Genomic DNA, 72,089 nt, shown 5'->3' on the forward strand with positions numbered 1-72,089 from the left:
TCAACAATAAAAATATGACAGCCGTGTATAGTTTAGGCACTTTGAGAGGTTAAAAACAAAAGAAAATCGAAATTCAATTTAATGTCACTTTTAAAAATATTTGAATTTATCACCAGCTCTTCATTATTATCAATGAGTATCAATGTGAAATCTATGGTCTATGAAGATAAGATAAGAATGAATTCCTCTATGGAATGAACCATGCGAGCTTTTTTTATTGAAGAATTAAGAACCTTCATCCCTCAGGAACTGTTAAAAAACTGTAAATCACTGAAGGATTGAGTAGCCTACTAGAATGTTACGATGAATCTGTAGTTCTAACATTGTTTTATCATTACAAATATAATATCATAAATTACATAATTTGGGAAAATAAAACGGTGGCTGTATTGGAGTCTTTTAATTCTTTAAAAATGCAGAAAAAAAGTAAAATGTTAGAAAATGAATTTATTACAAATTTGTATTTATTGTAGATAACTATGTATTAACAGTAAGTCGTATATGATTAATAATACTAAAGCATGAAGAAGACAACAGACATAGACTGTAAAAACATACATATTCTATCACAGACTACTTAATTAACGAATTTAAGTACAGAAATACGTAATAGGCAGAATAATGAATCAATTAAATAAATATCATCATTTGAATTTGCCAGCTCATGTAGGTCTTTGTTATAAAATCCACGTTTTGATGCGTTTTGATATTGAGTGGCATAATGTTGAAAACAAGTAAGATAGTTCAGTTTAATATACAGTTCGGAATGTGTGTAGGAATGCGATGAATTTTTCATAAGGCACTTGGAACAAATAGAATGAGGTCATGGTCAGAAGTTGTTATAATCAGACATAACACTGAAGTCACGATTAAAATTATTTATAGTTTAAGAGAGAACAAATTAATTACGCATATCCTGGAATTTTTTCTAAGATATAATTTACATTAACTACAAAACCATTAAATAGTTCCATAGAATCTAACCACACTTAGTTTAAAATTCATATTAACATTTATTTGAATCAATTTATTGTTCAAGGAAGATTAATAGGATAAATACATTTAGCTTCCAACATATTAAATGAATGCTTTCAAGAGTAATCAAATTTAAAAATACAAATTTGTAACATTTCCAATACTTTTAGTATCGTCTTAGAAGTCAGTTTTTTCTATACAATAGCCATTAGCTTTTACGTTTTACCCTTACCTCCCTACGACAAAGCTCATATACGCCGTGTCACAGCCGCATAGCTTTCGTGACACTGTCGCACGATTCACAAAAATACTGGAACACATTCTGAAAAATATCTGAGATAGAAATGCTATGTAACTATTATTCAATTTATTATACGAGTATGTACCACTGTGCGATGTACTTTACATAAAGAACTGTACTTTGTTTAAAAAAAATGTCATAGACAAACCAAAAAAATAAAAAATTAGGCGGGAACGCAACATAAATTTTCATATTTGCCTGACCAGGAACATAAAAACCCTCGCCATGTTGCGGAAAACTAATGGTACTAATTTCTTTTAATGGCAACAGTAACTGAAAACTTCATTGACATGTCACCTTGCATGTCAGTCTATTGCTGTCAAAGTGTAAACAAACTTTATTTTAAATGTGCACAATTGATTTTGTGAATTAAATTGCTAAAATCTTTTTATAGTCGTGAAAGAAAAGTGGTTCACAATGTGTTAAAGTATTTATCGAAGAGAAATACTAAGGGTTCGAACAATATTTTCATTGAATAATGTTTCCTACTTAGGAATTCCCACGGGAACAGGAATTAGCGGGAAAATCCTTTTGTATGAAAAATCTAAACGCTTAACGGAAGTTAGACGCTTGAAATTTGGCATGTAGGTACCTTAGTAAACTCAAAGCTTAGTTACAACAAGGAATTCCCGAAATTCCCACAGGAATTAGCGGGAAAATCCTTTTGTATGAAAAATCTAAACCGCTTAAGTAGACCTGAAGTGATGCAGTGACCGCGCGCTCTCCGCCCTCTATCTCGAAAACGGTTCACCGTATAAAAAAAGTTTTTAAACAAAATTTGTAGAGAATTTAGTATTCTACAATATTGATAATAAATACAAATAGCAAAAAACCCACAGGAAATGAGATATTTCTAAAAAAAGCGCAAAAAACCGATTTTTGTGACCGTTGACCTTGAAATTTAATAGTTGCTTACACCCTACCATATGTAGGTTTTGAGACAACTTTTAGGGTGTCAATATACACGTATTTACAGACTTACAGCTGGGTATCTCGAATTCCGAGGTGAACTTACTATAATGACTGGACTAGAAAGGCAATCATTGGTATACCGTACGTATTTATCGTGTTTTGTTTTCGTACTTACTCAATGTTACGCACTCAGTCTTGTATAAAATATACTGCATTATTGATATGTTATCATAATTTAAAACGGATGTAAAGAACCAGTTGAACCATTATTGTTAAATAATTTCGATACCTTTTGTAAAATTTAAAAAAACTTTATGTAAAGGTAAGGAGGATACAATACCATGGTACTATTACTTATTCTGTGACAATACCTAATACCTACTAATGAATAGTCAAACGGATACCTCTGACTTTACAATTTACCTAGAGCTACACCAACAATGATTGTAGTAAGGTTCTGTACTTGTTGATGTTATTCAGTTATTGGATGTTATTGTTATATAAATTATAAATAAATAATTGTTATCTTCAACTACCTGCCTACAAGCACATTATGGTAGTTTATCTTTCTTATCGCATGAATAATTTCATTATTAGTAGCATAAAAATGCACGATCATTTTGGCCCTGTTGTTGGACTCGGTTATCGACCTTTGCGTCATGAAAAATAACAAAACTATTTTTTTTACTCTTGATTAAAGTTCAAACACTGGACCTGCAGTTGATAGAGATATTAGATACCTGCTCTAGATGTTTTCACCATAGAGATTGATGANCATCTATACAGCGTACTTTGACAGCGTTATCCACAATTATTTTAAATTTTAATACATGCACTACAATATTGTCACTATAATAGATTCCATTAGTAAAAAAATTCCATCCCAGATATTACAGAACCCACATTTTTTATGACTGACAGCTGCGCTTATAAATTACGTAATCGGTATGTTATTTTTAATTCAGTTAGTTTTTGTTAATTCCAATATTTGTAGAAAAATATTCATCAGTGAATGTAATTTACGTAATATTTTTAATAATCTGAAGAATTGGCAAGAAGTACTTATTCATAGGATTACAACAGTTTATTTAATGCTACTCTGTCACACTGGGTGAACTGAACCAGTAGTAACCAGAGTATGCATTATTTCAACATTAATTAAGAGGAATCCTATGAAATAACTGCTTATTATTTTTATTGTTACCTTAAACCAGGGCCGGATCTACCTATGGGCTGATTGGGCTGCAGCCCAGGGCCCCGGGGTTACAAGGGGCCCCCAGATCCCGCTAAAAAGTAGGCCATAATTTGAAAAAAAAAAAAAATAGTTGTCTGTAAAGTCGGTTTACGGACGATATTTTTACGTGACAACGTCATAAGAAGTTTCAGCCCAGGGCCCCACAAATTCACGATCCGGCCCTGCCTTAAACAATTTGTATTCTGATTAGTTCGGTGTATCTGATAATTAGTTTTAGTTGAAATATTGACACGTTAATTGACGACTATCTAAATTAATCATAAGAAAATGTTACAAAAATAAAAATAATAATCACTTGATTTGTTCAATATTGGCTTAAAATTATAAAAAATAGTTACTTAATCGTTAAATTGAAATAAAAAAGAAATGCTAAAGTAAATACTAAAGTAATCGTACATGAACACTTTACACAGGTATGAGTAAATTTGTACAATACATAGCATGTAGAAAAAATAGAGATTCATTTATAGAGATCATTCAGTGAAACGAGACCATTGCTAGTCGCGTGGCGCGGGTCACGGGGCTGAGGGTTTTAAAATAAATATAAAATAGCAACAAAATCAACGTTGGAAAAATTCTATACCTAGGTTGGGCAAATACTTACTTACGTATTCGGTACGATCGCACGATCACGTTACGAGTATTCGCTCGACATCATCAACACGTGTCCCGTTTCCCAAACAATAAAAGAAAATTCATAAAAAAATATGTCCCCGGAAAGACTGAGGAATGGTCCGTTTCAGTGGCAGGTTACATTAGTCTTAATATAAAAAAGCAAATTACAATATTTACATCGGTCGACGCGCCGCGACTCGCTCACAATATACACATCAACGGAGTCCTCGCCCGCGCTCAGTCGGGCAGCGCCGGGCAGGCGGGCGCGGGCGCGGGCTCGGCGGCGCTCGGGGCCGCGTGCTTCAGCTCGCCGAACGTGCAGGCGCCGCGCTGGCGGCCCGCCGGCGCCCAGCAGAAGGCCTGCCGCGGCTCCGCGCCCGCCGACATCGGCATCGCCAGCCGCACGCGCGAGCGGCACAGCTCGTTGTCGCTCAGCTGCCGCTTCAGCCGGCTCTTGCCCACCACGAGCTGGAAGCCGCGCACGGCGTCCGCGCCCAGCTCCGCCTCGCTCAGCTGGCGCCGCAGCGCCGCGCCCGCCGAGCTGCCCGACGAGCCGGCGTCGGAGGCGGCGGGCGCGTGCGGCCCGCGGCGCAGCGACTCGATGACGCTGTAGAAGTGGTCGAGCTCGGCGCTGCTGCCGCGGCGGCGGTGGTGGCGCGCGCGCGGCAAGTGCGGGTGCGAGGCCTGGCGCGCGACGGGCGGCGCGCGGCGCGGCATGCGGCAGGAGGCGGGCGCGGGCGCGTCGTGCGCGACGTTCTCGTACACGTGCGCGTGGTCGTCGTCGGGCGCGATGAGGTTCTGGCGGCTGTCGGTGGTGTCGCGGCGCTGGCCGACCGAGTTGCTCTTGCGGTGGCCGGCGCGCAGCTTCACCTCGAGCGGCTTCCGGGCGAGCTTGCAGTCGCTGGCGCTGCGCGGCAGCAGGTTGGCGTAGCCGTGGTCGCCGCCGTCGGGCGCCGGCGCCGCGTCCGGCTTCGGGAGGCCGGGCGCGGGGTTGTCGACCCTCGTCGAGTTGGAATTTTTCTGGTGCTTACTGGATGGACTGGATTTGGCGAGTTCCGCGGAGATGGTCTGCGCGGGCGGGGCTTCGTGACGCTTCCGGTCCACGTCGGGCTTGGAAGATTTGTCGAGGACCACTTTGGTTTTGTCGCTCTTGCAGATTTTGACGCTGAACCGGAAGGGCGGCTTGAACACGACCTGCAGCCTCGCCTTCTCCCCCGTGAGGAGGTTCGTGGCGCTCTTCGAGGGCCGGGTTTTGCGCGTGCCCTTCTGCACCTGCCTGTGAGCGCGGTCGGTGAGGTTGACCGGGATGGACTTCGACTTGGGGATGACCGTCGGCTGCGGTGAGCTCAGTAACCATTTTTGCACCTTGGTCAGAGCTTCGGTGTCCTTCGTGGGGGACGAGGGATGCTTTTGCATGGAACTGTAGTCTATAGTCTCCTTTTTCATTTTCGTTTTCCGCTTTTTAACTTTGCCTTTGTGTTTGGATAATATCACGTGTTTCGGGGATTTGCCTTCTGCATTCGTTACGATTGCAGTACTTTCTTTAGTAACCTTATGGGTTTCTTCTTGTTTCGGTTGAGAAATTGGCTTCTGAAAAAATAAAGTTGTGTAAGTAAGTGTTATGTAACGTATTTAACTTATTGTAATATCTCTGTATATTTTAAAACTTACTCTCTTTTTATTGGCACTGTGAGACGGAGACGCTTTGTCCCCTAATTTCTTGAGGTCCTTCTTGTTGCGATACGCGCGTGTGCGTAAGGCTACTTTCTTTTTAAGAGGAACTTTCGACCTGGAAAATATGAAATATAAAATTATAGTGCTGAATGGGAAATAAACCAACTGTATGTACAGTCAGCGTCAAATAGTTTGTGACACTCAAAGTAGCCAAAAAGTTTGCAACAAGTGTTTGTTTCAATGAGGGCTATCGTTTTTTTACTTAACAGTTGGCACCCCTGGCGATTGACAGGACCTTACTCTACAGTGGCGCCATCTTGATGAGTGCAAATGCGATAGTCCTCCTACCACTTTCGCGCTCACCAGTTGGTGCCACTGTCTTCGCTACTAGCAAGTGACAGGACCTTACTCTACAGTGGCGCTAACTGGTGAGCGCTAAAACGATAGCCCTCATTGGAATAAGGTTGTGTTGTCAACTTTTTGGCCATTTTGTGTGTCAGAAGACTACGGCCACTGACTGTACGTACCTAATACGCGCCTATTTATAAGGTTTCTTTTTTTTTTAAATCCAAACATTTGCTTACCTTACAGCTGTATGTACAATGAGGCCTTGGTCGGCCGCGTCGGGCAGGCGGACGGTTTCAGTGGTGGACGAATGTATGATGGTGACGGACTTGAGTTTCTTGCCGTGCCGGCCGAAGAAACGTGTGCTTGCAAACTGGAAACATATTACCTAGGTATTAGAATCTTCAATTTATTGTTTGTAATCGTAAATACGATGAAAGGAAATCCAGGACTTGTAAAACCAAATTAAAAAAAAAACCAATGCAGATTTGAGGGTAGGAAGGATGAAGTTTTACTTTGGGATACCTACGGCTACATGTATAACCTACATTTAATGTTATGAACATGTTCTGAATAACGATAGCGAGCGTTATGTGCACCTACATAACGATATTTTAGTGCAAGTAATAGTAACATGTTAAAGTAACCTTTACATCTTAGGCACATGATAATGAAGAGCTTTAATGAAGGATTTTTCAATGTAAAGGAACCAACTCTGAGCTTAACAATCGTGTCACACTTCAAGCTTACATTCGCGTCAAGTGTAATATACCTGTTAAATTAAAGACACTAATGTTTAGTGTCAATCTTTATGCCAGCGTCTAGGACGCAGCAGCAGCGCTAATAAAAATAAAACAAAATTTTAAATAACATAAATTATTACATAACCTTCGCTTTCATCATGAATTCCCAAAAAATAAATCAAAATGTAGACAAAAATAATTTCCTTATCCTTGCCTTGTCACAAAAAAAAAATACAGAAAAACGGGACGTCGGAATGAGCCCGCTCCAGCGGGGTTACTCCGAAAAACGCTATCCGAAGTTTGGATTGGAATATTTCTATCAATCTATCAACAACAGTGAACGGGTCTATCACCCGTCCGTAAGCAACGTTTTGGAGTAGCTCTCCAACACTCACCAGTTGGATGCGACTAGATGCAGGCCGCTACCAACCGTGTGATGTGGAAGTCATTGGGGGAGACTAGGGATGTTATGGATATGTAGTTTCGGTTATGGATACGGTTACGGATATAGGAATAATATTATACCGGTTTCGGTTACAATTACGGATATCTGTGCTTTAGAATGCAATTTGTAATAGTTGTCCAACACGATTCATTCATGGCATGACTTTACATCGAATAAAAGTAATAAAAATCGATACTAGATGGCATTATAAAGGTAAACCAGACTGTTATGCCTTTACATAAATAATGCTATACAAAAAACAATATAAACTGCTTACATCCGAAACTTTTGAATCGGTTACGGTTACGGTTTCGGATATTTTTTTATTTCGGATTTCTATAACATCCCTGGGGGAGACCTATGTACAGCAAGTTCTGTGGCTGAAAGGATGATGATGACTCACCAGCAGCGCGATGACGGCAAGCAGGATGAGCAGCACGGCGTACCAGTGGCGTAGCACCCAGCGCTTGAAGCCGGCGATGCTCTCGTCCGACAGCAGCAGCTTGCGCAGCGTGGCCAGCGGGCCCGACGGGTCCACCTCCCGGCAGCGCTGGAACACGTCGCAGTAGCTGCCGGGGATACGGACTTATTAGTCAAAAAACTCATAAAACTCATTTATTAATGCAAGTAGACTTTTAAAAAGCAGTTTTACACGTCCCAACCTTTAACCATTAAGTCTTCGTTAATTCACTAATTGATAGTATGCATTCAACTAAATCTATTAAGGAATGAGGGTTACCCTATTTGCGCTACTGGTTAGGCCAGTGGCGCCAACTGGTGAACGCTAATTCGCATTTGGCAGTTTAGCGTCACCCTCCAAACACCTCCAGTGGTATATCTCATCGCAAGAGCTATGTTCTTATGAATAGGATAATTATGTATGACTGAATGATTGATATAAATAAATAAAAGTGACGTGGGACGATATGCTACTTGTGTCTCTTCAGAAGATTTTCAGTTTTAGTGTCACTCTGGTGTTTACCTATTTCCATGACACATTTAGCGTTTAATGGCATTCTTTAGGGTAGATACCTAAATGCTTTCAGAATGGGTATTTCCGTCAAGGTAAAGTAGTAAGAGTGTTCAGCCTTCCAACACTCACCCGTTGTAATCATTGCAAGGCGTGCCCGGTTTAGCATACATGTCGGGCACGTCATAGGGTGGCGCGTTCCAGTGGAAGAAGGAAAGGCATGGCCCGCCCGGCTTGCGGCAGCACGACTTCAGCCTAATTCTCATGACGCTCCGGCGTGCTTTATCGTAGACACAGCCTGTACAATATCTTCATCTCTCAGTAACACTCACCCGTTGTAATCGTTACAAGGCGTGCCCGGCTTAGCATACATGTCGGGCACGTCATAGGGCGGCGCGTTCCAGTGGAAGGAGGACAGGCAGGGCCCGCCCGGCTTGCGGCAGCAAAGTTCGCAGGCCGCTCGCGCGTCGTCCGCCCGGGCCGCGCATTGGCACGATTCCAACCCGTACGCCAGGCAGATGGAGCCCGTGCACTCCTGGAAAACAGATAAGAATAAGTTGCTTTGTTATAAGTCATCATCATCAAGTCATTTTAGTCTCTACTGCAGGAGCGAATTAGAGAATTTACCAGAGACAAAAGGATTTGGCCTACACTCCCCACGCTGCCCAGACGGGTTGTTAAGTATAAGTAACTGCAATTATTCTGTAGCAGTCTGGTATACGCAAACCGTAACAACAGTAACCCTCTTAAAAACGTTATCTGAAGAATGTTGCCATTCCCTCTCACGCAAAGCGAGTTGTCAGCTTGTCAGCGTGAGCGACTGTGACAGATGGACCCGAAACTATTTAACGTAAGGTTTTAGAGTAGCCCTGCAGTCTCGTATCCGTTACGCACATTGAAGTAATATAGTACATTATAACTCAATGGTTACGCAAAGCCATTTTTATTACCCTGTGATTGGTTAAAATATTTGTAACAAAGCATTTTAGCTTAGCTGCAGTAAACGAGTCCGTTAACAATATAGTGTATTTTTTTTAATTAAGGTCCATTTGATTACGTTATGAATAGCTGATTGGTAAAACTTACTCCCATGTAACAAACCAGCTCCTTGTCGCAGCGCGTGCGGTTAGGCTTGTGTCGACTAGCGGGGCAGGCGGCGCGCTTGCCGTCGCAATGGGCGGCGTCGCGGCAGCCGTTGTCCGAGCGACACTTGTCGCCGAACTTGAGGGTGCAGGAAGCGGTGCAGCAAGGACCCTAGAAATTAGAAAATATTTTGTTTAAACTATGTATAATTAAAAAACACATCCGCAATGGACTTTGTATGGTTTTACACTATCACCAGTATCACCACTTTAAAACAATGAATCGGCTGGTGCAGACAAGGTGAAGAAAGAAATCAACTCATTATTAATCAACACATTAGTGCTAGGGCTGCCGACACTGTGTTCCGTGAGCGTGCACTACTTATAGTGTGGCTCTAGTCATCTAGAGCTCATCATAAATGGCTGTGACATACGGACGGACAGACAGACATGACGAATCTATAAGGGTTCCGTTTTTTGCCATTTGGCTACGGAACCCTAAAAATGACTAACCACAATGATCTACAAAAGACACGTTCGTACCTGGCTTGGGCTGCAGACGCTGTGTTCTGTAAGCGTGCAGGGCTTATAGTGCGGGCGCGGCGCCTGCGGCCGGCAGCACACGTCCGTGCATTCGGAGGCCCAGCCGCAGTCACACTCCTCGCCTTCCTCCACCACGCCGTTACCGCAGATCGCTGGTTGAGGTTCTGGAAAGTAAAGATGGCGTTATTTCTTCAACTATTTACGACGAAAGTAAACCTGTGTTCCACATGTGAATATGGAGAAGATCTGTATGTTCAACGTAAGAAAGAACTAAATATTGAAGCAATCTTTAGAATTCAGATGATGAGATCAACCTTCACAAGTGGAAAATTTAGTTACGATACCTATCTAAGTATCGCCTCGCACCGGCTTGACTCCTTACAAGAAACACCCTGTATAAGCTGCTAAGAAAAAGAAGTCATTGTATGAAGGCAAAGGCAAACCTGTGAAGCAGCCTTTCGGTGAGCGCGCCTTGTTGTTACCGTCCTCGCCTGTCACCGTTAGGTATATCAGTGTAGTATGACATAAGGGTTAAGGTAACCTGTGAAACAGCCTTTCGGCGAGCGCGCCTTATTGTTGAGCACCGGGTCTATAGCGCGGAGCGAGCAAGGCGAGAATTTGTTGTTGTTCTTCCGATCGCCGCTGGTGGCGCGTGCGAACATTATGTAGTTGCCGTCCTCGCCGAATGGCGTGCACACTTCAGGGTCGTGCTGGAAAAAAAGACTTATTTAGCGCACAATCATGGAAAAAACATTCTTCTAATTCTAAAAAGAAGATTGTATTAGTAGGATAATCTGTTATCTCAATGAAGTAGCATCTTGTCACATACAACATAATGGATGATCAGATCTTATAAGGTCACCATCAGGTTCACAAACCATACAAAACAGGCACGAGTCAGATCTAGGATACCTGCCCGCAGTTTGCGGTTGCCGTGCTTAGAGTAGCATAGTGGTTTGCCACCACACGTTAGGTAGTATTCGCGTCCACACTCGCCGCATGACAAATGCACAATCAATTACTGCGGGTTTTTGAGGTGGACTTTTGAATTCGAAATACATATTTTGCTAAACATGTTGTACTTAATTAGACAAATATATGAGTAGAAACTAGCTGTTCAGCAGCTTGTTACATTTGTTTGTTTTAAAAAAGTATCACCATCGTTTTCGTGTATAGCACGTAGTCACGATCACGAACCACTACAACCTTGAAACATTTACAAATGTTTACTAAAAATATTTATGAAGATTTCTACTTTTGGGCCCGTGAGATAGTGCTCAAAAATCTATCAAAGACAGATTGAAGGCTTTCAGAATTGAATATAAAATATTTTGCGGTACAATATTTTNTAAAGATTTGCTTACCTTACAGCTGTATGTACAATGAGGCCTTGGTCGGCCGCGTCGGGCAGGCGGACGGTTTCAGTGGTGGACGAATGTATGATGGTGACGGACTTGAGTTTCTTGCCGTGCCGGCCGAAGAAACGTGTGCTTGCAAACTGGAAACATATTACCTAGGTATTAGAATCTTCAATTTATTGTTTGTAATCGTAAATACGATGAAAGGAAATCCAGGACTTGTAAAACCAAATTAAAAAAAAACCAATGCAGATTTGAGGGTAGGAAGGATGAAGTTTTACTTTGGGATACCTACGGCTACATGTATAACATACATTTAATGTTATGAACATGTTCTGAATAACGATAGCGAGCGTTATGTGCACCTACATAACGATATTTTAGTGCAAGTAATAGTAACATGTTAAAGTAACCTTTACATCTTAGGCACATGATAATGAAGAGCTTTAATGAAGGATTTTTCAATGTAAAGGAACCAACTCTGAGCTTAACAATCGTGTCACACTTCAAGCTTACATTCGCGTCAAGTGTAATATACCTGTTAAATTAAAGACACTAATGTTTAGTGTCAATCTTTATGCCAGCGTCTAGGACGCAGCAGCAGCGCTAATAAAAATAAAACAAATTTTAAATAACATAAATTATTACATAACCTTCGCTTTCCTCATGAATTCCCAAATAAAATTGTAGACAAAAAGGCGAAGTAATATCCTTATCCTTGTCACAAAAAAAATACAGAAAAACGGGACGCGCCAGCAACGTCGGAACGAGCACGCTCCAGCGGGGTACTTCTAAAAACGCTATCCAAAGTTTGGAATATTTCTATCCCTCTCACGCAAAGCCAGATGCCGGCATGAACAACAGTGAACGAGTCTATCATCCGTCCGTAAGCAACGTTTTGGAGTAGCTCTCCAGCACTCACCAGCTGGATGCGACTAGATGCAGGCCGCTACCAACGGTGTGATGTGGAAGTCATTTGGGGAGACTAGGGATGTTATGGATATGTAGTTTCGGTTATGGATACGGTTACGGATATAGGAATAATATTATACCGGTTTCGGTTACGGTTACGGATATTTTTTTATTTCGGATATCCGAAAGTTTCGGTTACGGTTACGGGTTACAGTAGCACAGATTGCTTTAGAATGCCATTTGTAATAGTTGTCCAACACGATTCATTCATGGCCGCACACTTTACATCGAATAAAAGTAATAAAAATCGATACTAGATGGCAGTATAAAGGTAAACCAGACTGTTATGCCTTTACATAAATAATGCTATACAAAAAACAATTTAAACTGCTTACGAAACTATGCAAAATTTTTGAATCGGTTACGGTTACGGTTTCGGATATTTTTTTATTTCGGATTTCCATAACATCCCTGGGGGAGACCTATGTACAGCAAGTTCTGTGGCTGAAAGGATGATGATGACTCACCAGCAGCGCGATGACGGCAAGCAGGATGAGCAGCACGGCGTACCAGTGGCGCAGCACCCAGCGCTTGAAGCCGGCGATGCTCTCGTCCGACAGCAGCAGCTTGCGCAGCGTGGCCAGCGGGCCCGACGGGTCCACCTCCCGGCAGCGCTGGAACACGTCGCAGTAGCTGCGGGGGATACGGACTTATTAGTTTTTGTCCTAATTCACAAATTTTATTGATATCGCATTCAGATAAAACCTAAAAAAGATAAGTAAATGTTTCTATAGTGTTAAAGATTTTATGGAAGATAAGTAGGTAATAAATTTTGTTATTAAGTAAGTAGTAGATGTATATATTGTTATACTTTGTTATATAAATATAATAATATTTTATATAAGTCTATTAAAAACTAAAAAAAGGATGTAAGTTAAGATATACCTACTTATGTAAGTAGATTGCTGTACCCAACCGGGTGTGCATAGTTACCTAAGTCACCTAGTTTTAAGTTTCTTAGTGTACAATGTATTTTATTGCAATAAATAAATAAATAAATTAATAAAAATAATAATTACTCGTATTAAGACATTGGCGCCAACTGGTGAACGCCTTTGCATTTAGCAGGTTAGCGCTTACTTCGACCAGACCACCACCAAAGATATACCTCATTGAAATTCCACGTGAGATTAAATAAAAAAAATGTCAGTCAATTGAGTTGGCAAGTCTCTATTGCCATACAAACTAATGGGAGAGTCGCTTTTGGGTGGATGAGTCAAAAAGGTATGATGGAAAGACAAGTAAAGAGAGACAATAGGCTACTTGTGTAGCCTCTCTTCAGATTCTTCAGAAGATTCAACTCTCCTGTAGGCCTAAGATGCGCGCCGTGATAACTTTTATCGACGTCAAAATGTATGGGCAAAATCGATAAAATGGCGTGATAACCGCTTATCGCGGCGCGCATGTTAAGGCCTACTGCACTCACCCGTTGTAATCGTTGCAAGGCGTGCCCGGTTTAGCATACATGTCGGGCACGTCATAGGGCGGCGCGTTCCAGTGGAAGGAGGACAGGCAGAGCCCGCCCGGCTTGCGGTAGCACGACTCCAGCCCAAATCCTATCACGCTCCGGCATTATCGTCAACACACCCTAATGATGATTTCAGTTAGAATAACTCTTAGCTGCACTCACCCGTTGTAATCGTTGCAAGGCGTGCCCGGCTTAGCATACATGTCGGGCACGTCATAGGGCGGCGCGTTCCAGTGGAAGGAGGACAGGCAGGGCCCGCCCGGCTTGCGGCAGCACGACTTCAGCCTAATTCTCATGACGCTCCGGCGCTATCGTGAACACACCCTATAGAATACTTTCATCTCTCAGTTGTACTCACCCGTTGTAATCGTTACAAGGCGTGCCCGGCTTAGCATACATGTCGGGCACGTCATAGGGCGGCGCGTTCCAGTGGAAGGAGGACAGGCAGGGCCCGCCCGGCTTGCGGCAGCAAAGTTCGCAGGCCGCTCGCGCGTCGTCCGCCCGGGCCGCGCATTGGCACGATTCCAGCCCGTACGCCAGGCAGATGGAGCCCGTGCACTCCTGGAAAACAGGTAAGAATAAGTTGCTTTGTTATAAGTCATCATCATCAAGTCATTTTAGTCTCTACTGCAGGAGCGAATTAGAGAATTTACCAGAGACAAAAGGATTTGGCCTACACTCCCCACGCTGCCCAGACGGGTTGTTAAGTATAAGTAACTGCAATTATTCTGTAGCAGTCTGGTATACGCAAACCGTAACAACGGTGACCCTCTTAAAAACGTTATCTGAAGAATGTTGCCATTCCCTCTCACGCAAAGCGAGTTGTCAGCGTGAGCGACTGTGACAGATGGACCCGAAACTATTTAACGTAAGGTTTTGGAGTAGCCCTGCAGTCTCGTATCCGTTACGCAAAGCCTTTTTTATTACCATGTGATTGGTTAAAATATTTGTAACAAAGCATTTTAGCTTAGCTGCAGTAAACGAGTCCGTTAACAATATAGCGTATTTTTTTTTATTAAGGTCCATTTGATTACTTTATGAATAGCTGATTGGTAAAACTCACTCCCATGTAGCAGACGAGCTCCTTGTCGCAGCGCGTGCGGTTAGGCTTGTGTCGGCTGGCGGGGCAGGCGGCGCGCTTGCCGTCGCAATGGGCGGCGTCGCGGCAGCCGTTGTCCGAGCGACACTTGTCGCCGAACTTGAGGGTGCAGGAGGCGGTGCAGCAAGGACCCTGGAAATGGGAAATTTTGCTTTGAACTATGAGGTAATTCGATCATTAATCAAATCAAATCAAATATATTTAATTTGCGAACATTTTGGCATGCAAAATTATAAATCAAACTTATCAATTTTCATTTCGATGAAAAATAATTATTCACTTAAATAATGTCAGATAAAGATCTCTCGCCTAGATATTAATATAATTTTCCCCCATTAGCGCCAAACTCTAGAGAAGAATCGCAGGGATTTGTGGACATCATGAAAAAATTAACTGACTCTGTTTCTGAAATGGCTGTTCTTGTCCCACATAGCAGTTAACACTTCAGCCATATTTATCCTGTTTCACAAAGGTGATCTTACCTGGCTAGGGCTGCAGACACTGTGTTCTGTAAGCGTGCAGGGCTTATAGTGGGGGCGCGGCGCCTGCGGCCGGCAGCAAACGTCCGTGCATTCGGAGGCCCAGCCGCAGTCGCACTCCTCGCCTTCCTCCACCACGCCGTTACCGCAGATCGCTGGTTGAGGTTCTGGAAGGAGAAGATGATGTAGTTATTTCTTCGACGATTTACGACGAAATTGAAGCTGTGTTCTACTACTTCATGCGAGTCTGGAAAGAACCTGCATGTTCAATGTATTAAAGAACTTTTGAAGCAAGAGTTCTATATCTCATTGATCTTTAGAATTGAGATGAGATCAACCATCACAAATACAGTGTTTTGCAAATAAAAAAATAGTTACGACATTTATCTATCACCTCACACAGGCTTGACTCCTTACAAGAAACACCCTGGATAAGCTGCTAGGAAAAAGAAGTGAAGCTGATATTATGATGTAGTATTTATGTTCTTCCGATCGCCGCTGGTGGCTCGCGCGAATATGTAGTTGCCATACTTACTTACTTACTCGCCGAATGGCGTACACACCTCAGGAGCGTGCTATAGTCTAGTAACTATAAGAATGTAGTATGTAGCTATTGACATAAGGGTAAAGGTAGGTAACCTGTAAAGCAGCCTTTCGGAGAACGCGCCTTGTTGTTGAGCACCGGGTCTATAGCGCGGAGCGAGCAAGGCGAGAATTTGTTGTTGTTCTTCCGATCGCCGCTGGTGGCGCGTGCGAACATTATGTAGTTGCCGTCCTCGCCGAATGGCGTGCACACTTCAGGGTCGTGCTGGAAAAAAAGACTTATTTAGCGAACAATCATGGAAAAAACATTCTTCTAATTCTAAAAAGAATATTGTATTAGTAGGATAATCTGTTATCTCAATGAAGTAGCATCTTGTCACATACAACATAATGGATGATCAGATCTTATAAGGTCACCATCAGGTTCACAAACCATACAAAACAAGCACGAGTCAGATCTAGGATACCTGCCCGCAGTTTTCGGTTGCCGTGCTTAGAGTAGCATAGTGGTTTGCCACCACACGTTAGGTAGTATTCGCGTCCACACTCGCCGCATGACAAATGCACAATCAATTACTGCGGGTTTTAAGGTGGAATTTTGATTTTATATTTTGCTAAACATATACATACTTAATTAGACAAATATAGGTACGAGTAGAAACTAGCTGTTCACCAGCTTGTCACATTTGTTTGTTTTAAAAAAGTATCACCATCGATTTCGTGTATAGCAGCCACGATCACGAACCATTACAACCTTGAAACATTTACAAACGTTTACTAAAAATATTTATGAAGATTTCTACTTTTGGGCCCGTGAGACAGTGCTCAAAAATCTATATCAAAGACAGATTGAAGGCTTTCAGAATTGAATATAAAATATTTTGCGGTAAAATATTTTTGCCAATCACAGACTTTTCCTTGCTTGAACTTTGATTAAGAATTCGGGAATTTATTTTTATAATAATGGCCTAATAATGTTAACACAACTTTTTGGAGTAAACAACTACAATGAGTAATATAAACAAAACAAATTAAATACAGATCCGTACCGCATGTAACCAAACAACTAAATAAACAGAGAACGGGAAATATTTTCATTCCACGAATCCTTGCAGTTTTCAAACGAAAATAAAATGCGTCCCCTTTACAAACCTTTGCTTTGTCCGTGATGTTTCAATAGGAGTTATCCCTATCGTTTAATCCGGTAGATCAGATTTTATTCTTTTATTCCCTTTTATGGACACCTAAACGTGCAGTTTTTAATCCAATATTTTGTATTCACTGGTTATTGCTGTATAAAGTAGAATTGATGAACAACCAACGCGTTTTTCATAATTTAATTTGAATATTGATAATGCCTTAAGAGAATTACTTCTTCATTATATGATGATGAAAGCTTTTTAAATGTCTTACCGGAGAACCGAAGTTGTGACCAATCTCGTGCGCGAGAGTGACGTGGGATACCGCTGGCGGGACATGTTTGCCGTAGTTTAGTAACGTCACTATGCCTGTGTTTAGCGACTTCATACTCCCTCGGTAGTGCTGTAATAATACAACAAACATCAAAAATGTTCAAAGTAATGAGGAGAGCAGAATCAAGAAGTTATAATCAAAAAGTAAACCCACCCCATTCTTTTCGCAGACGCCACCAGCATTCTTGAGATCGCCCGTCCAAGCCAGACCCAAAGTGCCCATCTCAAAATCTCTGTACGTGAACATGTATGCCAAACAAAATGCGTCGTAATCTTCTTCTGCAATAAACAAAACAACGGAGTTATTAAATTATAAAATAGGTATTGCTTTTATGATATTAAAGTTCCTTCACCTCAAATCCTACGGGATAAGACGGTGGATCGGAGGTAACAGCTATTATATCAAAATAACTTTATTTAATAAGATCCAAGAAATTTCCACAATCTACATTTTAATTAGATACCGTGGAAAACTTCAATTACCTGTATTTATTACGGTAGTAGCTCAGTGAATAGGCCCCTAGAGTGGGTCGTTCGCTTCACTGATTGAATGATACCTCCCCATAAAGAAATTACTTACCTGAAAAAAGCTCTAAGTATTTCTCAACGCCGTAGTTGTTGGGAAACCTATACGAAGGCTCCTTTAATGCGTCTAACGTATGAACCTTTATTCTTTTGATCATAAAGGTTATATTGTCGGGCTTGCCGTCTTGATTGAAGTCTAAAAGAAAAATTACGCTTTTAATAGATACGCCACTCACGCCATAATCGATTCTAAAGGTTAAGCGTAACAAGGCCTTACCCGTGACTTTGTATATCGCGTTGACTTTTTGTACATGTCGAGTCATGACTTCTATGCAGGCCTCCTCCGATCCGTAACGTTGAAAAAACATGTGGTCGGCTTGCAAGTACACTAAACAAGTTGTTTTCCTAGGGTCTACCGTGGCTCTCTTATTTACATGGCGGCCGTCGTCGGTCCCGTTGGCCGACAGCACTGTATATCCTACTGGCTCCTTCTTGACTATATCTTTACTGACTGTCACGACTCCTGCCTTCGTTTTGATCACTTCGACGTGCGTCTTTGGCTTGCTAGGTCTCGACTCTTCAGAATCGAGCCGCACCTTAGTTATGAGGTTACTTTTGTCGATTTTAGTTTTTGGTTTTCTCGTGCTGAACTTGTCAAAAGGATCACTATTACTGGTGTAAGGGACATCTAAATCTAAAGGTAATTCGGGGTTCTTCTTTGGCTCATCATCTTGCATTTCGTCTTCGGGGAGCCATCTCTTTTTGCGTCTATGTATTTCACTATTCAGGTCTTCAGAGCGGTTGTGGGGCGACGATTCTTTATCTGGAAGGTTTGTGAAATTGAAAAGTTCTCCCTGACTCCCGAGAGTTCTTTTGACGTGCAGCAGGTGGGAAGCACAAGGCGTGGCTCCGCTTTCATGAGGATGATCAACATCCGACTTTCTGTATATGACGCTGTGCATGGAAGGATGGTCTACGTTGTAACGGGATAACGGTTCCACATAATACTCTTCTGTTGGTGTCCAGATAGTTCCATCGAAGAGACCTTCCGCTGTGATGACTCCATACACGTGTGAAGACTCATCATCTGGAACAAGTAAAATAAACTTACTCATCTAAACTTCAAAGTTGTTTGACGAAATCATAATTAATTAACTTATGAATTTGTTCAGTATATACTTTGCTGTAGACGTCCTACACTTAAATAAGCCTTTGAAATACAAACAACCCGGGACGGTCTAATAAATGGCTGGCAATATTTTATGTAAACTAATTCGAGGTGCAAAGAGCCCGGGGACTGCGAATGAATTAAAATCACAACTTGCAGTCGCGCGGGTGGGGGATGAAAACCGCTCATAAATAACAGTGATTACCCACCTCGCCCTCCACCTTTCTTTCATTAATTCTCTGATAAAAGAAAATCAACTGCGGAAAATACGATCTATGCGCAGTCCGGGACAAAATACCTGACGAGCGATTTTAATGAGGTTTGACGTTTCTATAGACTCCCCGGAATGGCAGGTAACATCAAAGGAACGGAACGCTCGGCTGGATCGAGATTAAACAAATGACTTTTGATAATGGGCCCATGTGTAATTTGACGGAACCCTCCTCGTCATCCCCGATGGGATTTGATCTTTGTATGAATTTCATCTAAAGAAAAGCAAAACGTTATTAATGATGAAATGTGTGCTTTCGTAAATTTGGACCAACATTAATAAATAGCATTCTTGGTTATTAAACACAGACGATGCCAATGAAATAAAACAGGTAAACTGCTTCGTAAACGATGATGGGCATATTGGGCGTTAAACCAACAGAAACAAAAAGTATACTAAATTATAGCTTAATACTAGTACTTCATTTCATAGTATGACAACCATCCTGAAATACGCGGGGATACAGAGATAGAGGTCGTTGAATATGCAAAGTTTCCATAGTATTTCACATCACATTAGGGTAATAAAAATAGTATTAGGTCAATTAGATTGCTTTTATCGATCATATTGAGAGTATTGTATCATATCTTTCTATCGATTCTATCGATTTAGTAAGTATGAATACCGAATAAATCATAATCGTTTATCTGATTGCAATAATCGATTATATTGCTGAAAATAAGGAATTGAATTAACAATCAAATTATAGTAATGATGGTAATCAATAAAATCGATTAATCGAATAATCGATCGCGACAACACTACAACTTAACTGGTAGAAATCCCATTGAAACATGACCGTGTTCATGTCATTTCTCTAAACGGTACCTAGGGAAGGGTCCTACGCTTATAATGTAGAATGGTTTAAATATACCATTTGTTGGCCCCACTCCTGAACTATTGCACATAATAATGGATAAATAACTTAATGTATTTAAAATGTAAGTAGATAAGTATATTAATTAATAATATTTTTTGTTTGCGCAATAAAGCACCTATTACTATTACACATTATGTCAGTTTCCAAGCAAACCCGGGAGTTTTTGGTAGTTATTTATATGAAAATATATATCTGATATTAAGTCCTAACAAATAATAGTAGTTACATTTCTGTTGGTTTTACGCCCAGATTCCATAGAAAAGTGTCCATCATCCTTTTCATCATAACTTATATCGTTACTCGTTAAATTACAATGAGGGAATGCGTTGAAATTACTTCGCATAGTCGGTAATTAATTCCTTTGATCAATATGTTTAAGTAGGGAGATAGGCTCTCGCATACATACAATACGAGTTAAACAAAACTCGAGACGTATACTCCATTAAACTTTTGTGAAGTAATTTCATCAAAATTCACTTTGTCGCCGTTCGTTCCAGCTGGGTCGCGGGACATAAATCCGTTTTATTAACTTAGTCACAGAATGTAAGACTTTCTTGGGCTCATGTTTAATTGCTTGTTTTAACGACGTGGAAAATAATCGCTTAGCCGGTGTAATGACGTAGGAGCGTAGAGCTGTAAAAAACGTGTTGCTGTCCATTGGGGAGACCAATAAACAATGGTAGAAGTTCATCTACGGAGNATACGGAAAACTAGAATGTCAAGTAGGGTAGGTTGAGGAAATGGAATAGTTTGAAACAAACTACCAATTTGGTAGGTAGAGTCATAATTTATGCGCTTCCGAACAGAAATAATATTATGTAACTGTAATTGCATTTTTAATGTAGTTAATATACTTAACAGCTTATGTCATCCAAACAATCGTTATGAAACGAATAATGTATGCAGCCGTACGAAGACAGAGTTGAGCTATAATACTCGTAATTATAAAACAAAGGCGCGGGAATGGGGTGACACAGCGACACAAACGCTTAAGCGAAATGTGGGCTAGTTCCACACAATGAGCAAAACTAACAATTTAATTGCTTAATAACACTGTAGCGACTATGCTTGTCCGGAACATACTACACTTAACGGACTATAAAATATTTTCAAAGCAAATCAATATTTTAAATCATACTTAATTACTTATGTTTGTAGTTTTTTTATATCTAATAGCTAGTGTAGCACTAGCTTTGCTTAACCGTTACACAATACGCGATAGAGCTGCGTTCTGCCGGCAACGACACATCCATTATAAACAGGTGATGTTTGAATAAAAAACCGTACTATAGAAACTGGGTCTAGGTAGTACAGTCAGCGTCAAATAGTTTAGAAACCCAAAGTGGCCAAAAGGTGACAACACAACCTTATTCTAATTGTATCAAAGACGTGTTGAGATTACGAACTCTTTGGCTACTTTGGGTATCATGAAGTATTTGATGCCGACTGTACAAAAAGTTAAATAACAATGCAGCAATGATTCAAGCAAATAGTTTCCTAAATAAAAAGACAATCTACACTTACAGTGTGCACCGAACTTTGCCGAGTTTAAATTGTTTTACCAACCGAAATAAACGGGAGCACTTGCGTTCACACAATCCAATAACCCTTTTATTGGATTGTGTTTAACAAAATACAATTACGAAAGCTGCAAACATTTACAACCATCTGTTGAGCAAGCTATAATAGCTACACTATGTGACTTAAAATAGATATTCATACTGTACATAGATGTAGAGATTGATCGATCGCTTAATAAGTTATGTATTGTTTATTCGCAAGCAAGAAAGCCTTCTGGTTATTGGGTTTTGGTTGCCTAAACGTGGTTAGGTGATACAAGTAATTTTCTGAAACATAATTGCGCCCCAAACTTTGTGGGCCGCTTTGACCTTTTCTTTTGTTTTGAGACTTTGATAACAAAAAGTCTGATTCAACAGTATCTCCTCCCACAAAACCAGTACAAAGGCAGAGTAAAGTAACCCTTTAAGGAAAACAATTTTTATCCGCGGCTCGAACAATTACCGAAATGGCCAACATAAAAACGGATTTTAGCAACTGTAATAATGGAGATTTACAAATCGCTCCGTTTGTTACCTTGTAATTTTTGCGACCAGTCGAATTACGGAGCGGGACCCCTGGAGAGGGAAACTTCAAAGGTTTTATTTTAAACGAATTGTTAATAGTAAAAGCACCCCACTCTTTCTAAAAAGAATGGTAATGTTTATTGAAACGTCAACGTTGAATTGTACTGAGGTTTACGTAGGTGGAAATTCTACAATATTTTTAGGCAATATTCATGTTTGTATCGTTAAAATTTATTGATAATAAAAACTCTTCCTAAATTAATGCCTTTCTTCTTTTATTTAATATTCAATTTCCACGTCTTAACACATAGGTACCAAATCATCTAGACTATTGGGAACCTATTTAGGTACTAGTACAGCTAGCTGTTATTAATGCTTTGAGGTGGACCATCCGACCATGGTAATATAATATTCAGTATACCAATGTGAATGTGCACTGTGTAGAATAAGAGAGTGCAGTGCATTTTGATAAAAAAATGTATGGTGCCTACCAGGAGCACGGTGATTTATTGATTAAAATCAGTCCTTTAAGTATGTTAATTATGCTTTATTCGAAAAAAAAGGAAAATAATAACAAAACACTGAATTTTTTTATGCAGGTATTTGTCTGCAATCGTACCTACCTGGTGTTAAGTAATCGAAATTAAATGATTTTTTTTATTCAATTTTGACTAAAAGTTGCATTTTAAGGCGAAAAATGTTAAGAAGAAATCACCGAAACCATTTATTGCCTCGGATAGGTACAGAATAGGTCTACCACATCCTACGATATTATTCAAACCTAAATCTTCTCTGAAATTTCAATATAATATTAGGATTTATCCATCTTTATACTCGGTTAGTTCCATCTAGCCGACAAAAACAAAGCGTAACAGCCGACATTTCACTTATTATACGTGTAAGAATATACTGAAGAAGTAGAAGTTTCATTTGTCACTTTGTCGGCGGACATAACGATTCTGGACAATGGATTTAGGTTAAAAAGGACATGATATCGTCTCGTGAGCGAAACTGAATTGATGTAATGAATTTGTCACTGGAGACATGGTTAGAACACTTTAAGCGAGTCGTTTCTACAGTGGAAAAACGCTTTTTAAAAACCTATTTGCTGAAAATAAATAGCTTTTATGACTATCTACTATTATTTGATTCCATTCTATTTCTTTCCAGAACATAAAAAAGCTAAACACTTTGAAAGTATTGCAGTTGCACAACAATAAAATTACTGAAAATAATATCAATATAGGTATCTAAGTATAATAAGGAACCTGAAGGCGAATCACTTAATTATATCAGTTCTCTTTTCTACTGGCATGTAAAAAGTAGAGCCGATTATCCTTTATATTTTTGCCATATTATGGTATTATATCGCAGACTTAGGGAAGATAGTTTTCTTCCACAATGATTAGGAAGACTATCGCCCGATCAGTTTGCATTCTGCAAACATGTTGCTCAACCAGCGGTTATCCATCTGATGGTACCCACGATGCCCGAGCCATTATGCAAAGCTTCATTGTCTTCTATCTGTGTTTACGCGGTAATTATAATGGTCTTTCGTCATCCTACATCACTGCTAAGATTATACTTAATTAATAGTTTGATACAGCACAAGAATCGATCCAACAGTTAAGAACGTAGCTATGTAGGTAATTAGATAATGTATAGCAAAAAGTTAGATCAGCGAATCTTTATTGAACTAATGTTCGAATAATTGTAGGTGTGTAATTCGATAATTACTATCGAGGATTTGTATCAGATATAATTACTATTACGTGACTTGGTAATGCTATTATGATACTACGTGTATTGAAGAGGTTCCAAACAAAAAAAGGTAATAATCGTTCGACCTTGCATACCGGCTAATGGTTTACAACTTCATTTCTAAACTAAAGCTTCAATAGTCAAAGATTAAAGCATTAAAGCTCAAATCCTAACGAACACACTAGAAAATTATGTAGTATGCTAATAGTACCGATTAGTTGCCTGCGTGCGCCGTCGCGCCGTCCAAATATCGTTTAGTTAATTTTTTGTTATATTTAATCTAGTTGATGATAGACTAATTTATGAAATGACTACAACTATTATTTTTAAAGTCTGGAGGTTTTGTAACCTTTTGCGGTTTTAGGTTAAGATTTACAAAATCATAGCCCCTGGTGAGTTTGTGCAAACATATACGAAAATTTCTACGCAGCGATTAAAATAAAATAACTGAGGATCGAGCTTGATGGCGTGTGCATTGGATGTATAAACAGATTGTCCGAAAAAATTATCAAGCCAAAACCTAGAGGTAGAGCATCGCTAGGGCTACCCTAATCGCATAATATGTACCCCATGTGTTCCGCGATTTTTGATAGTTTTTGAGTTATGACTTTATTAATTTCTCTTCTCTGAAAAACTTCTTATTGTGTTTAGCTTGACGTGCTGTGTGTGCATATTGTTATGATGAATAGTTACTATCATTAGAAGTAAATTACAAGTGTAGTTACCTTCGAGCTTGCCCGAGTAGACCTGCGCGGTGTTGTAGTCGAGCGGGCCGGATGACGAGTGGAACTGCACGCCCTCCGCGTACACGGAGCTCGGGTCTGGCCGCAGCACCAGCTTGAATTCCCTGCGACAAGAAAAATGAACGTTTACTCATCTAAATATAAAAGGAGAAACTGACTGACTGACTGACATATCAACGCACAGCCTAAACGGCTAAACGTAGGCACTTGAAATTTGGAAGGGACGTAGCTTAGGTCCGTAGAGGTGCATTAAGAAAGGAATTCCCGAAATTCTCACGGGAACGGGAATTAGCGGGAAAATCCTTTTGTATGAAAAATCTAAACCGCTTAAGTTAGACGCTTGAAATTTGGCATGCAGGTACCTTAGTAAACTTAAAGCTTAGTTACAACAGGATATTGCAAAATTCCCACGGGAACGGGAGTTAGCCGGAAAAAACATTTGTATGAAAAAATCTAAACCGCGTAAGATAGATGAAGGGGGTAAAACGGGATCCACGCGCACGAAGTCTCGGGCGGCCGCTAGTCAAAAGATAAAGACATAAAACAGAATAAAAATAAGCATAGAAGACAAGGGCCACCGGCTCAGCGTAAACGGTACGGTCCAGCCAGTGCCAATCTTGTGCAGAGTACTTGATACAGTTTTACACAGATGAATAATTATATTAATGATGAATATTTAGGGGCCACAATGGCCACTTCTCTACCAACGAGAATGTGTGGTCAGTACCTATACGGTAATTTGCTCCTGAAAATATTTGTACGCCTAATTACTTAGCTATTTTTAAACCGACACGTAACGGTTCATTACGACACACACAAACATTTTTGATGAAAGTAGTACCCATTATTTTATTTTTATTTATTTATTAAAGGATAGTAGGGGAGAGTTCGGTATATTGTACCGCCGGGTAAATTGTACCACCCTCATATTTCGTAAAGTATTTATTGAATGTCTGTAATTGCAACACTCAGCNCAGCAAAAACATTGATTAAAGAAAACAAGAGAATCGGGAACAAAGCAGGTAAATAATTAAGCAACTGTCGCAACTGCTTGCCAAAAACTTTCTGAGACGTAGCGTGAGAGGGAAAATCATTAATGTGTTACGGGACTAAGGTCGCTTTTCCACCGAAGATGTGCGACGAAAATATGCGAAAGATGTGTAGCGGTGTGTAGCAGAGCGGTGCGAGATTTCGTAGCTGAAATTCAGCTGTGTACGATAAGTACTATACCGTACATATCCTTAACACATTACTCATTCGCACCCTTCCTTGGTACACCTATTCCTCACTCGCATCTCTTGTACCTACGCATTTCTCACTTATTTTGTACTAGCTACCGCGGCTTCGCCCGCGTGGAATTTTGTCTGTCACAGAAAAACTTTATCGCGCGCGAAAAACTATCCTATGTCCTTTCACGGGACTCAAACTCTATGCCAAATTTCATTCAAATCGGTTCAGTAGTTTTGACGTGAAAGCGAGACAGACAGAGGTACTTTCGCATTTATAATATTAGTATGGATGGATGTTTCTTATAGGTCCATGGTTTCTTACATACAAAATTGAGGAATGCATAATGTGGCTACAATCAAACACAAAACATCCAGATTGATGCAAACTGATATTTTATGCATAAAAATTGTATTGTGATGGAATTGAACTTCTGACGTATGTTACATCGGTACACAAACCGCCGGGCCACTGCCCGTAAATAAATATAAACAATGTTATCTTCCTAAAAAGTATTGCTTGATATTTCTCGCGTAGCAGGCACGTGGTGTAAACTCATCCTAATTCTTGCGCTGTTACCTAACTAAAAACATTAAAGGTCACGTGGTCCCAGTATATCAGGGCTCCACATGTGATTTATCGGCCATTATATGGTGCTCTACTTTTTAATACCTAGAGTTTAGAACTCTTCGCTGTTGTAAATCATAATTAAGCGCGCGATATATTTTTAGTACCATACAGTGATTACAATCACAAAGCACCCTGTACTGTAAATTGGTAACGTTTATTACTTTTTTATGACCACTTGAGCTTTCGGCTGATGAAATTGAAGTAAGTAGGTACTTATCGAGAGTTGTTACAGCAGTTTTATTGGAAAGATTTATTGTCTTGAAAATACAAAATGTCAACTGCAATTGCGCATTTACTTACGTCATGTGTCCTGGCGCATACGTATTTATCAATCTAAGTAGAGTTCCGTTTGTATCCTTCAAAAAGCCAATAATTCCATAACTGTATAGTGACGTCATGCAGGTGACGTCGCTAACTCTATAAAGCTCGGCCGATGTAGAGTGACGCTAACGAGCAAATCGAATGGCGATCGGATTGGCACCAACACCGCAAACGGCCTTTACTTCATTTGTCAGAAGAACTTCGTTATCGAGAAACAAAAGTATAACGATGTTATCTCCATTCTCTTATTTACCTGTTTCAGCCATTAATGTGTCAATGAAATATTAAATAAGTCAGAAAGCACTTACACTACACTAGATAATAATAGATACATAATTAGAGGCGAGTCTATAAATAACTTATTTATTGATTGTCTCTAACTTGAAGTAAGAAAAAATATTTCAGTACCCTTTGTACTACTATCTGAACTCTACCAATCACTTCTTATTTTTGGAAATAGTTGCTTCGCTCCAAGAAGCTATGACGAGATTCACGCCCGTATTCACAAATGACGCTTGCTTAAGTGAAGAAGCAAATTGAACGCACAGCGTTGAATAGAGCTCTGTGATTGGTTCGTGTGTCAGCCTGTGTGTCCACGCGCACTGTGAGACCTCATAGTAATGTTTGTGAATACGGACGTGAATCAGTTACGAACGTCTCTTTATCTATCAAGGAAGGCTGTTGACAGACGTCACGTATATCCATAGGCGCTTGTCGGGACCAGAGCGACACGGTTCGTAGCACGTAGCACTCGATGTTGGTATTTCATCGGAAAATCGAGTTGATTTGAGTCCTCAATAATAGACTGACTAACGTAATTCAATAATATCACAGATAAGTCGATAGACGAGGACAGTAACAAGCGCCGTGTGCCAGCAGACGCCGACTGTCCGCTACGAGTATTTGTAAGACGCCGACTGTCCGCCGTCCGCTATTTGCCCGCCGGAACTTCGTTAGGAACTTCGCCGATTCCTCCAATAAAGCCGATCATGCCTATTACTGTCGCTTGTCGTGTGTGATCATCATTGTCGGAATTTCGGTCGTACTTAACTTGCAATTTGACGTAAGTCCCCAAAATGCTTCGAAGCAAACTCAAATTGTGCCTGTAATTGTATAATGTTGAATTAATTAATTTAAAATAATCAGGCGTGGCTACAATCCAGACGATGTCATGGACGTCACAAAATTCCAATTTATGTTACGAGTAATTTGGATTAATATGCTGCAATTTACTCTTCCCGCGACCTTTACCAGATCGTCNTGAATCCTGATACATAAATTTAGCCTATTAATTTAACACATGTACGACTGTACTCAGTGTTGCACTATCAAATGCAATTGAAGCGCCTCTATGCCAGGGTTTTTATGTTCCTGGTCAGGCTATATAACGATGTTATCTCCATTCTCTTATTTACCTGTTCCAGCCATTAATGTGTCAATGAAATATTAAATAAGTCAGAAAGCACTTACACTACACTAGATAATAATACATAATTAGAGGCGAGTCTATAAATAACTTATTTATTGATTGTCTCTAACTTGAAGTAAGAAAAAATATTTCAGTACCCTTTGTACTACTATCTGAACTCTACCAATCACTTCTTATTTTTGGAAATAGTTGCTTCGCTCCAAGAAGCTATGACGAGATTCACGCCCGTATTCACAAACGACGCTTGCTTAAAAGAAGAAGCAAATTGAACGCACAGCGTTGAATAGAGCTCAGTGATTGGTTCCTGTGTCAGCCTGTGCGTCTACGCGCACTGTGAGACCTCATAGTAATGTTTGTGAATACGGGCGTGAAGCAGTTACGAAAGTCTCTTTTTCTATGAAGGCTGTTGACAGACGTCACGTATATCCACAGGCGCTTGACAAGACCAGAGCGACACGGTTTGTAGCACGTAGCGCTCGAAGTAGGTATTTCATCGGAAAATCAAGTTGATTCGAGTCCTCAATAATAGACTGACTGACGTAATTCAATAATATCACAGATAAGTCAATAGACGAGGACAGTAACAAGCGCCGTGTGCCAGCAGACGCCGACTGTCCGCTACGAGTATTTGTAAGACGCCGACTGTCCGCCGTCCGCTATTTGCCCGCCGGAACTTCGTTAGGAACTTCGCCGATTCCTCCAAAAAAGCCGATCATGCCTATTACTGTCGCTTGTCGTGTGTGATCATTATTGTCGGAATTTCGGTCGTACTTAACTTGCAATTTGACGTAAGCCCCCAAAATGCTTCGAAGCAAACTCAAATTGTGCCTGTATAATGTTGAATTAATTAATTTAAAATAATCAGGCGTCATGGACGTCACAAAATTCCAATTTTTGTTACGAGTAATTTGGATTAATATGTTGCAATTTACTCTAAGTGCTGTGTATTCCGGGAAAAACTAAGACTGATGCGCGAAAACAGTTTTCCGAGATGAATAAAATCCCACGTTGGAGAAGCAATAGAATCACTGTATCTATCACTAACAAAAACTAAGCGTGTTCCACGTTGACTAGCATAATAATAATTGATTTTCAATTTACTAACAATTAATTAATGATAATTGATTCGAAATGAAAACCGACACCGACGGTAAATTAAGTGTTAGAAATAGTCGGGTCGTAATTAAAATTAATCAATCTGTATGCTTCATTACAAGTAAAATCTGCACATTGTTAATTAAGGTATAGAGAAGTAGGTAATTAATTATAATTAGGTACTTACTGGAATTTTTTGGTTCGTTCCCGGTTTGAACTCTGAGATCTCACAGGCTCGTTTGTGAGATCCCAGATCCCTCGGTTGTTTGCCGGGTGGATTTCTAACTTGATTAGCGAATATTAATAGCCTGAGTAATGCCGTTGTACTCCCGGGTATTAACAGGTAGGTAATACGGCAAAGTTAAATATGACAAGGGCAAACATTGACAAGCAAAAACGAAGTTATAGGTGCTAGTAGTCTGAACAGAAACTGCTGACATTCCCAATTAGGAACTAATGTGTATATTGTAGACGGAAACTACTTACATGTAGGTATAGAGTTACGGTAATTGTTAGGTAAGTACCTAGTTACCTACTAAGAACACATGACAACTTGTCTATTAAAATAACCCATTCCAGTGCCTTGAAAAGTATAAATAGTATCTAATGACCGGAGCTTAACTTAAGTATAGGTTTGAGTCTTGGACGAATAAGTATGTTATTTAAAAGGTGTCTTCAAGGATATAACCTGAAATCTTCTTTTCAATGTTTTCTCGGTTCTTTCTTACTTTATTTCGTTACTTTAAGTATAATTAAAAGCTGCCATGCTGCTAAAACACCATGGTTGCAAGAACATTAAAATTATTTGTAACTCGATTAATCCCGTAAGTCTTTAGCAAACAAATCTATTTGAAAAAAGTAAATATTTGAAAGCTCGCAACGTTGACAAAATTCAACAATCGCCGACAGTGATTAATACGCGGTCCTTTAAATGAAAACAAAGTATCTGCTAAAATACGTTGAAGTTTTATTGCGAAGTTGGCCCATATCCGCGCTCGTCCATCCTTATTTGCCGGGGGTGAATCAGAGCTGAAAACTCTGTAAGAAGTTATTAGCGAACGCAATTTCCAGAAGCCATTACTCATTTTCTGGTGGCAAACACGGCGGTAGTTGTGGAGCCGTGAATGTTGAGTAAGCGGCCGTGTCAGGGCGGTAGCTGAGAGCCGTGAATGTTGGGCGGCAAGCGACCGAGTCACGGCCCGCACGCCGGCTAATGGAGCGACGCGAGCGAGATTCGATTGGATCCTATCTGGGGGCACGGCAGTGCCCCCACCAAGTCGAGCAAAAAAGCGGCACGGCCGTACCATCCTTTTCTCGAAGNTTTGATGGGTAATTGTATACAGTACCTCTACCGCTTATTATTAATTTATACGTGGTGCGTAGACACTAATTAAACAAAGGAATTAATATCCATGTCGTGTTAACTTTGGGGAATGTGGAGTCTGTTAAGCTCTTCTTTGGTTTACATAGCAAAGCTTTTTTATGACGCAGTTAAATGGAATAATACTTGGTTTATCAATAAAAAAGTTTTCACAAAAGATTTTTAGGTGACCGTTTGATTGAAAGTCCAGACACAATCGTTCGCCCAAACAAAAGTTACCGATACAGACGATTGCGTTAATCCGACGTTTGACGAAACTTCGTGGGCGACATTGTTAAGAGTTTGGGATCGTCTTTTAGTCCGAAATGCAATTAAAGTTGTGGTCAGTTCGGAAGTCAGGCTAACCTTCGAGGGTCCCCGAAGACAGCGCACGAGCCGTTCTGCTATCCGCCCTCCAATTACTATCCGGAATTTTGGAGTACAAAAAGGCTACAAACATGCGAGTTGGTGGAATTTAGATTGTATGACAAATGCGCATGGTAAAATATTTGTCAATTATTTATCTAACAGATAAATTATGTGTATCACATGATTTCTCATACGTGACTAAACAATATGTATTCTTAATAACATATTCTACCCTACCTTATCTTCCATCTCTATTTAAGTATGCGAATATTGAAAATATCATAAAAAGGACCGACGTGGCATGAGGGACCCATGTCTTATTTTTCGAAGCAACATGAACGGTTTTCACTAGCATGAGGTGAGGGTGAGGCCATCATATCTATCGCCGTGGACGATCTATTAATCATTCGCTTCGGTTAAGCGTTAAAATATTATTTAACCCGACAAGAACATGAATTTCAGCCTTTTTGTGCTTATGATAATAAATATTACATAGTGAGTTATAAAAATATTCAAAAGTTTTTTGCGTTTCGCCCCTGGTGGGCAAAAGGTAGCTAAACTCGCCTAAATCGAAAACGGTCGAAAGTCTAATTTGAATAATCCACAATAAAATGGGTCGTCACCCTTCGTTACAAAAGTTCAGGTAAGCATCCGCAGGGGATTCTCATTTCTACATTAAAATTTTAATCTTACTCCGAACCCGGGCTTTGGAGATTAGGTCTGGTGTGGAATACATTTAGGATGAAACATAATCAACAACAGTTACATTGGAAACTAAGTCAAGTGGAAAGGCGGCGAGGTGTAATCTAGTTTTAGAATTTTAGGAAAATTGTTTTAAACATGCTCTCATAATAAGTTTGTTTTAGTTTTGAATTTTGGTATAATTATTTCAGTACTTTCAGCTTAGCAGGTGCTGTTCATTGGAGAGGCAATTCGCAACACCACGAGAAATGAAAATAATAATGTCAATATTTATTAATACCAATTTACGAAGCTTACTTCGTAGTAAAAAAAAGAAACTAAGTCAAGTGGAAAGGCGGCGAGGTGTAATCTAGTTTTAGGATTTTAGGAAAATTGTTTTAAACAAGCTCTCATAATAAGTTTGTTTTAGTTTTGAATTTTGGTATAATTATTTCAGTACTTTCAGCTTAGCAGGTGCTGTTCATTGTAGAGGCAATTCGCAACACCACGAGAAATGAAAATAATAATGTCAATATTTATTAATACCTATTTACGAAGCTTACTTCGTAGTCAAAAAAAAATTGTCTATGATGCCGGGTAACAACAAATATAACATTTATTTACTGTTTTAGAAACAGTTGTTCCAGAGTTTCTCTCTCCCAAACATATTTGCATATAACTTGGCTCTTTAAAATATTATACAAAATGCTTGGTACCAGCTGTTGGATCCAGAACCTACTATCATATTCTACGAGCGTATTATACATTTTCATGTACAGCTTAGTTACCAAAGGAGATACGCGCAAATACGCGTTCAGGACCTGAGATGCCCTTTTAGTACTTACGTCTAAGACCGTCTGATCTCAGCTCCGAGCACAACGGGCTATAAATAAACCGGCGTGAAAATACACGTCTATTCCGAACTTCACATGTTCAGATTATCCGGGTTTTGCTGCCATTTCAATACAGACGGAATACATACTTGAGTTTTGATGTCAGTCGGGGGATGAAAGTGTGGGTTCAAATAACAGGCCAACTGAGAAATAAGATCTGGAGACGTATTCTTGAACCATTGGAATTCTTCGGAAACGAAATCGTAGAAGAATTCCTAAGCGTTTCTTTGTATTGAATTTACATCTGAAGAGTGCATTGCGATCTACGAGGGCTCTTTGTGCGTATAGAAACATAAAATAAATATTGTCTGGATCGTTGCCTGCAGGTTATTGTTCTGACTGTAGATAAACAACAACATATCGCCGAATAACATATTGAAATTACGCCGCATTGACAACCTCACATACAGCCTTCAGTTTACGTTATAGGTATTCTTTGCCAAGGCCGAAACAACTTGTTATTAAATCAAAATACACGGAAGCCGTCACGACGACAGCCACAATAGGCTCACAACGAGCGTGACGTGTTATTTATTATTGTGTAACCCTTTACACTAACATTAGTCGGAAATCAAATTACAGGCTTTCCAACAAAGTTTGTGCGCAAAGCCAAGCAGGCAAGCCGGCATTTATTATTAAAATTGTCCACGGAATAATGGGCGTTGTGTTGATGCCGCGTCGCCTTGCCGCGATGAAATTATACTTNTAATAAACTGCAGAAGCGACACAAGGACCTGATTCTGAGATCTTCAATATCTGTATAACTATGAATTTCCAGCCATAGTAACGATGGTACGAATCTGAGATCAATTTTATTATCTGTAACTATACTAACAAAGTATACTAACAGGCATTCGACAGCCTACAGTTTTGAAAGACAAAATGATTAATTCAAAAAGCAACACGTATTTGTGATATTCACTATCACGATAGCTAACAGTATTTTTAGTTAAGGTTTTGTGTTGAAAAGAATCAAATCAATTGACAAAGTTATTTTATTGCTATCTTTTCTCAATTTTATTGTCATTTTAACTGCTGTGAGTACAAACAGAATTCACCAATAAACGACTAAATACAGTACAATATTCCACGTGAATAGGTGCTCGTGTACTTCAAATGTCTATTTTCGTAATAGGTAGGTTTTAAAGATGAAAGAGGCATTGTATTCCAGCGCTCTTACATGGAAATCGTTTTTAATTGGTGTATTATTAATTAAAATGTTCGTTTCTATGATAATGACACGTGTCACGGTGTGTTGACTCCTTTGATGCGATGGTAGCTTCATCTACGTAAAGCTCTGTTTTCGCTTACAGCCTATTCCAATTTTAAGCTCGGATGAGGTTTACGTAATGTGAATAAAACATCGTATCGATATGTTTGAAGTTGTTTAATTAAACAGCTTTGGTATTAAAGTAGCTTCCAAATTGTATGAACCACGCACAATGTAAATCTGATCATGGAAGTTTTATCGCCTTTAGTTTTTACCCGACTGCGCTAGGAGGAGGGTTATGTTTTTAATTATTACTTCGTAATATTTAAAAATACATCACTTGGTAATATGTAGGATTTTAATATTACAAAGTACTCGTATTTGTATTTTATATGATAAAACAGATAAACACAAATAAACATTTTCATATTTGCTCAATTTTGTATTTTATTCGGGGAATTTGGCATGTTTGTTGTTGTAGTTGGAGCATAATTAAAGAGACTGATAAAATGTTTTGTAAAAACTATATCCACAAAACATGAACTACTACAGTGGTTATTCAAAACTTTATTAAATAGGTACCTAAAAAGCTACTTTGTAAGCTTCAGCTTCAAATTAATTTTCAGCCCCAACCGATATTAAAATAAAGCTATTATAATATGCAGCTACGTCGTAGACAAGTGCTACGAAAGCGCTACAGCGCCCGTAGCACCGTAGCAATGAGATATTGCACTATTGTTTTGTTCTGTTGCTATCTCTACAGCAAAATTTAATTTCAAATACGACCGTAATTCACTTCATTATTTAATGTTGCTAGAGTAACATAGAATAAGAGAAAGCATTTTCCGGCAGAGAACAACAGATTAAAATGTATTTTGTGTCATACGAGCAAAATAATGAAGTATTCGTATAATGGCAGCAGAATTTTCATAAAAGGCAAACTGTAACAAAACGAATAAAGAGAGATATTTTTTATAATTTGGTCCTTTGCAAAATAAAAGGCCTATAGGCTCAATAATAACCATAAATTAGCTAACATTTGCACATGAATTGAGTACCTATTTATCTTAATTTTAGAGCACTGGTCTGCACTGTACTAAAGTCAAAAAGTAGAAAGCTAGAAAAATATATCTCCAACAAGGGAGCCCTGTCCTCTTCAATGATACTAGTTTCAAATGTCCAATGACTCCGACCGCGTGGGGAACGAAACGAAATACAGGGTGGTATTTTGCTATTTATTTGATCTCGTAGAGCTCAGAAATATTTATTCAATAGCATTTTTCTCAGCTCTACGATAAAGTTAGTGAGGATGGATGGATGGATGGATGGATGGATTTGATGAAATTTGTAAATGTATAAAACTTACATCAGAATAGTATTATTATGATTATGCTTAAACTATTTGGTACACTTTATTTATTTATTGATTTATTTGGTTAAGTTACTTTTCATCGAAATCTACATTGCAAAATGTATACACACGTTGCATGACATGCTAATAATATTTATTGCCCACGTCCAGGCAGGGTGCCTTACACCCTGTATGTTAAAATTACATTGAAAACTTTCAGGAATTCAGCTCGACTCTTCAGCGCACCTTTGTTAACATGGATGACATGCAAAGCGTTCTGTTTGGCGCTCTATGACATCTTCGCAATTGAAATTTTTTGATATTACACCTACGCGAGGTACAGTCAGCATCAACTAGTTTGTGTGACGCGCAAAGTGACCAAAAAGTTGATACAACCTTATTCAAATTGTAACAAAGACTTGTTGCGAACTTTTTGGCTACTTTGGGTGTCACGAATTATTTGACGCTGACTGTACGAGTAAAAAGAAAGAGTAGACGACGAAAGGCATCATGTGTAAGTTGTAATTTATGTGCTATTTTGAAAAAAAAATGTATAATATGATGTGCTCTCGTCTGTACTTTTTATCGTTTCGTGTGCCCGGATATCTCGAGAATCATTCGTCACTTTTCCATTTTCCATGGCTTGTTACTGGAGAGGTACTCCAGCTGTAGGGTAAATTGGGCTCTTAAATGTATTCAACAATGTTTTACTATTATGGTGATAGGCTTTATTTACTTTTTATCGCTATTTGAAAGAGTACTGGTTGTGTTCTATGAACAGTGCTATCTTGTTACAATAAAACTATGTATTTGCCTGTTAATCACAAGATTACGTACCGAGATAAGATTATGTTGTTGAAAAATACCTACTACTAATTTGAACATACATGCCACCATGGTGACAGGTTTCTAAAATAAACGTTAGCACAAATAGAGCAACGTACGTTGAAACAATAAAGCCCAAACAAAAGGTCTCCAAGTTTATAACTTTAAGCTTTGCCGAGTGGCAGCGGTCATTAATCTGGCAGCATAAGTGACTGCTCACAAAACTTCCTCAATTGAATAGTCTAAGACTGAGAGCCCTTACAAGCCGTATGCGGCACATCTGAAGCGTGCCACGGCTGGCACAGTACACACTGATACGGTAGGTTTACTCTGTACAAAGTTTATTAATATCATAAATTAAAAAATGATTGGTGGAACCATTTTTGTTAATTAATATTACTTAATTTAACTTTAGATATTACTGTATACTGTATATGTAATGACTTTCAAACTTGTTGAATCAATATAGTTTACCAGCATGAAACTACTTATCTGTATTAGGTATGGCATAACTTTTTTGTTTAGAGCAGCAATAAAAAAAGTAATGCATCAAACATTTCATTCTCAACTATTTTGTCAATGAAATGAGTGTAAATTTCGGCTAAATCATTTATTACATATTTTTAGCTAATCTACACATACATATGTATTTGAAATAGTCAGTCATGGGGATTACTCTTCCTTCGTATACTGTGGCAATGCAGGAGTCATTACCCCCTCAGCATTCAGCATAGCGATTAGCCTAGCTCCAGTTCCGAGCTAATTGTATGAGCCACCCCGTTCTTGAGATTTGCGCTGAAATAAGGCAACCCTAAGGGCTCTCGGTACAAGCTGTACTATGAGCAACGAAAAGCATTGCTGTTCTACACCAGTTCATACTCGTATAGAGAATAAAAACACTTTGTCTACGAACTTATTCTGAAAAAAAAAACGCGGCTATTTGTGGTTTCAGTATAAGATTTCGTCCTAAATGCCCGGACCTGTCCAAAACTGGTCAGTTCAATGTCTTTCTTAAAACTAAAAGACTTGCCAATCAATCAATGGCATCACAAATTGAATATCCCAATACCCCCAAGCGCTTCAGTATAATTGCCGACCAGACTGCTTTATGCCGAACTAAGTGTTCTCGGTGAGCTACAATCGAGCTCAATGTCGAGCTAAGTGCTGAATGGTCCAGGTGAGCTGTAGACAAGAGCGCATGATACCGAAACATTAGCTATTGTAAAGGCATTTGAAGATTTCATATTCACGATAGTGTAAAAGCGCTTTGTAAAAGCCTATTTACAAAAAATAAATTTCTTTTATGACTTTTTTATGCCATATTATTATTGTTATTGGAATGCTCTAAACTTGTTGTACTTTAACAAGTAGACTAGTATATAGGTTCTTTTTTGATACATGGTAGTTTTATAGTGAACAAACTGGAACACGTAAGCTGACACTCGAACATATGTATTATTAACGCGCTCGTCACCGCAATGCGTTGATTTATTTTAAAATCAGACTAGGTGCAATTTTACTGGCACAAATAAATCAGTAATGTGGTAAAATTGCCCATTAATTCCAGTTCTATATTTATATGNCGCAAGTGTATATGATATACTAACTGCACATTTTTAGGTAGGTATAATGGTAATTATTTTTTTTGTATTTTAGCTATTACAACTAAATAAGATGCTGTGTTTGACTTGATGTATCGTCGTCTTTACATAGGCTGAAGTAAGGCGACGTATTATCGAAGCCACAGGCAGAAACTAGGTCATATTTAGTATCATTTAGATCGACCGGTCGATCGCGACTATTAGTCCAGTCGATCGTGGCAAGGCAAACAATACTACATGATTGTGTACTAAAATATGCTGTTTCATTTAAGATTTCAAGAAGTATGTAAGTGGTAGATCACCCAGGGTTTTGTTAGTAAACAGTAGATCTTATGTCTAATCAAGTTGGCCACCCCTGATTTAGAGGATTTCATAAAGAAGATTACTAAACCTTCTCTAGGTCTTGGTATGCCGCAGTGACCCGCAGCCCTAACATCCAGTATCCAGTATCACCGCTCAGTGGTCACTTATCGTTAACTCGACCCTTCCGACGCAGTTTGATTTTAAACGACCAAGAATTTGGGAAGCCTGGCATTTCTGGCTGAATGTTTGTCAGCCAAGTTTTTAATGGTAAGCCACTAGGGGAGTGTAAATGGAGCTAAAAGGATAGTATGGCGTTATTTGACGTTCTACTTTTAGTAAACATAAAAACTAGAAGATGCTAAAATTTTCAGGTGTGAATGGTTAAAAATATAAGTTTTGTAAACTAAATTAGAGGTTGTAATAGAATACTCGTAAACTGTCCACCCACAAGTGGACGGACTGTGGACCGACGACCTGATAAAGGTAGCAGGAAGGCGCTGGATGCAGACCGCTACCAACCGTGCGATGTGGAAGTCATTGGGGGAGGCCTATGTTCAGCAGTGGACGTCCTGTGGCTGAAATGATGATGATGAATAGAATTCAAATTCAAATTATTTATTGTATGTCACATTAATCAATGTTTTAATAAAATTCAGTATTGAAGTATTGGTGGAGGTCTATGTTCAGCAGTTGACATCTAATGGCTGAAATTAATGATGATTGAAGGGGGTTTTTACCGTAATGTAAGTCACGTAGGCTGTGGCATTAGCACCGGTCAGCAATTTAATGTTTGCGCTTCTTGAATAGCCATTACGAAATCGAAATAAATTACGTAGCCGTTTGCGGTAACACGGCGAACTTGGCAGGCTCCACCGCCATGACATAATTCCAGATTTTACTCTTTAAATATGCAGCGCAAAGCGAGTGACTTTTTCCTGGTAATTTTTATATGACAGAAAACATCCGTTTAATAATAGAGGAAAATTTCAGAAAGGTTGTTGATTTGCTGATGAAAAAGGTTTGTGGTTAATCATTCTATCTACTTTAAAGTGTGATTTCTACAAAATTAAATGAACACCTGTGCCTTACTTCAAGATTCAACTCAACTTATGTACTTTTAATTTTATGTAACTGACCAGTGATAACAGTATAAATACTGACCACGGGGCGTTGCACCCCGTGTGTCCATAGCACTACGCTACCCGCGCGTTCTCACTTGTCGTAAAATTATATGGCCCCGACTATTTGGGAGTCATTCGGACCCGTACGTCTGCGGTCGGCGAAGCTTAGAAAGAGTGACATTATTTTGAAACGACTCGGGAACTGTCCGTTAACGCCCCTATGGTTCAGTGGTTTTAGTAGATTTCGCCCTTTCGAGGTCACTGGTTCGAAGTGAAATGCGCGTTTTAGATGCCCTGTTATGGGCGGAGTTGACTTGATTTGAAACGACGTTATCGTAATACTATAACATACCTATACGAATATAAAAAATTCCATCAAATAAATACGACAGATCTTCGATTGACTTTAAAAAAATAGGGAGGGTCGTAGTCCTGTAGTAGACTAGGTATAACCTAATGAGCCATGATAATGATCAAATGAGAATAAAGTGGTTAACTGAAATAGAGTCATGAAAATATTCACAAACAGGAGTCTGAAATTTATTTCAAGAGAAGAAAACCACCAAAAAAGTGGATAAGTTTAGGAGGAAAGGACAGAAATATAATATTTATTTACTTCTCAATCAAAAAAATAAGAAAATAAATACAAGTGGGTAAGAACAGCGCAATTTAGAGAAAAAAGTACAAATTTAGAAACGGTGACGTAATAAGTAACAGAGTAATCAGTTTATTGGCTTCCACCACACTGAAGTATAATGGCATAAACAATTTAATCAATCACGGCCAATTTGCCACAAATAAAGGAATTAAATTGGTATTCGCAAGGATTCTGCCGCCGAGGCTTTCAAACAACATTATTTTGTGAACGTAATTTGGTAAATGTATACAGCTTTTATGTTTTGTCGTGTTTTTGCGTCGAGAAACTGGCCAAGTGCGAAGTATACTCTCGGAGGGTTCCGCACATTTTGATGGTCTCGAGATGTATTAAACTCTCTTGTGATTAATGTGCTGATTCTATGTCGTCAATTGGGTACTTAACAACAAAGCAATAATATGTATAATTTGTCATGCCTTTTAGCTGTTAGAGATTCATCTTCCAACGCAATAGGAAAACTAATTTTCTGTTAATTGTAAATTGACAAATTTTTCAGGGCTTCATAAGGTAAATTGTTTGTTAGAAGTGGGTTCCCTACTTGTTATCGATAAAAAGTTGTAACTATCAATGAATGTTAATGTGCATTACCTGCCCAATAGTTATACTTGCTGATAGAGCCTGTGACTACTGGTTGTTGATAATATTTTTATAGCTTATATAAATTATTTTTGGAAGCTGTAGGTGTCTTGGAATTATCAGTTAATGACGTAATGTAAATACCGGTGCGAACCAGTTAATCGCGTCGAGCAGTGCTGTGGAGTGTCGCATTGAGCGCCAACTAGTTAACGAGTCTTCAGCTGAATGGTCCTTCCGAGTTCGCGGCGATCGCCGACCCACTTCGGAATCAGAGATATCCTGCACACGATTGTGTTGACGAACTTCGGAAATTATGTTTTGGACTTCGGCATTTTTAAATTGCCATTTTCAAGAGTTAATTCTTTTATGGGTTCGATTCCCGCACAGTACAAACATTTGTGTGCATGAACAGTATGTTTATATCCGTTGTCTAGTACCCATAGTACAAGCTTTGCTTAGTTTGGGACTAGAAGCGCAGTGTGAAATGTCAAAGGATATTTATTTACTTTTATAATGACGTACTGGTATTTAAAGAGATCCTTAGTAAATCTTATTTTTCCCTTCATAGGGGGTACCTCCAATAATACGAATTCACGTGTATGTATTTATGAATACACAATTCCATCTTCATAAGCTTTTGAGATCAATGATCTTATTTTAACGATTTTCATTCATATCAAAACTCCTTTATGTATTTATGAAATACGAAAAATTTTGCTTAGCGGATTCAACAGATACCTACGACATAAAAATAAATAATACCTACCAATGTAAATATTAGTTCAGTTTCCTAGACTCAATTCGGTTGTGTTGTGATTTTATATCATATTCTATAGACAAATATCAAATAATACTTATTCTTTATAACTAGGAGAAAATCCAGGGACGTTATTCCACAAGATTAGGATGAAGCTAAGTCCCTCAATAGAGCTATGTAGACAGTATCAACTAATATAAGAGGTTTTGTAGCTTTATTAATATTAGACTTGTTCCACTGGTGACCTTAGGTATGACTGACATTGTATTTCAATTAAGATTAGATTTTAAAGAGGCCTATGCCCGTTTTCACCATCAATCCCTAATTTTTAAGTGATCCCTATGTAAACAAAATTCCTGTTATGTGTTACCATAGGGGTCGCTTAAAAATTAAGGATTGATGGTGAAAACGGGCACTAGTCTTTTATTCAAAAGCCTTCAAAGGAGATTCTGCGACTCGGATGACATTGAAAAAAAAAACACTAAATTAAATTTTAAAATAGCATTTACAAATAGCCATCAATTTCAGAATCTGTAAACAAAAGAAACATAGCCGGTTAAAACCAGTAAACCACTTGGATTAATAGCAATAACCTTACATCATCAAGATTGGTAAGCAATCAACGCAATGTAAAGAAGCGCGTGTTTTAATTAAGGAAATGCTCCAGCAAATGGATTGGTCTGGGACACGTTCGGTTAACGGTAGTCGGTAACCTACGACGTGCACTTACGCGGTTATACATTCTTTGTAAAGCTTGTTGCTTTATTGCTTGGTAACACAGTAGGATAGGAAGGTGAACTATTTTCGTGTAAAATGGGAAAACTTCGTAAAATAGGCACGCATAAAGTAGGATGGACTTTGGCAATCTTGTGTAGGTATAAATTTGATACAAATATCCTTAAATAAAGAAGGAACGTTCACAGTGATTACCGATAATCTTACTTAGCATTCAATGATACATTTGCTCACTCACATCAATGACAAATTGTTACAACAGTTTTATTCCATAGTGTAAATATATGTAAGTCGATAATTATAGATCTTTAGGCATGCCTTTCTTGCCGTGTAAGTAATACACTTACTTATCATGTGTATCATTCGTATAACCACCTAAATCCATTCAAGTGTTTTTGATCATTTCTGTAGTCTTAGCCAACACACCCTTTTCCATATAAATTGCTCCAGAAACTAATGCAACGATGTAACTCTTTCAAATGGACTATAAAATACAAGGCGCAGTATTTACTTTAGTGTAAATTGTAAGTTATGGCCTACACAGAGTGTGCCGTTTGTGAATCTGGCTTTAAATTATTGCAAATTACAAAAACATTTATTTAGACTCCAATTAACCCATCTATTGAATAATGTAGAGTCATAAAAGAAAAAGAAAGCTATAAAGAGTAAAAAATGTAATCCTTTCCCATTTCATCACTTTAACCACTTTTACAACAATTAAATAGAAACAGTTATTCAAAACTTAGTTTTAAGTTATAGCCACATCATTATTTACAAATTCAGTACAAACATCGATCAATAAAAAGGACATTAGCGAAAAAAATAGCAAAATAGAAACCGTCAAATCACTACAAACAGGCAAGTTCCATCCATCTTCGCCTAGACGCGGTATTACAGTCATTATTTCCTAATTCAGTTGATCCAAACAGATGAGTATGTATCCAGTAGTTCGGGGAATGATTGTCGATAGTTTGACGATAAATAAATAAAAGTTCAGGCTTACAAACTAGGCTAAGTCTGAAGGCATTTAGTTACGAATAAAGTTATTTCATAGACTCTACAAATGCTCATATGTACAACAATTACCTCTAGCGGGATTCAAACCCGCAACCGCTGCTGAATTTGTAGACCGGTTACGCGAACCATCAGATCTAACCACCGAAGAATTTGTAACGTCATGTAAGAGGGAGGGAAAACGTGCAGTATTTATGCTGCAAGAAGACACGAAAAACCAACGTATTAGTTGAATCAAATTAGATTTGTGGAATAGGAAAATTTAATAACATTTAACACTTTACTGTTTAATTTTGCGTTCACTTTACGCTCTATCTCAAACATGTTTTTTTATCTGACTCAAGGCTTGGCTCATTTATCCTTTGTGGCCACAACTTTTCCGTGTATATCGATAACCGACGATCAACAACACTAATTCCCTGTTTCAGCTGATTCAAACAGATGAGCCCAGGCGCCTATTCGGCGCATAGGTAGACGCATTATAGTTGTTTAATTGGACCTGATACCGCCATTACTCATGTTTTATAGCCTCTTAGTACGGCTGGTCATGTACAGGATCGATTAATTATCAATATCTGATGCTATAACTGTACAGTGTACATATTAACTAGATCTTGCCCGCAGTCCCGGACGAGTGCAATTTGGTTTGCCTATAATAGGATGTGGTAAAGTTGAAGCGCTGGACCGTTTATTATGGAAAACCTTGGGGGAGTCCTTTGTCCAGCAGTGGACGTCATTTAGCTAAAACGACAACGTTGTAAGCCTAACCCTTGCTTAAAATCATTTATTCACCACAGTTTTTTAGTGGATGGATTCAGACCCATTATTTAGGTACATGCATTATTTAATTATTTCTTTGTTTGTAATACTATAACGTATCCAAAATACTTAACAATCTCTTTAATGATCTATGTATTTATAATATCACTTAGGTATGTTATTCAGATTGAACGTTGAAATACAAGATTTGTTGGATTTAGGAAAGATCGATAGATCTAAGAATAACAGACTGCGTTGTTGCCCAGGTAATCCCAATATTCTTAGATCTCGGATTCCGAGAATTTTCTTAATCAAAATCTATTTTAGTGTGAAGCTTTGGTGGAAATGGCCTACGCCCGTAATCACAAACGAGTGAAGCAGCAAATCGAACGCGCAGCGTCAAATAGAGCTCTGTGATTGGTTCGTGTGTCACCCTGTGCATCCACGTGCACTGTGAGATCTCATAGTAATGTTTGTGAATACGGATGTGAATATTCGTAGTTTTGTAATACAGACTTATATGATCTGATGATGATGATGAAGTATCAGGATTAGGTTGACATTATAATTGATCGGTTGATGAGGCTAGGTACGCACCTGTTGTGAGCGCGGAAGGTGATACGCAGCGGGTGCGGGGGCGGGGGCGGGGGCTGCGCGGGCGCCGCCCTGCGCCGGCGCAGCGCGTGCGGCGGCTCGTACGCGGCCGGCTGCCAGTGCCGCACGAACGGCGTCAGCGACAGCCCTGCAACAAATTAAAAGGAAATTAGTAACATCATCATCATCATTTCAGCCATAGGACGTCCACTACTGAACATAGGCCTCCCCCAATGCTTTCCATGTTGATCGATTGGTAGCGGCCTGCGTCCAGCGCTTCCCTGCTACCTTAACGATGTCGTCGGTCCACCTTGTAGGTGGTCGTCCCACGCTGCGTTTTATTAGTAACATATCTATACTAATATTATAAAGCTGAAGAGTTTGTTTACTTGAACGCGCTAATCTCAGGAACTACCGGTCCGATTTGAAAAATTATTTCAGTGTTAGATAGCCTATTTATTGAGGAAGGCTATAGGCTATATACCATCACGCTACGAGTAATAGGTGCAGAGCAAAAAATAAAAATGTAGCGAAAACCGGTTTTCACGCGTACGAAGTCGCGGGCACAGCTAGTCTTTAATAAGAAATTACCTAATACCTATTATGTACCTACTAGCGGCCGCCCGTGATTTCGTACGCGGGGATCCCATTTTACCCCCTTAGGAGTTGAATTTTCAAAATCCCGTCTTAGTGAGCACCTACGTTCTGAAGAAACCCCCATGCTAACTCCTAGAACTTGTAGTTTCTGAGATTTGAACAATACGAGTATGTAGAGTCAGTCAGCCAGTGACCGTTCGCTTTTATTGATATAGATTTATTATTATTACTATGACATAAATTACACAAAGTCATAGCCAAACTCCCTAGTACATAAAACATAGTAGAGGTCGTAGAGCAAACTCCACTAGTGCCTATCAGTGACTGTTTAGTGATTTTAAAACTAGTAAAAAAATATTTTGTAATAAATTAAAATCTAATTAACATTTTATAGTACCTACCTACCTACGATAAAATAGAATAAGTTAGGAATAAGTACCTGTTCTTATGAAAATAAAGATTCTTTAAACCGAAGTTGAGGAAACAATTTAAATCAAAGCCTAAATTGATCCGAAATATTCTGTCTCCTAAGGCGCCAGTAAACTCTATCAAGTTCGAACGGACAACAATAAAATGCTGAATTCTGGGTGGCTCCAAAACCGCAATTTCAAACTTCTGCAATTAGACCTTAGCTTACTACTCCTTCACAAGATAGGTATTAGTTTAGGGTTAGATTCTCAGAATGTAGTGAACATTACACAACCTACAAAACTAAGGCTGGGTTGCACCATCTTACTTTAACATTAACAAGCGTCAAAAGTCTGTCAAACTCCATACAAAAACACCGGTTATGGTTACAGTCACGGTTAAAATAGGTGGTGTGACGACGCACAGCTGAGAATAAGTTATTATCTAAACAAACAATACTAGGGGTATTGCTTATACGTCCTTATGGCTTGAAGCCCGCGATATGTGGACAGTCAGTAATAATAAACCATAACTTAATTAAATTATTAAAAGTCATAAATCACTGGTTTTACGGTATGTAAATGGGCGTGTAACTAAGTTACCTATGATGAAAGGTTCCGAAATTACCTTGTCACTCAGGGATGAGGACCCTTATCACTGCTCGCGATTACGTGGGTTCCGTAGCCTCCAGCCTATTTCTGCCTAGCTCACCGTTCGAGCCTATGGAGGCTCGACACTCATTACATTATTTATTTATTACCTATAATTAATAGTATCAGGCGTTACTTTGCGGAAATCAATAATTAGATATTAAAAGATAAAATTACTCTTAAAAAATTTCCGCTTGGTGACGCCGGCACGAGTACCCAACAACATTATCACACACACTGCACGCACCGACTGTGTTATAGCATAGAAAAACATTTTTTTTCTATGGTTATAGTACCTACAAGCAAATTTTAATGCAAAAAGCACCGGCCCGCCCTCCCACAAATCGCAAGCGATTTGTTGAGGATTTGTGTGTGTGATGGTGTAGTTGGGTACTTTTGCCGGCGTCACCAAGTGGTAAGCTAAGTAATTTTATTTTTTAATATCAACTACAATATTACCGCCTACTGATCAGGCAATAATAGTATAGGCCAAAGTCCAAACATTGGTTATATTTAGACCAACATACGAGTATGAGAATAGCCTTTGAACCAATTCACCAATGTCGTATGATTGATACATCAAATGTTACTTCAACCAAAGCCAGCCCACGCAGTGTTAGTGGTTGATACGATTAAGTTCTTGTGCGAAAGGTATTAGATTTATTGTGTGGGTGATACACTAAAGTTGAGAACTTTATGGAGTATAAATTGAATTGAATACACAATCCAATGTGTGAACATTATAGTTGTTAATGTAACCTTTTTAGAAGAGTAATGAGACTTGTAGTCCATGTACATGATAAAAATAGCAACTTAGATAAATAAATTTATTCAAAACATACATTTGCCTGTAACACAATATCTGTAAATTGAAGTTTTCGGCTTGTTTTTATTTCTATGTTTTATTGTTGTTATGAGTTGTTTACCATCAGCCTATATCTAGGTAGTTCGTTGCCCGATAAATAGCTATGGATTTCATTTGCTTAGGTTGGGTTGCTGCACCATCTTACAATACTTAACTTTTAATAAACGTTAAAAGTCTGTCAAAATCCATACATAAGTTTCGGTTAAAGTACGGTGGTGCAACTCAGCCTTAAAGACTTGACAAAAGTCTATAGTAGACTGACTAGGTCTATATTACCTCAAAGATACTGCGCTACATCTCATGTAATTACGGAATAAGCCGTTCCCAATGTTCACCCGGTGTGTAAAGTCGAGAGGCGATAAGGAGTTAAACTTAGAAGCTGAAACTTCAGGGTTTACCTGGACTAAGTATGACATGGATATGGTTCACGCTAGTTTATCTTTGAATTATTTATGTTTGAGAAAGTAAATGTTAAGTTCTCTAATTATTTACCCGTCCATTACTGGGAAAGAAATATTAATTTATTTTCGGACAATTAGGTGGATTGCGAATCAATACACTTTGTGGTGTCCCATGGAAACCAAATTTCTACACCAACTTTTATTAAATGTAAAAGAAGAAAAAGAAGAAGTGATTATGAACCCATATTTATTTATACATAATAAATTCTTTTAAGGCATTACAGTATAGTCCGTATATTGGGATTGTATTGTATTTTGCATTCTTTTCATAACATTAATAAGTGATCCAAATTCCAATTTCAGCATTTTAAATTCGCGCGCTCACTCACTTCAGGTTTAAATATTTTCAATTAATTAAGGCATAAAACGGGACCAAATTTTTATTCGTTGGGAGCCATATTAAATGGCACGACTAACTTATTATATTCAGCTGAAAATGGCTGGAAATACGGTTGAATTAAATATAACACTTCCCAGCTGCAGGCGTGACGGCCTGCTAATGGGACCATGGCTAGTTTTTAATAGCTGACATTTTTTTCAACCTGGTGAAAAAATACAACTAAATTGAATAGAATTTTACCTTAAATTTAGTTTTCAATACATTATTACCTTACTACAGTCACATAATAATTACTAGTACTTCGTCTACAACATAATGTGGAAAAAAAACTTAAAAAAAGAACTAACATTCATTTTGAAACTTTTGTCGTTTATCAAGAAATTGGGTACGGACGTTTAACAGTGACTGGCAGCTTCTTTTAATTTTTTATTGGTTGAATTACGAGTATATCCATACGAAGACTTGTGAAGTAGGCAACTAATTAACCTTCATATAGGCGTGTAATAAAAGCGTTCAGTTATAATACAGCAATAAAGTTGAATGCCGTAAGACTGAATTGTAAAGGCTTACACTTATAACGAGTTACTATAGAGACCATGAAGCATGTGACTCACGGTCAAAACGAAAGTTAATGCAGTGACTTCGGATGCGCGTAAAATAATTATATGATAGCAGATGATGATGCAGATAGCTCATAGAGTAGACTAACTTTATTGCGGTTAATGTGGCAATTCACCTTGAACCTTCAGGATCTGTTGTCGCCCTTTTTCGCACCTCTATCCCTAGCTAGAAGAACTCTTCCACCGATCTAAATATGGCAGCCAAGATTAGTTAGTGCATCGATGCATCACTAGTTATTATTACAAATTGCTGAAAGCGTGCTCACCCCTGGAAATAAGATTAGAAACTTTGTGTATCTTTGTTAAAAACAAAAATTATGATTATACCAACCGGCTGATCGTATTATTGTCACGGAGTTTTAAAGTCTTTAACTGAAGTTTGAAATTAAGTACTTTAATTAGATGTGGGAAAATGTGTCTCTAAGTTAAAGTTTCTACAGCTTTTCCTATGCTCTAACAAAAGTGATTTGCAAATTACATGACAACGATCCGGGCCTACTGAATCAAGCGCAGTTGTAGTCATAGTTAGAAAAGCTTTTAAAGGTTATGGAATAAATTGGTTTCATTTGGAGTCCCCGTGTTCTGCACACGAACGGCGATAAATTAAGAATTTAATTACTTCGCCAACTTCCAGCGTGTGAACTCGAAAAAGTTTGATGCGAAACACATTTGTATGGGGAGTCACATTCAATAACATCTACGCCATCTACGCTTTGAACTCTGTTGTTTATTACAGACTGCTGAGACAAAGAAGTTGAAATAAAACATTTCAGTGCCATAATTGCTGAAAACATTTCAGTACCATAATTTTTCAATTAATAGTTTTCGTGAGTCGCTTACTTAAAGGTTTATTTATAACTTTGTCGTCTACCATCTTCCTTTACTTCTGATTAATTTCGTCGTCCAAAGAGCTAAATACTCCTCCGGGACTAACTCAGCTTTTAGTGGTTGGGTTTTATTGGTATTGAAGCTAGGTTTAGGCTACTGAGATTCAGTTTGATTGAGACGAAAGCTGGGAACAATCTCTTTGTGATTAATGTAATATTTTATGGTATGCTGTTATATTTGTGTTAGACTTTTTTGAGTTGTTAGAGGCATATTAAACCAGAATATAATATCTTTGTTAGGTTCAATTTTACTTATAAATTACAGGCAGTTTTTACGAAATTAATAAGTACGTTGTGTTCCCAACACTTTCTTCAATAGTTACTGTGAAATTAAGACATTTTCATCCATTGTCCGTGACGTAATTCAGTTTACAATGCGAGTGTGTTCAAATATTTGCATGTAACTCGATCCCTACTTCCCCAGGCAGCAGTTAAAAGTCTGACTTCAAATAGAACATTCGTCGAAGTGGGAAATATCTTCCGACTATTTTCATGGGAAATATGTGGGAAGTTATAATATAACTTAAATATTATTTATGTTCTTTGTTCAGTTTTACGTTGTAGTGTCACGTGAGTTTGTTATTATTGAATTTTCTAACAGAATAGTGACAGCGAGGCTCCACCGTGACGACGGACACTAACTAGTTTTATTTTGTGTAGAGAAGAGCCACGTATGTCTCTGGAAACATATTTCTCAACAGTCTTTGAGGTGGAAAGCGCGTTGCAGCATATTTTTTGGCCCAGGCATGAGAAAAGAAAGGAAGAGTACAAAGCTTGATAGAATCATGCTGTGGGGCAGGCACACTTACTAAAAGCCGAGCTTCGGTAACTAATAACCGGTTTGTGCCATTTCATAACTGGTTTCAGCCGGCTTGGCCAGTGCCATAGCTATGGCAACCTCATTTAAGTGGCAACCCAGTTAAATAAAACGACCCTATTTTAAAATTTAAAAATTGTTATCTATGCTTTCAAACGTCTTGGTTCGTTTCTTTACTTATATTAGGACTTTATATGGTATTTTCACTAAATGGAAACATTCCGGAAAGTTTCACAAACGCTAGTGGTAATATTGTAACCCGGGAAATGTTCTCAGGATCAGCACATGAACTCAAACATTAAGCACACAAGCACACGGTATCATCTTTAATTTTTAAATTAACGAAAATGAATGCTTAAAATTAATTTATTGAGTCACTGAACACGCATTAATGGTCCGTGGAATTATTCCATTGACCAAATAAATTACGAGACACAAAGTTTAAATTATCGTATTTTTCATAAAGGTCGTTTGTAAGCTTTTATTAAAATTTTCGCGTATTGGATGCACACTTAAATAATTTATTAATGGATTCATTGCTGCCGTGGCAGGTGAACGACATTTGCATAAAAAGATCGTTAAAACGGAGCTTACTATGGACTTTTAAATTAAAACCACCAAAATACGGAACTCCCGCTCCAAACTGTTGATTAATGGTAAATTAATACGGCTAAAGAAAAACCTATCTTATCTATACATAGGTATATAGGTACATAATTACTTAGCTGGAATAGAAGGTGCCTGATATCAACTANGAATTATAAATCAACTAACTTCTTAAGTATAAGTCCCAATGTTGTCTATCCACAATGAAAGTTAGAATTCCATTACATTTATTAAGAAGCTCTCTAATAGTTCGACGAAGCAAGAAGCCTTAAAAACTAAAGAACTGGCTACGAAGTCCAATTACCTACAAAAATAGAACTGGATCTTATTTCTTTAGAAAGAAAAGCGGGAGTCGATTGCTCGATATTTTATTTATAACGGTATGATTTTCTATTGCCATAACAACAGTTCTTAAGTTTGGGTTGTAACAACTCATATTTTAGTCCATGTTTCTATTGTTTCATATACGAATTCACCCTTCTATTGTTTCATATACGAATCATATTTACGATTCGCAGTCACAACCGCACGATTACTTGGAAGTAGCGCCCAATACCGTCCGTATCAAATCAGTAACGTCTAATCAGTAATTTAACACTCGGTACCGAATCTGCACCGTATCGGATCTGAACTCCCAATTTAGCAACCGAAACGGAAATATGAGCCCCAACTTGGTCCTAATTGGAAATCAGGGGCTATATATCACCGTGTGAGCGTCCGGGGGGAAGCCGCGACAGTACGGACTACGGCTACAAGTTAACCAACGCTGACTCGAATCGTATTTGCACTAATGCTTGGGTTCTCAAACTTGCTGACCCACCTGCCCATTTTAAACATAAAAGAAACGCAGTTGAACTACTTTTTAAGATATTTAGCGAGATTTGAGTCATCACAAAATGTAACGTAGTGACGCCGTAGCAACCACGTGAGACATTCTAACGCAAGAAACTAAATTTTAAAGGCCTGACGCTCTGACAAAGTGTATGACTTTTTACTTAATGTATCACCTAGCTAGATGAATGATTCATCAGGCTTTATTTTAGGTATACATGGTTGGCTAAAGTTCTAAACTAGTGATGAAAGCTATAAATAATTTTGGCGTACAAAAAACCAGAACTGCATCTTTAGAACTTCAGATGTATTACGTCACGATTCCTTAGATTTTGAAACCACAAGCGCCTGTAGTATCGGTAATGTTACCTGTACGAAAATAATCTTGTTAACTTTGAGAAGCTGTGCACTGGAGGGTGTACCTTACCTAATTCGCCACTTGTCACACTGAAGATAAACTTAACATCGAGTACGTGTGTACTACCAGCTCCATTCGGGACTTAAATCGTTTGTAGTTTTGTCATGGATTGCTTTTAGTCATGAACTGCTTTTTGGATTTTGTTATAAATAAAATAAGGAACCTATCTGATATCAAAAATCTTGTCGCAGTGTGTTTAATGCACCAAACAAAACATGTTGAAATCAAAAAACTTCACCAACCACACTAGAGCACGTTTAATATAAGGACACGAGTACACGTTTCATAAAGCTCACGAAATGTTAAAGCAATTCGTTTTTCCGAATTAAAAAAGTTAAAAAGTCCATATGAAACTCCCAGTTATGAGGCAGAGCCGCGGAATTTACTAGCGCATAAGTTACGATGCGCCGTGTGAGCTCGCAGTATATTTCGGGCCATTTGTCTAAGAGTCAGCGGGAGCGGACGTGACCATGCTCAGTTAATATCTCTATATTGACCTCAGAGGGAATCGAATGCGTGTACCAACTTAATATAACTAGAGAGGGACGTGTCAAGGTTTTTGTGGAAGATTTAATAGAGATACATCCCGTAAGTAAGTTATTATAAATTACATTTGTTCGAGCAATGATTTTTTTTATTTATTCAATTTTAAACTTTTACCACATATACAAACAATGCACTGTGGCGGACTTAATGCCGGATGGCATTCCCTGCCAGTCAACCAAGGGTCATGCAGAAAGAGTAAGGCGGTGCAAAAAAATTATATTTTGGATAATTTTGGATTTTGCTAGTTTTCCAAAGAATCGAAAGCAAGAAGAAAATAATGTTAGAAAAGGGTGCACAGAATCATACAAGACAGAAGAAGAAGAAGTGTTTTCGAGTGTGTAGTGATAATATATTGTAATGATAATGTAATCTTGGTGCAAACACTAATGTTTGCACCAGATTACATAGACAGACATTACTTTTCCATCATTCGATTGGAAATCCTAAGTTAACAGCGTCAATCTACCCTTTTTTATAACGATGATGATGATGACTCTGAGCACGTATTAGCAGCATTCCGATAGCGTTAGAAATCGAGATAATTATGCTAAATCGGTATAACGACAGGAAAAGTGATCGAGTTGGGGGCGTAACTTAATTTAATCGAGTCGGCGTAGTCGACAACTCGAGATGATTGACAACGAATGAACAATGACTTTCTCAGGTTTCACTTTTAGATTTGTGACACATTGGAAATGCCGAAAAAGATATTTTTAAGTGACAGTGCAATGCCTATTTAATACTTAGATGATTGAAGGCGACAAATTACAAAAAAATATACTTAAATTTATTTTATTTAGTAAATAATACGTGAAAGCACATAGTCTAATTTCCAGAAAATTGTATATGATAGTTGGTGTTATATTTTAGGATTCCGTAGTAGTAGAACAATACGTTTAAAGTATTCTTTTAATAAATAGAGACTACTAAGTGCCCTATTCGATTGTAGTTCATTGTGTTTACGAATGATCCACCTAACAATCCATTTAAGGAACCGGTCGCTGTGACTCTTGAACGGGCGCCTCCTTGATTCACATAATGGAACAACTCTGTTTCCAATACGAAACGAATCGGAAAAGCGAATAACAAAGTAGAGAAAGAAAACTCATTTTTCCGCAGCGCCCGAGGAAGCTCGGAAGCCTTTGGACGCCACGGAAACCAATAGTGAGGGCGGCGACTTCAATGAAATACGTAGAATTCCCGTTACTGTTGCGAGAGTCGGCGCTCTTACCTATTTATCGTGGAATAAATAAAGTACGGCGGAAGTGAATTGGGTTTAGACCCGCTCAGATCGAGTCGAGTGGCGGCTGCGATGAATGTTGCAGATACGCTCATAATCCAGCTTCGGAGGTAAATGAAACGTAAGGATGAACGGGCGTCGGGATTCTCGTGATTTTGTGGAAAAGCTTTATTAATTGCTGTCGACCGAGACAAAGAGGTGTAGTGAGTGAGGCTTCTTTTGAAACCTCAGCGGACGTTTGGAGCAAATTTACCTTTATTACACGAGCTGAATAAAATCAATAGCTTCTCCCGGCTGCCGTGACTTAATGAAGGCCGCTTGAATCCTTATTAGCTGCGGTGCTGACTTCGAGTAAAGAGGTTTATAGAAAGAGGATCTGCCTCGTCAGCATGCCGCCATTAGTCCTCTGATTAATGCGTCCCGCACGTCTTCCTTTGATTTCAGGTCGCTATTACGCTCGATCCTGTCCTGGGTAAATGTGGTAATTAAAAGGATTCCACATTTTTATTTTCCTTGCAACGGACGAGTACGGCTGTCTGGCGCATTACGTCTGCTCTCAAAGGGTGCTCTGCGCTTTGTAGTATAAAATCACGGAGGTAATCTTTATGAAAAACGTAGATTAGGTTCTAATCTAGTGAGTGGTAAATTGCAGAAGAATTCTAAAAATAGTACGTAAAACTAAGACTTACGAATGTATAAGTACCATCGCCAGATTCCCGATCTCCCTTTATTAATCAAATATTAGTTCCTTTAACATAAGTTGCTATACCTAGTAAAGATTCGTATGTGTGCTCTACAACTTGAAATCGTAATATCACACTATCTTTATTGTATCTACAGATATTATTTGAAGAAGCACTGCATAAGTCATGAATAGTATCAATATCGACAAAAAATCAAATGAAAACACGAGTCAAGGGGAAAACTCGAGACTAGAGGAGTGTCTGTGCCCAGAAAATGTAGATCTCTCACGGCTCACTGGTTCCCACGTGATAACTTTAAGAACTTTGGGATTTTCTGAAAAGTGGGCGGCGGGGGAGGTCTCATTAAGTTGGTCGGAGTTAGAAGAGAAGCTCCGGTTCGACATAAATGGATTTTCTATTAGATCCTGCAGCGAAAAGTATATTAAGGAGTGGTTTGAATACATTCCCAAGGCTTACAGACAAACATGACTTGTCTGGATCCACAACTTTTCTTTAGGGTTGCTTAATAAAATACACTCAGCATAAGATTCTTTTGATATTTTTATTTCATAATATAAATATGTCCACAATTCCACATCACAGTCTCATCAAATAAATTCATCTATGATAGTGCGTGGGAATATTTAATATAAGTCATAATGTTTCGACTTTTAAGACGCTGAGTATATTTAAGTACCCTCATTAGGATATTAAGACGGCCTAAGTATTTTCAGTATAATATTGAAATGCTTTCAGCGAGTTTGAATAAATTAACGAGAGCCTTCAATAAACATAAAACTGCTAAGTGATGGATTGTTTGACAACTTTAAACTTGGATACGCTAAGGCGGGGTTTAAGAAAATCTGCTGGATCATAAAATTTCAGGATTGATCGGACGTAAGTTTGCGACAATATTTTGGGTGCTATTAGTCTAGTTACTTTAGGATAGATACTATTTAGGGCACACTACATAACAATGAACAATTAAAAGACACACAAAAGGCACAACAAAAGGTTAGAAATTGAGACAATTGCTTGAAATAAAAAGGTGAAGGGGAAAAATTTATCAAGTAACTGAATGGTCGCTTCCACTAAAATAAGGAGGTACTCGTATTAAGCTCACTTTCCTAGAAAATAGTTTTACTTTGCTGAAAAAAAGAAAAAGTGGTGTCTTTTGTCATTTTGATACAAGCAGCACCAAGGTCTCCTAAAAGCACTGAACGTATGAAAATATTATTAGCAGATACCACTGCACTATACCTGGTAAGTATAAGTTCTTTGCTCTTTCACTTTAAGATATTTTCGAAACAACAAACAGTTTATCTGAGTTTCAGTATTTCGATTTAATCTCCAGAGCTCTCCCTATGTTATTTCGCGGGGCGTTAGATACTAGCCCCTAATACTCCATGACCCCCATCCCATTCGGTGGACACTTCCCATACTGACTGAAACCTTCCATTTTCCTTATTGTTACTATTCCCTTTATCTGATTATTCTTTATTACGCAGGCCCGTTACGGTTTCGGCGGCAGTAAATAAATACTTATTATAACTTTCTTTATCTCATTACGTAATTCAATTTGCGAATAGTTGTTTTTGTGGAAAACGAAACAGATTTCTTGTTTTATTTATTTACTTACTGTTACACATAAACGTATTTTATTCAGTGTTTTTAGGAATGGCAAAACAAAAAACAATTGAGATAACTGACATAACTAATTTATGCAGCAATTAACAAAAAAATAATGATATTAAACAATTACATAAGCTTTAACAACTCTATCATTACTGACAAAGAGCTTGTTAGGTAGCCTAAAAGCTACGTCTTCAAATGAATGAATCTCCTCAACAACAGATATGAGGAAAAATATTATACTCCGAAAAAGCAATATCGATGACGCCCTTTTAACGTTTAGATCTATACACGAGTATACATGGATATGCGATTACATCCGCCATCGAAATTGTTCCCTCCCTAGTTTGCTATGCATTGAAAGCCGTACGAGATAAAAGTAGACAAAAGGGAATCTCATCGAAACTAAAACTGGCTAATCTCATAAACACCAAACAGTAGTGCAATTATTTTGAACCTCGGCCGAGTTTAATTGAATTGTGCGAACAAAGCTCCGCGCTGGGAGGTTAATAAAAAGTGTGACGTGCTCCCGTGCGCTAGGGCTTAACTTTGAACCTGGGTCTTATGTTCTGCTGCAGGGTTTTGGACGTCTNGGGCGTCTGATTAAATGGTTTGCCACCTTAAGAGCCAGAAAGTATAAATTGCGTGAACAGAAAGAAACTCTTGACTATTTTTTTTTACTCTAGATTATTAGTAATTTCAGTGTTGCCAGTCGGGTCTTGTCAGAAATTACCAGAAATATAAAAAAATGTAACCTTTTTGAATAAAAAGTAAAGGGGGAGTGCGATTGATATCATAAAGCTGATTCGTACAAACATCTTTTATCTTCGATAAGTTGAAAGTGTCACGTTTCAATTTAAATAATTTTTAAATGCTGTGTGTATACAATTAGGTTGTCAATCTAGCTCTTAACTACTAACCATGTGTACTTAAGTATCTACTAACAAAACTCGATTGTCAACTGTAGTATACAGGGTGGAAACGTTAAGTGATCTCACTCGATTATTTCTAAACTATACAAGATATCAAAAAACTGATTACTGATTCTGAAAGTGCTTCACAAACTCTTTCAAACGGTACCAAAATAGGTTACAGAATAAACTGGATCTATTCGAAAATTCAATGTTTCCAGCTTTCATACATTTAGTAAAACCACATAATATCTAAAACTATACAAGATATTAAGAAACTGGTTACTGATCTTGAAAATGCTTCACGAGCTCTATCCAACAGTACCAATAAAAAAAGGTTACAAAATAAACTGGATTCATTCGAAAATTCAATATTTCCAGCTTCCATACATTTAGTACAGCCACAGTCATGGCACTCATGTCTTTTTAATATTGTAGCAAGTAAAGCCTAAAACCAATGTTTTCCAAGAATAATTGTCGGCCGTTTGGTGTAGTGGTTCAGAACGGACTACTATGCCGAGAGGTCCCGGGTTCGATTCCCGGTCGGGCAGAAATTGAAATGATGAATTTTAATTTCTGTGACGGGTCTGGGTGTTTCTATGTATAATATGTATGTATTTACAAAAATAAAGTATTTAAGTATGTTTATATCCGTTGTCTATTACCCATAGTACAAGCTTTGCTTAGTTTGGGACTAGCGGCGCAGTGTAAATCATAAAAAAAATAAAAAATAAAAAAGAATGCAATTTTCGAGTTCGTTTTAAGTGTTTATTATTTAATAAAAAAAATTAATACTAAACTTCTATTATTGTTTGGCTGGCATACATTTAGTATGGAGGCTGAGAACATTAAATTTTCGGATAGATCCAGTTAATTCTGTAACCTAATATTGGTACCGTTGGATAGAGCTTGTGAAGTACTTTCAGGATTAGTAATCAGTTTTTCGATATCTTGTATAGTTTAGAAATAATCGAATGAGATCACTTATCGTTTCCACCCTGTATACCTAATAAATAAATAAATAAATAAATTGACACTAAGTACATATTAATATTTTTTACTGAATAACCTGTAAAAGTTAATTCTACAATTTCCGAAAAATCACCTAAAAGTAACCTTTTCATTAGTGTAACCTAAAAGTAACCAATGCAGCTCAAAAATCACCTAAAAGGTTACAAAAGTAACCTTCTGGCAGCACTGAGTAATTTGTGCAATACAAATAGTCCCGATAGCCCCTCGTGGTAAGCTAAATATGCTTGTCTTACGTACGAGTGGGCTCACCACAATAGTCGAGCGGCGCCGGCGGGGACCGAACCTGCGTTCCTCAGATCTTGAGTCGGCTAGTCCGGCCCCTTCACCGTTCAATTCTATTTCAAATTGAGACTCTTCTTCAATTTACTTTTTGACCAACCACGGGACAGGTAGAATCTATATAATAGAGACTGAAATTGAATCGAGTTTTGAGCGGTGTTTTGTAATACGATCTTAAGTCGTTGGCTATTGCCAAGGATTATTATCCTCAAAAAGATTAACAATTCAACCAATTACTAGGAAAAGTTTAAGCAACACTTACCTACTCGTAGGTAAATAAACATGCGCTATCAATGGCAAAATTTTAAAATTATAATTTGCATGCAAACTGACACTGGCTAAATAGGACTAAAATTCTGATAAATAACCATCACCATTATGGTTTTACACTATTTATAAGCAAAAAATAAAGAATTTGAATTAAACATTGAAATGACTAATTGTAGAGCTTGGCAGCCCTAGGCAGTGCAAAGATCGCCGTTGTTCGACATGTGTTCGGTTTTTGCTGGACGTCTGTGCGGACAAAGAACCAAAGTAAGTTCTGTAAAGTAATAAAGAACACTTTAATAAAAGAAACTGAGTGATTTATTTAATAAAGGGGAGGGAAGATTTAAGCGAATAGTGTGGCATGCTTTTTGCTGTGAAGCAGATTTTACTAATGTTATTCGTTTACTTATACGAGTATGAGGTCGAGTTTTCTTAATGTGGGAAATTGACAAATTTTATTTAGGTAGATACGTTCTAATATCCCCAGGTTGTCAGAGAGAGATAACGCCTAAATTAAATTTTGCAATTACAACTATTTGCGTTAATATAAAACTATTTTATTTTCTTTCCGAACAGTTTTAAATATTTCAAATCGTTTTGCTAGCCGTTTCAAGCTAAATATCATGCTGGTGTACTTGCAACCGAAAAAAATTGCTACACTATTCATTATTCTGCTGATGGTTTTAAAAACTTTTCATACTGTTATGAAACAAATCATAATATACAGCAATCCGCTTTGCTAACTGGAAACATTATGAAAACTCAGGGCAATATAGAAAAGTTGAAATTCCCATTCACCGGTTTAGTAGCTCCGTCCCATTTCAGGGAGAGCTAACAGCGGATCAGGGTTGCCAGCTACAAAATAGGTTTTCCCAAGAATACACCACCCTTCGAATTAAATAAAAACTGTGACGATTTAAAAAAATATTTATTTTTTTAGTCATCTGTACCATGCGTATATAAAACCGAAAAAGTGAGTTATCGAAATCCGCCCAGCATTTTTGTGTTTAAGAGTAGACTTCACACAAAATACTGGACGGATTTCGAGGAAACTTCACAAAGTTAAAGCTTACACATCACATTGCACATACATATAACATAATTAGGCTTTTTTATTGAAGTATGATGAAGTAATGACCCGTTGTGGGAAAATATTAGTTACGTATACTACTTACTGGTAACCCTGCAGCGGATTCCTAAAAGCTACTCTGGTGCTGTCAGGCGCCCGGGTTCCGCACAAATACCATCGAAATACCCGGCTGTTGTCGTTATTTACGATAGAAACGTCTAACTACACTTTTATCATGTAACACTTTCCAATATGCTCCATGGAAGTCTATATTCTGCTAACGTGTTTCTCAGATATTTTATTTTGAAATAAAGTTGAAGTTCTCTCAAAAATGGATTGCGTTAAAGATAGTATTTTAAAAGAAAATACAGGGTGCAAACTCAGCAATCGCTACGTAGCAAATTGTCGTAGGACGACTGGACTCGTTTAGATAACTAAATAAAAAGCTACAGGGATAATCTTGATGATCCTATGACTTTAACCAAATGTGTGTATGTAAAATATTTTTTCTGACTAGGCATCTGAACCAATTTATCTCATGAAAGCGGAGCTATAATATTGTGGCAGTTAACAGATACATAGCCTCAAAACTCTTTTATATGGTCCCCAGCGAGATTGGAACCTGAAACTGCATACAGCCACTGTCAAACTCATTAAGATTTATATTTATTTATTTGATCACCAACAAGGTTACATTGAGGCTTCACAAAAGTAACTATAAAAAATGACACTTGTTTAATGCAAACTTAATTAAAGGTGAAAACATAATGCATTAGAGACTAAAGCAACAGCAATTAGGGGTTAAAAACTGAAAATATTTAATATGGTGTGAAGAAGTCCCTATGCTTGTTCAAATCGGTGAGATGGTAATTAAAGATGAAATCATACAGAATTTACGATTGACCCAGCAAATCGCAACCTTCAAAGTGACTTTAATATACGCTACAAAGCCCGACAGTGTTGGGCCAAAGATTTAAATCTTTAGATAGGCCCTTAGCATAGTTTGACCGCGTCGTAAATAAGTATCAGTAAAAAGGGTGAGTTCACCCATACTAATAATCTGTGCTCATTTGAACAAAGTGACACTTGGACGGTGCAAATTACCACTTTTGCAAGAATACTTTGATTTTATAGTAAAAATTCAACATTATAGTTTGAAATACTATTCTTTGAGAAGTATCTCAAAAGGTGTGCTTTTTTATAGTGGACTAACAAGTCTTAAAATTGGTGCACATAACGTCACGTCAACTGTGGTATCTTATTTGTACCTAAGAGGGTTTATTTGGCAACAAAAATGTAGTCTGATGACAAATAAAGCTAGTGATATGGTATATCATTTCAATTAAGTATTATCGATCTAGCGTAAATGGCAATGCCAGATTTAGTATGGAAAGTGGCGTCTTTTTTTTTTCGCGCGGCCATCGACCAAACTTTGTTTTTTGATTACAAAATAATGTAATAAACCAAACTTNAAAAAAAAAAAAAGCATTGTTGTGTTCCGGCAGTTAGAGGTAAGATAGCCAGTTCCTCCGTGGTTGAGGATTCCGGGTGAAGCTCGCTTCCACCTTCGGCCTGATCGTCACTTACCATCAGGTGAGATACAGGCCAAGAGCTTCCTCGTTGTGGATAAAAAAATAATAATTTGATATCATCATATTAATTTTTTAAATGTTTATACAAAATAAAATTTATAAAATTAGATTTGTATTAAAATAATTAAAATGATGATATCAATTTTCTGACTTTACCATACCATTTATATGCCCATGTTAACATGGGCTAGTGTCGGCTCATATACCCATTTACCAAACACCCTGTATACTAATATTATAAAACTGAAGAGTTTGTTTGTTTACTTGAACGCGCTAATCTCAGGAACTGCCGGTCCGATTTGAAAAATTCTTTCAGTGTTAGATAGCCTATTTATTGAGGAAGGCTATAGGCTATATACCATCACGCTACGAGTAATAGGTGCAGAGCAAAAAATAAAAATGTAGCGAAAACGGGTTTTCACGCGTACGAAGTCGCGGGTACAGCTAGTCTTTAATAAGAAATTACCTAATACCTATTATGTACCTACTAGCGGCCGCCCGTGATTTCGCACGCGGGGATCCCATTTTACCCCCTTAGGAGTTGAATTTTCAAAATCGCGTCTTAGTGAGCACCTACGTTCTGAAGGAACCCCCATGCAAACTCCTAGAACTTTAGTTTCTGAGATTTGAACAATACGAGTATGTAGAGTCAGTCAGCCAGTGACCGTTCGCTTTTATTGATATAGATTTATTATTATTACTATGACATAAATTACACAAAGTCATAGCCAAACTCCCTAGTACATAAAACATAGTAGAGGTCGTAGAGCAAACTCCACTAGTGCTTATCAGTGACTGTTTAGTGATTTTAAAACTAGTAAAAAAATATTTTATAATAAATTAAAATCTAACTAACATTTTATAGTACCTACCTACCTACGATAAAATAGAATAAGTTAGGAATAAGTACACCTGTTCTTATGAAAATAAAGATTCTTTAAACCGAAGTTGAGGAAACAATTTAAATCAAAGCCTAAATTGATCCGAAATATTCTGTCTCCTAAGGCGCNGGTGCTGTCAGGCGCCCGGGTTCCGCACAAATACCATCGAAATACCCGGCTGTTGTCGTTATTTACGATAGAAACGTCTAACTACACTTTTATCATGTAACACTTTCCAATATGCTCCATGGAAGTCTATATTCTGCTAACGTGTTTCTCAGATATTTTATTTTAAAATAAAGTTGAAGTTTTCTCAGAAATGGATTGCGTTGATAGTATTTTAAAAGAAAATACAGGGTGCAAACTCAGCAATCGTAACGTAGCAAAGGACAATGACCAAAAATGTATGGAGTGTGGTCCAAATGTCCACCACTAACGAGACCTATGTAGTAAAATAGTCTACTAAATACTGATTCATTATAACTAAACCGCAATAAAAAATATGCTGTCAGTAAAAAGTTATGACTGAATGAAAAGTCTGTTTTTTACCTTTTCATCCGAAAAATGTTCCTGATATCATTCTATCCATTGCACATTTTGGACTAATCTACGCATGTTATGTCATATCGCATGTGGCGCGGGGTTATAGATGAATTTTATTAAATATTATACTAGCTGTGCCTACGAGTTTGTACGCGTGAAAATAGTTTGAATAATATTTCCCATATTTACAACATTTGTCTTTACTGCTCCGCCCCTATTGGTTGTAAGGTGATGTTATTTATCCTAAAACCATCCTTGATAAATGGGCTATCCATAACAAAAATATTTTTTCAAATCGGACCAGTAGTTCCTGAGATTAGCGCGTAAACTACTGCAGTTTTTGAAACAGTCATAACTTTTTACTGACAGCTTATTTTTTTTTCGTCCCATACTGAAAGTTAATCTCTATTTAATGGACTATAAGCCAATATAGGTCTCATTAGTGGTGGACATTTGGACCACTTTTGGTCATTGTCCTTGTCGTAGGACGACTGACTCGTTTATATAACTAAATCATAAGCTACAGGGATAATCTTGATGATCCTATGACTTTAACCAAATGTGTGTATGTAAAATATTTTTTCTGACTAGGCATCTGAACCAATTTATCTCATGAAAGCAGAGCTATTTTGTGGCAGCTAACAGATAAACATAGCCTCAAACTCTTTTATTTTGGTCCCCAGCGAAATTAGAACCTGAAACTGCATACTGGCACTTTTCAGTACGCGACCAACAGCCACTGTCAAACTCATTAAGATGGTAATTAAAGATGAAATCATACAGAATTTACGGTTGACCCAGCAAATCGCAACCTTCAAAGTGACTTTAATATACGCTACAAAGCCCAACAGTGTTGTGCCAAAGATTTAAATCTTTAGATAGGCCCTTACCATAGTTTGACCGCGCCGTAAATAAGTAGGTATTCAGTAAAAAGTGTTAGTTCACCTGTATGACCTATATCTAATCTGTGCAACAAAAATGTAGTCTGATGACAAATAAAGCTAGTGATATGGTATATGGTATATATATTATAAGATTTTAAACTTTCGCGATCCATTTTAATTAAAATAGGAAGACACGGGTCTTAACGCGACGTTTATTAATGAGTTACAAGTTTAATAAGTTAGCCGAAACGTCAAGCCGTGAGTACATAATGTAACTCATTAATAAAAGTCTTACTATTTTAATTGATATGGTATATTATTTTAATTAGGTATTATCGATCTAGCGTAAATTTGCACACCCTATAAAATAAAGTCCTAGAGTGGCTACCATGAGCCGTAAGACGTAGTGTGGGCAGGCTTGCCACTAGATGGACCGACGATCTGGTGAAGGTCACGGGAAGTACATGGATGCGGGCAGCGCAAGACCGGTCTTTGTGGGAATCCTTGTCCAGCAGTCAATTGGTTAAAACGAAAGTCCATCATAGTTTTTCGGAGTGGATCTATCTAAAGGTTTAAATCTTCGTGTCTATGTAAATAGGGTATAGTGGAATTGTTTATTTATTAACGCGACCCGTGCGTCCCTCAGGCGCCCTCAGGAAGCTGACACAAACATCTGCTGTTTATTCATCGTCAGATAGATATCGTTACAATTTCCCTTTCCTTCGCTTTTACTTATGTCCCGGATTTTCCAGCACCAATAAATAAAAGGACTTTTTTAAGCGTTTGCAAAATTGGTTTTGTTAGTCATTAAGAACTGTCCCGTGGATATGTGTATGAGAAATTATTACTTAAATGACCATTCTTCATAGGATATATTTTGTAATTAAATAAAATGTAATTTGGCACGAGTACCTAGACATAACAAATAGTTTTTTGGAACATAAAAGCCGGTCGTATTTTGCACACCCTATAAAATAAAGTCCTAGAGTGGTTACCATGAGCCGTAATACGTAGTGTGGGCAGGCTTGCCACTAGATGGACCGACGATCTGGTGAAGGTCACGGGAAGTACATGGATGCGGGCAGCGCATGACCGGTCTTTGTGGGAATCCTTGTCCAGCAGTGTTTGTCCAGCAGTCATTTGGTTAAAACGAAAGTCCATCATAGTTTTTCGGTGTGGGCCAATCCAAAGGTTTAATCTTCGTGTACACTATGTAAATAGGGCATAGTGGAATTGTTTATTTATAAACGCGACCCGTGCGTCCCTAAGGCGCCCTCAGGAAGCTGACACAAACATCTGCTGTTTATTCATCGTCAGATAGATATCGTTACAATTTCCCTTTCCTTCGCTTTTACTTATGTCCCGGATTTTCCAGCGCCAATAAATAAAAGGACTTTTTTTGAAAATTGGTTTTGTTGTTAGTTATTAAGAACTAATATCCTGTGGATATGTGTATGAGAAATTATAGTTAAAAGACCTTATTCTTCATAGGATATATTTTGTAATTAAATAAAATGTAATTTGGCACGAGTACCTAGACATAACAAATAGTTTTTTGGAACATAAAAGCCGGTCGTAAGCGGTCGCACTTGAATAGAAACTAGATAGAGCTTTTACAACAAAAAAATCTCCAAAGAAATTTTAAAAACGGTGACGAAAGTAGGTAAACTTTTGTAATAATTCTGATGAACATATTTTTTTAAAATCAAGGTAAGTGTGATAAATAAACAAGCTTGCTTATAACATGTATGCGAATGCTATTTACAGCGATATTTTTGCGATGAAATAAGGTTGGCGTATGTTATCATCCGCTTTATACGTCATCTTTCGGGATAAATGGGTTATTTAAGTTGATGGCGCCGACAACTTCGGGGATTTGGGCGAATGTGGCAGGTATGGGGGCTATTTGTTGTTTACCCAGTTTACCCACCCATCGGCTAGGCGGCTTGTTTTGATGTTTGTGTTTCCCGGCCTGTTTTTAATTTGCTCCCCAGCCCAAAAAGACCGAAAATAAACAAAAGAAATACAACTGAAGAGAATTTTCCGATACAAATGTAAATGGGCACCTAGAATATATTGCATTGTATGTTTATATTTTCCAAGTTTTCAACGGAAATTATTATGAAAATTTCATATTTGTTCCTTCCAAGTGCTCGGTAATCAACGGAGCTGTATGTTGTAAAGTAAATGTTAAAGTAAATGTTTCTCTTCAGCGTATTTTAGTTTGTTATTTGAGTCCTCGGATTCTTGTTTGCTCGTCGGACAGTCGTGCAGAGGTTTTTGTGCCGCTACTTCGCCGCGTTAAAACATTTCATTAAAATTATAATTTCAGCGAGCACCTTATTAGTGCGCAGCCTGGACAAGTTAGTTAGCTTACAATCTCGCTAGATGTTTTAGCTAAATGAGCATCTACATTTACCTACTACAAGTACTAATACTAGGCTTTTAGAAGTGTTTTTTTTTAAATAGTTACTATATTCTTTATAGTAATAAGACTTGTAATTTATTTTGATAAACAGCGAAAACTGACCACCATCGTATACCTACTTACAATTTGAAAAAGAAAGTCAATGACGCGAACACATGAAACGAAATCGAAATGCAATAAGCTAAAGAACTGAGCCGAAGTTAAATGAAATTGATTGAAGAAGCCAAGTCTGATGAAACAGCATCCCCGTATTTATACGAAAGCGGTACGCTACTACACTCTCTTCCCTAGAGCTTAAAGAAGTAAAGCTGGCAGGGATTACAATTTAACTCAGGAATTCTAAACTAATAAGATATTTTTCACAAAGTAAACTTTAATATAGAAATAAAAATGGCCAGGGATAGCACATTTGAGTCATATTAAAATTCTAACATTTTAGCCAAATATTTTCAGTAAACAAATCCAATTGCGCCCTTTCTCCTTTTCCACAGCAATTTCGTTTAATAGTCGTCATCTTTTCTTTGAAATATAATCATAACGATGCCGAATCTAACCGCTTGTTCCCACAATAAGGCGTCGGCTTACACTAAAGATCATAGCAGACTTATCAACTCGGAAAGGGATCAACACCGTATCGCTTTCCGCGAGCTGTCATCGCCTTTCGCGCGCTGTCAATCGCGAGGCGAGGCGTTTATAGATGACCTAAACTGAACTGTCCCACCAAACTCATTGACAGGGGGACGCCACCATCGTTCAACTTTCAACTTTCCAACATGGTAAAAATCGGAACCAGCGATCCGGTATTGACGGTGGCGCCCCGCTGTTAATGTCAGGGGTAGGACGGTTCAGTATATTGGGTCTTTCGGTTATGGTGCGGCTAAGTGTGCGTTGCAGTATGGAGTTTCATACAAAGAATACTGACCGCCTCGAGTTGATACGACTATCCCTTTCCGGGTCGATAAGTGTGCTACGTCCTTTACCGAACAACGCTTCCGTGAACTCAGCGGAAGGGGCGGGTCGGCAAAATAAAAGCGCAAAGATAAAGGTTATTTATTCTGTAAAACAATTACAAAACAATCCACGAGCCGCCACTCACACCGAGGCGTAACGTAATTTTAGAAACTAACAACGCCTGTTGTAGACGTAGATTAATTACTGGCTATAGATGGCGTAACTACTTACTTTTGGTTTTAAAATGCCTCGTTAGTTAACACTGTAATATACCATATCCTTTTCTATGATAGAATATAGCGATTAGTCATGTTTGTAATAGCGCATTAAATTACAAGTTTTTGCACGTTGCGTGGCTTTTGGTCTGTCAAGGAAAGTATCGCAGAATTAATTGTCATACCGCAGCATGAATACTTTGGATTTCCCATACAAGATCTCTATACCAAAGTTCATCAAAATTTGTAAAGCGGCTTTAGCGTGAAAATACATTGTTATTCAATTCGAAAATACCGGACCAACGTAAATTAATGTTCAAATCTTACCTACATAACGATCAAATCCTAATTCCCTAGTAGTTAACGGCACAGCGAGTCAAATAAACCAAGCTTCCAGTCTGTGTAAGGCATTACTCTTATACATATACCTACCGAGAATCCGCCTGATGACTCATTTGTGATATCTCAGGTGCGCGCCGAATTCTAAACTCGCAATATACATACGCCCATCTGTATATACAGGGTAGCAACGACAAAATTAAGCCACACGGCAATCATCTCTTGATAATACCATAGCAAGTAAAGCTAAAACCAATATTTCCCATAAATAATTTAAATAAGAATGCTATTTACGAATTTAAGAGTTTCATATTTAATTAATTTTCAACACTTCTAACGTAGTACATTATAACTCAATGCTTCTAACACTGCTAAAAGTAGCGTCCTTCATGTATGGAAGTTGGAAACATTGAATTTCTATAGTATAGAGCCAGTTTATTTTGTAACCTATCATTGATACCGATTGATAGAACTCGTGAAGCACTTCCAGGATCCATAACCAGTTTTTCGATATCTTGTATAGTTTAAAAATAATCGAGTGAGACTGAGATCACTGATCGTTTCCACCCTGTATGTATATTCGCCGGTATGCGTATGCAAATATCCGAGATGGGGTTAGGAATCGGGGCCATTGCCCAAACTCGAATTCCATTACGGTCAATGTGTCGGTCGTTATGGGAACTACGCTATGTTCGGATGCTGTATGTCAACTAATGACTTTGAAATCAAATGATTTGATTATGAAAATTCGCTTGAAGTGGGATAAAAATACCTACTGGACACTGGTAAATATTGTAGCAAGTTCCTCCATATACAGACATCTACTGTTTAAAAAAAATGCTCCAAGAATTAATATGTAGGTAAAAGCTTTCTACTCTACTCGAAATAATAACGTTCCGGTTTTGCATAAGTTTTAATCAACTTTAAGTTGTGTAAAGCTTTTATAATTGAAATTAGTTGTACAATTATTTGTTCTATCAACTCGAAAGGATAGAAGAAAACTGTTACTAAGTAGTAATTAACTCTCAAATATTTCATGACGTTATTAATATTCATACATTTATGATTTCCCCGGAAAATTACCTTAGCCAGTAGCCTCTAGCTCAAAGCCTTAAGTTCTCGGAACATCCTAACTTGCAAATTAACTCAGCTCGAGTCCAGCCGAGTCGAAAGACAGCTCGAGCCGGTTATCATTCCCGCCACGACGAACGTCAAACAGTGAATGAAACGCGTTCGTTACGTTCGTTAATTCCAATTACCCACAAATTTATTCAACATCGCAAACCAAGCTAAACTCGACTGTATTCACAAAACCACAAAGCACACCCCATCCGCAAACCTAAAACAGCCTGATGAGATCAAAGTCATCATTCAAGCTGTTCACGCACTAGATGTTATGTGTGTAGTTTACTCGGTCATAAGGCCGAGTTACATAAACGATACAGTTTTGTAAACAGAATCTAAAGTGCGGTTAACATTTTGTTCCTTTTGTAATAGAATTTTAATGGACTGCGGCGAACATGAAGGTTTTACTGGAGCACTGATTATGACTTTTACCATTTGGCTAATGGCACTTAAATGTTCTGTAAAGCCTTTTATGAGTTCGTTTACAAAGTACCCAAAGCTACAAGTAAACTTTTCCATTTGGTTTATTTTGTAACGTGTAGTCCAGTCTGAATCAAATAATAGCACAAACTAAGGACATTGTGTCCTGAATTTCAGCACACAACTCTACAACCAATTACGGTCCGCTCCGCAGCCGTTAGCATTTCTTTTGTTAAGTACTCGAGAAGACGTTACAGTATCCGCATTGCGTTCAATAGCCAAAACTTAGCGTCAATAAAATACTTTCCCTATTTGGATCATCTCCAAATATCTTGACCTTGTAACACAAATGTTCGTGCTCGATGTAGAAAGGTCCCAAAAAACCAGTAACATTTTTTTCCTTGTCATATAATCGTACTTTCTGTTATGTGCGAAAAGGAAGAACAAGTCACAAAAGACTGCCGTTTCTGGAGACCTACTCAGCATAACGATTTCCTTATTTTCGACTCGTGCCGTCTTTATTGCTCATCTTGGGATGTTGTTATGAATGAGAGCAACGGATAGAGTCGAAAATCTAAAAATAGTTGTGCGTAGTAGAGCCCCGTTCCGATGTCGGTTTTGTCCTCGTAGCCTAAGCGACGTATGCCAAAGCCTCATTCTGCCAGAGTAATACATATAAAATGAGATTAATTTCGGCGGCACAAAAGATTTTTACTTTTCGGAACAAGAGCAACTCATTTCGCATTTCAAGTCACATTAATAATTTTTATTGTGTTCCTTCCAAAGCGGGATTTCAGCTGGGACGTAACAGTACACCTGCAGTTATTATAATAATATTTTATTCTGTGCTCATTATTTTATTACAGTACAACGACATTCGTAGCTATTTATGTTTTTAAGTTTATCTTTATACTTGTACTTACATAGAGTCGTTGTCTTTTGAACATGGACGTAAATAGGATAATGTGAAATTGTTAAGGTTTTACGTATGCATTTCTTTGTAAGATTAATTTTAATACGATGCACATTTGAAGCCGTATTTTCCATCCCTGAAGTTTAACAATATACCTATGTCATGTAAAATAAATTCCACTGAATTTTTTGTCGACAAAGACGCCAATTTAAACTCATTTACCTACCGTTAAAAAATGGCGTTGCCAAGGCAAGGCAACCGGCGACACGCGGTTAAGCCCGTAAGACAATACGTCAAAATGAGGAATGTTCCAAGTTGCCGCAAACTTCCCGGATTTTTCCCACTCTTTTATTATGACTTGTAAAAGTTAGCACGAACCGTTGTTTAACTACAAAAACAGCGGGTAATACTTCATTATTACGGCAAGACTTTGCGATAATGGCGTTATTAATTTTTAAACCGGCCCGAATTCAAATCGTTAATGCTTGCTCAATTACCGCAAAATTGCCGTTAGGTAAAACTTAGTATGCGCATGCACAGTCATAAAGAAATCAATAATAACACCTGTGTAACAATAACTTCGCAAGCAGAAGTCAAGTGAGCAAGTTCAAAGAGTTAACAACGCTTGTAAAGTTGTGAACGTCGACGATTGCTGATATTTACTTTCCATTAGGATCGTCTGTTCAATTTTTAAACTAAAAGAAAAACGTTTGAGCTACGACAACTTTGCATCAAAGAGCACTAGACAAAATAAAGGAGTTCAATTCATATTTGTTGCCTCACACCCTCTTTACAAAATGAAAGATGGCCGTCTTTGTAGCGCGGCATCGTCGCGGGTTCTTTTAAACTTCTCACAAGGCGTCATTATCCGAGTATCAGGGCGCTATGCATTTTTCCCAAGATATTCCTTGTGAATAAATGAATAATTCCGCATACTAACATAGTGATGTTGCGTAGGTAAGTCTTTGTTTTCTAGATTTAGGCAACGCTATCGATAAAAAGAAAATTTTGTAATGGGCGGGATGAACCAATAGTTGGTAATGGCAAACATTGACAAAGCTAGCTTTAGCAAGGCGCTTTTCCCATGGATGAACGCTAATGTTAAAGGATTTACGAATTACTTAATCATGGATAGGTATGTGAATTGTTATCAATGCAAATCTATGTTGAATTGTTGATGACGATTATTTATGATTAGATTAGAATACCTAGCTACATATTAACTGTACACTAATAACCACATTTTGCTTCCGATATCAAGCTGAATATCGATACCGGTAATTCCATCGACAGATCGGCGTCACTGAATATATCAAATTGCTAATGTTACCACCGGTGCCGAATCACTATCTGCTCGCGCATTCGTTACCATAGTAATACATCGCATAAATATTTGATGGAAACAATATAGGTATTCGGTACTACCTGCTAAGTAATTAGAAACACTTGGGGATGATGAGCTTTCCATAGATATTGATTTGCAATCAATAAAACATTTAAGTATTAACTTATTTGAGAACTTTGAGAAGTTTTGACAATCGGGATGGCTTGTTTTCAGCTTCAGTAAGTTATGAGTATCTCTAAAATATAACAATAAAAATAAATCGAAATCCATTTGGTATATTAAAATTGAATTATAGTTATTAAAAGAAATAAACTATGTAATATGCAAAAAAAATAGGGGAAATGAGTGTACATTTCCTTAACTTAAAAATAAATGGACTAGGAAATCGTTTAAACAATTGATATGACCTACGAAGTAGTTATGTATTTCTTATATAACATTAAATCTTTTACGAAAGCACTTTTAGCTAGAGGATATTTTTTCTTTGTTTTTCTTTCTCGCGGTTGGAACGATTTGTTTACTTTATTAGGTTTACCTGAGTTTTATTCGTCGTGTACGCCGTTTCCCGATATTCCCAACAAAGTAGCGCTTAAGTGTTTTCGTATCGTAAAAAGCATGTGTCAATTTCGTAAAGTCGTTACTCACAGTTTGATTTCGAGGTGCTCGTAAATGTTGCGGTGGAAATTTCCTGGTATCACGTACATAATATTAGGGTATATTACATACTGGGTGCCAATTGAGGGTAGGTGAATGTCCAGGATTTTTGCCACCAGGAGAGTGCACTGTGGGCTGTGTGTGAGTTTACATCTAACGTCCTCACTAGTGAGAGTTAAAAAAATATATATAAATAGCTTTTGCCCGCGGCTTCACCCGCGTGAAATTTAGTTTGTCACAGATCGTCATAAATTATAGCCTATATGTTATTCAGGGTTATAAACAATAATACTGTAAAGTTACATCAAAATCCGTTCAGTAGTTTTTGCGTGAAAGAGCAACAAACATCCAGACATCCAAACTTTCGCATTTATAATATTAGTAAGAAGTAAGATTTTATTTAGTTCTTGAACGTTTTCGCTAGTGGCGCTGTACAATCCGTCATACATTT

The 72,089-nt window shown here is 38.1% G+C and overlaps 2 protein-coding genes across 3 annotated transcripts in view; both read right to left on the reverse strand.

Annotated features, from left to right (window-relative positions):
• LOC114366715 (protein tramtrack, alpha isoform) overlaps positions 1-152 on the reverse strand; it is a 5,030-nt gene extending 4,878 nt beyond the window's left edge. For both annotated transcript variants that reach the window (XM_028323671.1, XM_028323670.1), the window contains exon 1: positions 1-152. This exon is cut by the window's left edge and continues 226 nt beyond it. The gene's annotated coding sequence lies outside the window, so the exon portion shown is untranslated.
• A 3,455-nt stretch (positions 153-3,607) lies between these two features.
• Positions 3,608-44,910, reverse strand: LOC114366719 (uncharacterized). The gene is made up of 21 exons (XM_028323675.1): positions 44,892-44,910; positions 44,193-44,337; positions 24,666-24,787; positions 18,054-18,863; positions 17,832-17,972; positions 17,406-17,530; positions 17,193-17,321; positions 15,876-16,044; positions 15,240-15,403; positions 14,722-14,889; positions 14,017-14,219; positions 12,658-12,823; positions 11,230-11,358; positions 10,402-10,570; positions 9,861-10,024; positions 9,322-9,489; positions 8,568-8,770; positions 7,669-7,834; positions 6,317-6,450; positions 5,730-5,847; positions 3,608-5,648 (listed from the first exon to the last, which is right to left on the reverse strand). Exons 1-21 carry the CDS (start codon positions 44,908-44,910, stop codon positions 4,296-4,298), a joined length of 4,965 nt encoding a protein of 1,654 aa, XP_028179476.1. The 3' UTR covers positions 3,608-4,295.
• Positions 44,911-72,089: the final 27,179 nt, after the last annotated feature.

The sequence above is a fragment of the Ostrinia furnacalis genome, unplaced genomic scaffold, assembly GCF_004193835.3.
Source record: "Ostrinia furnacalis isolate ACB-3 unplaced genomic scaffold, ASM419383v2 OfSCF0666, whole genome shotgun sequence".
NCBI classification, from domain to species: Eukaryota; Metazoa; Arthropoda; class Insecta; order Lepidoptera; family Crambidae; genus Ostrinia; species Ostrinia furnacalis.

Coding starts and splice junctions, on each gene's coding strand:
- LOC114366719 (XM_028323675.1), bottom strand. Junction 17,531..17,831: donor ATACTTAGAGCTTTTTTCAG/GTAAGTAATTTC, acceptor TGTTTATTGCAG/AAGAAGATTACGACGCATTT. Junction 14,220..14,721: donor AGCTCGTCTGCTACATGGGA/GTGAGTTTTACC, acceptor CCTGTTTTCCAG/GAGTGCACGGGCTCCATCTG.